At 39.0% G+C, this 70,497-nt stretch overlaps 7 protein-coding genes and 1 long non-coding RNA gene across 17 annotated transcripts in view; 5 read left to right on the top strand and 3 right to left on the bottom strand.

Moving 5' to 3' along the window:
- Positions 1–587, bottom strand: part of LOC143852630 (serine/arginine-rich splicing factor SR30-like) — a 15,022-nt gene extending 14,435 nt beyond the window's left edge. For all 6 annotated transcript variants that reach the window (XR_013236811.1, XR_013236813.1, XR_013236809.1 and 3 more), the window contains exons 1-2: positions 461–587; positions 1–39 (exon numbers count right to left, since the gene is read on the bottom strand). The exon at positions 1–39 is cut by the window's left edge and continues 53 nt beyond it. Coding sequence is in view for 1 of the 6 variants with exons in the window: in XM_077362111.1 (XP_077218226.1) it covers positions 1–34 (34 nt within the window). In the remaining 5 variants the exon portion in view is untranslated. The remainder of the gene's footprint in view (positions 40–460) is intronic.
- Positions 588–1,480: 893 nt separating this feature from the next.
- On the top strand, positions 1,481–10,837 carry LOC143852628 (DnaJ heat shock amino-terminal domain protein (DUF1977)). 4 transcript variants are annotated; one of them, XM_077362110.1, is made up of 3 exons: positions 1,481–1,598; positions 2,122–3,340; positions 8,932–10,837. In XM_077362110.1, exon 2 carries the CDS (start codon positions 2,249–2,251, stop codon positions 3,305–3,307), a length of 1,059 nt encoding a protein of 352 aa, XP_077218225.1. In that variant the 5' UTR covers positions 1,481–1,598; positions 2,122–2,248; the 3' UTR covers positions 3,308–3,340; positions 8,932–10,837. The 4 variants fall into 4 exon arrangements, with proteins under 4 accessions (XP_077218225.1, XP_077218224.1, XP_077218223.1 ...); XM_077362109.1 differs by having other exon boundaries at positions 8,940–10,836; XM_077362108.1 differs by lacking the exon at positions 8,932–10,837 and adding an exon at positions 3,523–6,767.
- Positions 10,838–14,353: 3,516 nt separating this feature from the next.
- On the top strand, positions 14,354–16,947 carry LOC143853397 (pectinesterase-like). The gene is made up of 2 exons (XM_077363152.1): positions 14,354–14,910; positions 16,078–16,947. Exons 1-2 carry the CDS (start codon positions 14,538–14,540, stop codon positions 16,773–16,775), a joined length of 1,071 nt encoding a protein of 356 aa, XP_077219267.1. The 5' UTR covers positions 14,354–14,537; the 3' UTR covers positions 16,776–16,947.
- Positions 16,948–21,929: 4,982 nt separating this feature from the next.
- LOC143852885 (uncharacterized) lies at positions 21,930–24,445 on the top strand. The gene is made up of 2 exons (XR_013236887.1): positions 21,930–22,259; positions 23,656–24,445. It is a non-coding gene; the product is annotated as an uncharacterized LOC143852885 (long non-coding RNA).
- A 948-nt stretch (positions 24,446–25,393) lies between these two features.
- Positions 25,394–26,054, bottom strand: LOC143852884 (uncharacterized). Its single transcript, XM_077362523.1, has one exon. It carries the CDS (start codon positions 25,891–25,893, stop codon positions 25,534–25,536), a length of 360 nt encoding a protein of 119 aa, XP_077218638.1. The 5' UTR covers positions 25,894–26,054; the 3' UTR covers positions 25,394–25,533.
- A 5,837-nt stretch (positions 26,055–31,891) lies between these two features.
- On the bottom strand, positions 31,892–38,984 carry LOC143852631 (NADH-ubiquinone oxidoreductase-like protein). Its single transcript, XM_077362113.1, has 2 exons — positions 38,786–38,984; positions 31,892–32,209 (listed from the first exon to the last, which is right to left on the bottom strand). Exons 1-2 carry the CDS (start codon positions 38,933–38,935, stop codon positions 32,105–32,107), a joined length of 255 nt encoding a protein of 84 aa, XP_077218228.1. The 5' UTR covers positions 38,936–38,984; the 3' UTR covers positions 31,892–32,104.
- A 2,533-nt stretch (positions 38,985–41,517) lies between these two features.
- LOC143852829 (uncharacterized) lies at positions 41,518–51,875 on the top strand. 2 transcript variants are annotated; one of them, XM_077362448.1, is made up of 2 exons: positions 41,518–42,472; positions 51,626–51,875. In XM_077362448.1, exons 1-2 carry the CDS (start codon positions 41,803–41,805, stop codon positions 51,724–51,726), a joined length of 771 nt encoding a protein of 256 aa, XP_077218563.1. In that variant the 5' UTR covers positions 41,518–41,802; the 3' UTR covers positions 51,727–51,875. The 2 variants fall into 2 exon arrangements, with proteins under 2 accessions (XP_077218563.1, XP_077218562.1); XM_077362447.1 differs by having other exon boundaries at positions 41,526–42,472; positions 51,620–51,875.
- An 11,171-nt stretch (positions 51,876–63,046) lies between these two features.
- LOC143852696 (UDP-glucuronic acid decarboxylase 2-like) lies at positions 63,047–66,823 on the top strand. Its single transcript, XM_077362244.1, has 7 exons — positions 63,047–63,947; positions 64,077–64,223; positions 64,792–64,871; positions 64,956–65,039; positions 65,135–65,209; positions 65,303–65,395; positions 66,371–66,823. The coding sequence occupies exons 1-7, from the start codon at positions 63,344–63,346 to the stop codon at positions 66,581–66,583; spliced, it is 1,296 nt and encodes a 431-aa protein (XP_077218359.1). The 5' UTR covers positions 63,047–63,343; the 3' UTR covers positions 66,584–66,823.
- Positions 66,824–70,497: the final 3,674 nt, after the last annotated feature.

Raw genomic sequence — 70,497 nt, 5'->3', positions numbered from 1 at the left:
CAACGTAGAGGGTTCTACTAGCGCGGCTACTCATAGTTCCTGAAAGACAAAAAAAAAAAAAAAAAAAAAAAGAATAAAAATTTTAAAATTACATAAAAAATTTAAGAAAAAAGTAATAAAAAAACCCTAATTTTATCATCCCTGCCCGCTGATAACATATAAATCTATATCAACATGAACAAGGAATCACATCAAAATTAAAACAGAAATAAACGAAAGGAACGAGCGTAGAATGAATTGGTACCGTGTGTAGAAAAATACAACAGCAGATCAAAAAAACACTAAGCAGATACAACAGCAAAGTCGAAAAAGAATCAAATCCCTTCTTCAAGAAGGGAAAAAAACGCTTCAACTAAAACCCTAGCCTAATGAAAATAAAAAGGGATAGAAGAAAAAAGAAAAGAAAATGAGAGATCAAGAGCAAGGGTTTTTCTAGGGTTTTGAGATCAGTTAAGCTTACCTTTCCCCAAAAGAGCTAGCTAACGAGGTAGAGTTATGTTGGGATCTTTGGCGGTGACAGGTGAGATATATAGGAGAAAAACTAGAACACGGAACACGGGGTTCGTGAGCGTCACCGTTCACCCTTTGTTGAAGGTGGGTCACTCCCTTTGAACGACTTGTTGGTAACCGGCTATTAGAGGTGACTGGGAACCGGATACCGTTTAAACGATAATGACTAAACCCACCCCTTTGGATGATCTGAACCATTCATTTGTGATCATCATCATAGATAGGTAGTGTCCAAGATTTTTGAAGCACGACGTATCTACTAGGGCTGCACACGGTTCCGTCCGGCCCGGTTTATGGAGATGTTTTGAACTGAACCGATCCCATCGGTTTGGAGAAAATTCAAACCGTAACCGAACCGGTTTTGACCGGTTCGGTTCACGGTTTATCCCTTTTGTTTTACCAAAGAACAAAATTTTCAAAGTGGGACCTAATCAGATGCTCGTGCCGCATGTGGACCAAAGATTGGCTATTAGGAAATTTTACAGCGATTCAATTCTAAATTTTAATCCACCATGTTACCTCACAACAAGAAGGTTAAGTTACAAAAGAGCAAAAAAAACCGCAGAATAACCCAAGTGGCAAAAATGTCCATCGGTTTGGTTCGGTTTTTTTCGGATTAAATGTCAAAAACCGTGAACCGAACCGATAGGATCAGTTCGGTAAAAGTTATAACCGTGACGGAACCAATGCCTAGAAAAATCAAACCGAACCAACCGAAAGGGCCGGTTCGGTTCGGTCTATCGGTTTGGCCGGTTTTTTGTGCAGCCTTACTATCTACGGTGGAGACCATGAAATGAACGGTTCAGATCACCCCACGAGGAACCGTCGCATTGCGTGTGTTTGTCCTTTTTGGGAACTTCAGGTTAACGCCATATTTTCGACTAACCCACGTGTACGGTACACATTGGGCCACGTATGAGCTTTCATCTTTTCTCATTTGTCTATTGGGGCCCACCGTCCATTTCTAACACCACGAAGAGCCTCTCTCTCTCTCTAAGTCGTAGTCTCGTGAGGCTTTTGGAAGCATTTTAATCTCGCTGCGTTGTTTTTCCCTGCTCTCAAATCTTTAGCCATTTTATGTAGACAAGGTTTGTGTTATTATGAAACCCTAATTGAAATTGGATTCACCAGTCTTTATTTTATTTTATTTTTTTGAGTTAGGGTTTCAGTTTTATTCTTGCTTAGATCGAAGGTTTGATAAATGAAATGCAAAGTTCATTTTCCTTTGGGAATTGGGTTTTTTTTTATATATTTATTGGAAACCACGTTATTTGGGTGATTGGATCATTGGATGGAGTATGAGCATTTAGATTGATGAAATCTTAGTTATTTTCCCCACAGGGGTTTGGATTCTTCAATTTTTTTTCATGGACAGATAGTTAATTTCGGAGTTTTATTTTAGGACGAAACCCTAATTTATTAATTAGAATTTCGGAGGTTTCCTGCTATTAGGGTTTTAAATTGCTTTTTTGGAAAGATATATGAAGGGTTTTCTGGGCTTTCATTTAAAATTTACTTGTTCTCAATTTTTATTGAATTTTGATAATGAACCCTAAATTTCTCCACTTAGCATATTAAGTTTGGTTTTGACATTTTTTGGGTTCCACGCAGATTGATGCCCTCATGATGGAATATGTAGGATTTGGGATTTGAGGTTTATGGTTTGCTGACCTAGGGTTTTGATCATTTCCATTGAGAATCTGTTAGTTCGAGTCAAATTTTAGGAAGTAGATTTATAATGGATGGTAATAAGGATGAAGCCCTAAGGTGCATCAGAATTGCAGAATCAGCTATTGAATCCGGCGATAAGCAACGTGCGTTGAAATTCATTAGAATTGCTCAACGTTTAGACCATAACCTATCTGTTGATGATCTTTTCGCCGCGTGCGAAATGTTAGATTCTACTGCCTCCACTTCTTCATCCAAGGAAAGAGTCATAGAGAAAGAACCAGTTCCTCGGAAAGAAGGCAACTTCTCAAATGGGGATCAAAATTATACCGACGAGAATGTTAAGATAATCAGAGAAATTAAGAGGCACAAGGATTACTATTCGATTCTCGGTGTCGAGAAGAGTTGTACAGTTGAAGAAATTAGAAGGGCGTATCGGAAATTGTCTCTAAAGGTCCACCCAGACAAGAACAAGGCGCCATTTTCAGAAGAGGCGTTCAAGATGGTTTCCAAGGCTTTCAAATGTTTGAGTGATGAACAAGCAAGGAGGCAATACGATCAAACGGGTTTGGTTGAAGAATTTGAATTCAATCAGCAGCATAATGTGAGGAGGAGGAGGAGGAGGAGGACTGAACACGATATGTTTGATGTTGATTTTGACCCTGATGAGATTTTTAGGTCGTTCTTCTTTGGTTCTCAGCCAGACGTGTTTCGAGCTGCACATGTGTACAGGGCTAGAGGAATGGCTACTGAACAAAGGGAGAATGCAAATGTCCATAGAGTTGGGTTCAATTTATTGGCTTTGCTTCATGTCTTACCGATCTTGGTTATCTTCTTAGTTGCATACCTACCATTTTTTGAGCCGGACTTTTCTTTGGAGAAGACGTATACCTATCAGATCCCCAAGGTCACTGAGAAACATGGAGTAGAGTTTTATGTTAAATCATCTGATTTTGATCAACAATTTCCACAGGGAAGCCCTTCTAGAGCAAACCTTGAGTTCAATGTAATGAAGGAATATAAAGGTGTACTTGGGCGCTACTGTCACATGGAACTGCAAAGGCGTCATTGGATGAGAAATTATCCAACGCCTCACTGTGATAAGCTACAAAATCTTGGAGCAGCCTGAAGGTTTAATGAGGTGCACTTCTTGGTTTATGAGGTGCACTTCTTCTTCTTCTTTTTGGAAATGATTCAGTTTTTTCCTATCAGTTATAGTTTTGTTATGAAAACGACTTGCAGAGCTTTTGATTATATAATTTATAGACTATTTACATTGTATCTTTTTATTCTTCTTCTTCTTCTTCTTTTTGTGTGTATGTGCGTGTTCGTACGTGCTTGTAGGTAAGCTGGGATTAAGCTTATGACCTCAAGGTTGGGGTACAGAGCCTTGACCAATTGAGCTACAGGCCGAACCCAAGCTGGGATTGTATCCTTTGTTTCTTAATTGTGAGCTTTTCTCGCTACAATTTTTTTTTCTGGTTTACATCACTTGTAAGTGGCAAGGATATTTATAACTGTGGAGTACTGAGTTGTGACATGGGTTTTAACCCAGATGAGTTGACTTGCAACTATAATTGGAGTTGGGGAGTTTATATTAGAAAGACTGAAAAGGGTGAAAAACTGGCCATGCTGTTTTTCAGGCCACTTTTATTAAAAGTTCCGTCAGGCGTCGTCTCAGATTGCTGGAATCATAGTTGTCGGAAACTCCTTGGGCGGGTGGGAAACCCGTTTCCCATAAAACGCGTTTCTCGCGGTTGGGAAACTCGTTTCCCCTAAAATGAGGGAAACACGTTTCAGAAACGTTTCCAAAATATGATACAAAATTGGAGACATGTTTCTGAAACACATGGGAAACATATGAAAAACTTATGTAAATAATGTGTAAACGCGTGATAAACGTATGCAACACTCATAGAAAGTGCATATGAAACGTGTAGGAAACATGTGTGGAACTTAAGAAAATCATTTTGGAAAAAACACATCATTTCCTAAGACGTTTCTCGTACGATTTTCTATTGTTTCTCGTTTCTCGTTCCCCTTGTATTTTTTTTTCATGCGTTTCCCTTTTCCGTTTCACTTTTCGTTTCCCGAATTCTTTTCCCACCTTGGTAACAATGGCTGGAATATCCAGTGAACTGCATCAGCCACCTTTCCCATCACTAAGAATTTTGAAAAAGGTGAAAAACTGAAAAAAAGTCCGGAATAAAAAAATTAGAAAGCACAAAATATTATGAAAATAGAGTATTTGTTGTATTGTTCATTTATAGTATAGTAATTCCATTTATATATATTTCTTTTTTTCTTGCCTAAAAATATGTCGATTTATTGTCTAATAGTTTAGATTGCAATCATTTATATAACAAATTAACTCAAATGTCTTTTAAAACATGAAATACCTTCTCCCAACTTAATCACTGATTAATACCCTCTAGTTTTTTATGTTGATCAGTGATGACCCTGATTCCTGTTAAGAACAGTTATGGATCCAATTGGTGCCATTTAGACAGTTGTTATTTGTCATAATTATGTGTACATTACATTGCTATTGCACCATGGAGGCATCTTACCACACATAGTCAGGCCCAATGATCTTCTGGGATTGTAGACTAGAAACTGCCTAGAATTGATCATGTTCATGTAGTGTGTGAAAACTAGCTTATTTGCTTACGTTCTGTAAATGAATTGAATGCCATACCTGATCATTACTGTGGATAAACTAGATGGTAACATTAGTTTATGGTATCAGTAGCAAGGTTGCCAAAGCGGGAATCCAAGGCTCCCGGAATGGTCGGAAGCGGGAATCGTGAATTCACCGGAGAGTCACGGGAGATTCGTCGGGGAGTCGCCGGGGAATCGTTGGGGAGTTGGGAATTGCCAAGGAATCTCCGGCGAATCACTGGAAAATTGCTTTTCACATAACATTAAATCGCGGTTCCCAAAAGTGGGAATCACTTTTCCAGATAATCATAAACCACGATTCCCAAAAGTGGGAATCGGGTATCCGACGAATCCGAACCGAAATTCCCAACTTTTGGGGATTCAAGAAGATTCCCGTTTCGGATTCACGAAATTTCAGGCCACTTTTATTAAAAGTTCCATCAGGCGTTGTCTCAGATTGCTGGAATCATAGTTGCCAGAAAGTCCTTGGGCGGGAAACTCGTTTCCCCTAAAATGAGGGAAACACGTTTCGGAAACGTTTCCAAAATATGATACAAAATTGGAGAAATGTTTCTGAAACGCATTGGAAACATATGGAAAACTTATGTAAATAATGTCTAAACGCGTGATAAACGTATGCAGCACTCGTAGAAAGTGCATATGAAACGTGTAGGAAACATGTGTGGAACTTAAGAAAATCATTTTTGAAAAAACACATCATTTCCTAACACGTTTCTCGTACGATTTTCTATTGTTTTTCGTTTCTTGTTTCCCTTGTATTTTTTTCATGCGTTTCCCGTTTCCGTTTCACGTTTCGTTTCCCTCCTTGGTAACTATGGCTGGAATGTCCAGTGAACTGCATCAGTCACCTTTCCCATCACTAAGAATTTTGAAAAAGGTGAAAAACGGAAAAAAGTCAGGAATAAAAAATTTTTAAAAGCACAAAATATTATGAAAATAGAGTATTTGTTGTATTATTCATTTATAGCTTAGTAATTCCATTTATATATATATTTTTTTCTTGCTTAAAAATATGTCGATTTATTGTCTAATAGGTTAGATTGCAATCATTTATATAACAAATTAACTCAAATGTCTTTTGAAACATGTAATACCTTCTCCCAACTTAATCACTGATTAAATACCCTCTAGTTTTTTATGTTGATGAGTGATGACCCTGAGTCCTGTTAAGAACAATTATGGATCCAACCATTCAAAAAAAAAAAAAAAAACAATTATGGATCCAATTGGTGCCATTAAGACAATTGTTATTTGTCATAATTATGTGTACATTACATTGCTATTGCACCATGGAGGCATCTTACCACACATAGTCAGGCCCAATGATCTTCTGGGATTGTAGACTAGAAACTGCCTAGAATTGATCATGTTCATGTAGTGTGTGAAAAGTAGCTTATTTGCTTACATTCTATAAATGAATTGAATACCATACCTGATCATTACTGTGGATAAACTAGATGGTAACATTAGTTTATGGTATCAGTAGCAAGGTTGCCAAAGCGAGAATCGAAGGCCCCCGGAATGGTCGGAAGCGGAAATCGTGAATTCACCGGAGAGTCACGGGAGATTCAACGGGGAATCGTCGGGAATCGTTGGGGAGTTGGGAATTGCCAAGGAATCTCCGGGGAATCGCTGGAAAATTGCGTTTTATATAACATTAAATCGCGGTTCCCAAAAGTGGGAATCACGTTTCCGGATAATCATAAGCCGGGATTCCCCAAAGTGGGAATCGGATTTCCGGCGAATCCGAACCGAGATTCCTAGTTTTTTGGGATTCAAGAAGATTCCCGTTTCGGATTCGCGAACCGGGGAATTGCGGTCCCCCACTCCCAGGGAAGAATCCTGTTTCCTTGATCAGTAGTACCCCTTTGTTTATTTCTCCAATCATAGAACACCCACCCCCCCCCCCCCCCCCAAAAAAAAAAAAAAAAAAAAAAAAAAACTCACCACCACTATCACACACACACACAGAGTCCTCGGTTGACGCGGTCATAACTCGAGAGAGTCAAAAGAAATTTTATTGACTTTGTAGGGCAAAACACAGAACACGGCGGCAAAACGCGGAACGTTGCCAAGGGAAAAGGGAGTCGACTTGGAGGAGTCCAAGATGACGCGAGGGAGGTTTAAAACTATGGCTTGAATGACTTGGATTTCGTGAGCATATGAGAAATGACAAGTGATGTCAGGCGTGTGCAGGGCCTTGCACTTGAGAAAGCTAGCCTTAGCATATGCGTATGTTGGGGCACCACACGGGTTTGTCAGCGTGAAAAAGTGAATTCAGAGCAGAAGGATCCTGTAGAGCTAAAGATGATTGCTTTGATAGGTGGTATCAGAGCAGGAGAATCCTAGAGCTAAGATGGTTGTCTCTGATTTCCATTAAGTATGGGTAGATTAGTCTTTTCTTGTATTTGGGCTATCTATTAAAGCCCCATTCCCCCTCTTTTTGTGGGAGCTTTGAATTTGAATTCAATTTGATTCTAGATCTTAGATCTAATTAGAGAAGTTTAAAGGGAAATTTCCTTACAAGAAGAAGCTCCTCTTGCTCGAATTTTTGTGTGGTAGAGTGAAGATTGTAAGCTGTTTGCTTCAGCTTTTCCTCTATCCTTGTTATATTTTCCTTGTTAATCAAGGATTTAATCAAGATCACTGAGTCGACGTCCCATTGCTGATGCATGTGACTCTTCTTGCAAGAAGAATCAAGGTAGACAGTCCTGAAGCTGTTTGTTACTGTCCATGTTTGAAGATTTAATCATGATAATGATCCTGTTGGAAATTTAGGCTGAAGAGTGTTGAATTTCAAATATTTTCTTACTAGATTTTTCAGTCATATCAAGAAGCTAGTAAGTGATTCATCTCTTCCAACTATTAAGTCCTGTATGTTTTTAGAATTTGGATGTAGTCGAGTAAAAAGAAATCAGAACTTTGTTCATTGCTAGTCTCGGTTTCAGTTCTAAGAGATATACTGTGGTTCAAACTCTTAATCTAGATCTTCTGTTGGAGAACTTTCTAGATCTGATTTGGAAATCGTGTTAACTATAAATCTGGACAAATTTTCTTCCGCTTAACCTCAACTTGACGGCAAGATCTGTGTTCTGGAAAAGAAGCTGAGAGATTTAACCAGGTTGCTGCAGAATCTATCATCACTCGTTCAAAGTCTCGGTTCAATTGCAACATCTGTTAGTGATGACAACACTTGGAGTTCAATTGCAAGAACAGATCAACAATTGTTAGTAGAGAATCTGTCCTTAACTTGTTCTGAATTTCAGTTCTTGAAAAGGATCCAGAATTCTGGAATGATATGTCACCATATCTGTAGGAACTAAAGCGTTTTTGTTTTTCACAACACCTACAGTACAGGCAAACGTCCTTCAAGTCTTGAAGAAGAAAACTACTTTTCTTGCCAATTCTTCACTCACGGTTCTGGTGGTAGACAGTTATATGCTGATGAAAGATTGTTTATTTGTTTTTTGTTTTTTGTTTTTTTCAAATGAAGCTTATGGCATTTGAGACAGTTCTGAATCATTTAAGGATTGAAAATTCAATTTGAAAGAAATTCCATGAATCTTTCTTGTAGAATTGAAATCTGGTTTCTCTTCTAACTTACTTTTGGGCTCTAAAACCTGAATTGTTAACCTCTTCCAGTGTTTTGTCTTAGTCTGATTGCGATTTTACTTTAATCCTGGAACCTATTAACTGTGACTCCACCCATATTCTAGAGATAATCAAGTCTTTCACAATACTAGCAAATTCCTTGCGTTTAATGATTTCAACCTTTGCTGGACGTGTCAAAATTGACATCAACCGAGAGGCCCGAATGCTAGTGATCATTAGTACACAATACATGTGCCTGATTCCACTCAGAAGCTATATACTTGCTTGACTGATTTTGAAGTTGAAGAATCTGTGAAGGCATTAGAAAATTAATCCTCTAGTATTTGTGTATGTGGAGGCTACCGGTTAGAACAGATTTTAGCTTGAAGCTCTGATTCTCTTGGATTCGCTGTGACTTTGGCTTCTGACTGGCCGAGAACATCAGCCATTCAAAGAACTGAACATCATACTTTTTTTTAGTAATGCAGGGAATCAAGACTGAAAGGGTTGTTCAATCCGACTGATGGAAGATTTAAGTGACTAGTAGTGTTAGTGCTGGCCAGCAAGTACTCAAGGAGACAATTACCAAGCGTTGGTGTATCTGAAGAAGTAGGTGGGCACATGGTGAAGTGTCGAAGTTGTGGATCCCTGAGCGATACTCGTTGTCTTGGAAGAGGCAGGACAATTGAGGTGTTTCCTTTGCCCTTGGCCAAGTGAGGCGGGTGCAGTGCCACCAGAGAATGTGGCAAGACTGCGTGGGTTGGAGATGAGAGGGAGCAAGAGTTATTTTGTAGCTTACAAAATCCAGGTGTTGAAGGAGATCAAGTTGGATCGCTCTACCCTCTATGAGTTTGGTGGAGTTCTCTAAACCATCATTAGTTTTTGGGATAACTCTAGAAGAATTGAGAAGGCAACTATTTGTAGAATTTGGGAGCAGTGTAATACGAAGGTGGTCAGGAAGGGCCAAGTTGTCGTAAGTGCCAGTGGGGTCTCTTCTCAAGGAAGCCAAGTTGTTTGCTAATGTGGAGCTGGGTGAAGAAGTTTGCTTAGCGTCAACGAGTGTGTCGACGTTATCAGGTGAGGATGTCACGGGACCCGGTTGATATTAAAAAATAAAGTGATCACATCTTGTTGCATCTTCGAAAGTATGCAACCTTAACGCCTTTGATGGGCACACTTGTTCAAGCTGGTGGGATCCCCCCCAGCCCCCCCCCCCCCCCCCTCTCTTAGGGGGTTTGCTTCTTGTGACATGCTACAACCCCATAAGATGTGGGCCGAAACCATGGTGGTGGATGAACAGTTGTGCAAGGACCTGCATCTGTGAGTGAGGAAAGAGGGGAAATCATCTTGCAGCTCGTAGGCGTGCCCTGAGGTTGCTTTGGGTTAGGAGTGTGAGTTGTCCATAGGGATGCTCCAGTTTCTTTGGTCTAGGACAGGGGCGAAAGACACTGTAAGTTGGGTTGGATTCTCATTTGCACTGCACGTACGGACTGGTGCCTGAGGTTAAACTATGTTGACGCCTCAGCACCGTGGTACTTCTTGTGGATACGCCAATCCATAGTCTTATCATGAGTTCATGCTAGGGTGGCCACCCTTGCGAGACACAAGTCTTGTGGAATGATCCATGGTGCATGCTTGCGCCTTGGATTACTGTACCCTTCGGGTTTGGCAAATTTGGATGTGGCCATTGTCAATGCCTCGTTCCATGATGAGAGCTTCAGCTATCCGAGCACTAGAGTGGACTTGTGCCACAACTTTACAAATTGTCCTAAGTGGGCTTGGCGGAGCGGTCGCCTCCAAATAGTTTTAGTTGTTGTGTAGGATTTCGGTCCTGCGGAATTTGGTTCCTAGCATAGGTCTCTATGCCACTAGTCATGTCGTGAGACTTGGCGGATTTGGTGTGACATGTACATGCCTCGAACTATATGGACCTGCACTTGGCTTGAGGGCTTGTGTTCGATGAACTCGTGTTGCAAGATGATCACATGAAGTGGGTTTAAAGTGGTGCGTGACAATAGCGAGCTGGGTAGCACAGAAGGGCTCGAATGGCTTGGAGTTTGTGAGCATTATGAGAAATGACAACGGATGTCAAGCGTGTAGGGCCTTCAAGGCCTTGCACTGGAGAAGGTTGGTGTTAGCATATGAGTATGTCGGGGCACCACACGGGTTTGTTAGCATGAAAAGTGAACACCAGTGAGGCCATTGGATGAGTAGATTTCCAACTTAATCTATTCAAACAGCGATTGCTGCCTTCCCATTTTCTGTGCAACTTGGAGGAATTTGGCTTTTAAATGGATATTGATAAGACCATAAAAAAAATATGATATTGATTATGACCTTATGCCTATGTAACAGTTTCAAATTCATATCCAAAGCAGAAAGTAGAAATCTTAGCTTAGATCTTCATCAACCCAGTACCATAGCTAGTTTACCTGGATAAATAAATGTAGAAATGCATAAATCCAATCTCAGAAACCTCAACAAATTATCCTTCAAATTCCGAAAGTTTCACTATAGAACAAATTCCAGAATAGTCAAATCCATCAGAGATGTCAATTACATAGTTTTGTTCTCATATCTTGATTAGATCAAAATTTAGAATTCTATGTAGATTAAAATTAAATCACCCATTCACATCTAGTCAATGATTCAACAAGGACAACGGCAAAAAGAATTTACATATACTTGTAGAGATCCACCAAGTAACTTGCATATTACTCGTCGAACGTGAAACCGCTCAAACTTTGTCAGCTCTCTAGCTCGCACTATATTGAACATCTATGTTATGTTACTCAAAATTCAACATCCAAGTTTTATGTTCTCTGCACTGGAATAGAAGATTTATATCCTGCTTTCAATGTAGCCATTAGAATCTGAGACTAGACACTATATGCAAGCTATACATCTGGGCAATGTTGTTCCTTCTAGCTCACTTTTATCAGAAAAGGTGAATTCTTCCATTTTTTTTGTGCAGATCCGTTCTCTTATCCAAACCCTCTTTTTCACTTTTCCCAGTAAAATTTATAACATAGGAAGTTTTTAGTAAAATTTTCATCCCATCCCATGTTTGGTTGCCTTTTAGCATTAGAATTTTTTTAATCTCACTCTTGTAATGATTGCTTATGAGCATGACATGGACTCCTTGTCCCCTCTTTTTCTTTCCTAGGGAATGATGTTCTCTCTCTCTCTTCCCTCTCTCTCCTTCATTCCCATATTTGGTAATGACACCCCTAAATTTTGGCTGGAATTTTAGGAATTGTAGGGGGGGGGGAAAACCTAGCAAATCCCATTGACTTCACTGTTGGGATTAAAAAGCTCCTAGGATAAAAAAATTATCCGGCAACCAAACTGTTTCTCACAATGTAGTTGAATTCATTCCCCTTCTTATAGGGGTAAAGGCATGTTCTATGTGCAAATGTTTTGGTTTCTAGTGTCTTTTTTTAGATTGGCCACTCCTCTTAACTGTTCTAAACATTTCAATTTTGGGGGTCTAAATAAGTCAGTTTAGAAACACCATACATCATCATCTATGAGGACCCCACATCAGGGCATTATCTCCTTGTTGTGAGATGAATTTTTTTAGAACTTTATTTAATGCCCATTAAGTTGTTTAATGTCAGTTAGAAGTTATACTCTGAAGTTTGGTGCTCCTCACTTGTGTCACCTCTTCTTCTTCTTCTTCTTTTGGGGGGTTTTTGCAAAAGAAGTCTTGTACTTTGCTTTATTTGCAAAAGGAGTCTTCTAGTTTGAAGATTTGCAAATAGAGCCATCATGTTTGAGTTAATTTTGCAAATCAGCGCATGCCATTAATTTGTGACGAAATACCCATGACAGTCAATGACAAGTTTTGAATCAAAGGTGTGGGAATATCATTTCTATATATACTAGCTTTCTTATGCATGGGTGTTAAAAAAATGGGCACGCCCGGTGCAAAATTATGGGCCCCACCATACACGTGGGCTCAGTTGGGGATTGTGGGACGTACCCCATCAAATCACGAGGCAAAATGGTGGGCCCCACCTATGCATCGTTTGAATTGAGCTGGTGGGACCCACCTTATGAAAACATATCATTGAGCATTACATGTAGGGCAATGATATTTTCACTCCCCCTAAAGTAAGCATTCGCTCCCGTTTTAATGTGATTTGACGTGAAAAAGCGTTAATGAGGGGAGCGAATGCGTACCGCAAAGGGAGTGAAAATATCATCGCCCTACATGTATTTTAGTCTTTTCCAAGGTAATTTTTATCTTTTCACATATAAGGACATTTTGGTCTTTTGCAAGTCAAAAAAAATCTGCAATGGGTAGTTTGGTCACTAATTGGTGGCATGACCTGATTTGCAAATTTCTTTGAAACGTGATGACCCTATTTGCAAATTGTCAAACAGGAAGACTTTTTTTGCAAATAGAGCAAAGTAGAGGACTTATTTTGCAAAACCCCACCCTTTTTCTTTTTTTTTCTTAAATCGTCATTTTCTAGGGATGCATAACATTTATTTGGGTTTTCCTTTTGAGATCAATATGATTTTAAAAGGGAGTATTTGTAGAAAGGTCTTTCCATTGAAAGATTGAACACTAGTGGGATGATGAAGTCTTTTAGAAAGCATTCTCAATGATGTTCCAATCGTCTTTAGAGTTTCTTAACTGAAGCATATCAAATTATTATCGATACAATTAGCAGATCACCCACTGTTGCTCTTGAAGATGCATCTTCTCTTTCTGAATTTGCTTGGATAACTTTCATTTTCATGGCTAAAGTAAACAATTGCAACTTTCAGAACGACAGAGATGTCTCTATTGGTTCAAGTATGCAAATATTTACACTTGAAATCATGTTAAATCATTCCTTCACATGATTTTGACCTAGAAGGAACCTTTGATTTATCTAATTATGGTTGGGCCTGCTTGGATTGCAAGGATTTTCTGGGAAAGTTTGGAATGGAAAAGCTTTTCCAAAATTTCATACTTTTCCATTATTTGATTACAAATGAAATTTTTTTTTTTAAACTTTAATCACTGCAGCTCAAGTTTTATTTTGAGGAACCTTCAATATATATGACATCTCTCTAAATAAGCCATAGCCATAGCATTCCCCTTTTAATTGTGGTCACACAAAAAATCCCAGGAAATTTTTTTCCATGATAAATAATTTTCCTGCAATGCAAACAGGGCCAAAAGTGTGTTTAGAAGTTGGGTTTTATTACATCACTGAATAAAATCACTTCATTTCAGGTGGGTCATGAGCATGACAAACTGAAATGATTGAATACTGCTTGAAGTCTTAACCAATCAGTGTTAAGTTATGGATAGGGGTGTCAATGGGCCTGGACGGTCCCTGAATCCTCATCTGATTCTATTAAAAAATGAATCTGAACACTACTTTACATGGTGGAGCCGATTAGTAATCAAATGGTTAGGATCATTCGATACATCCATGAAAGGGGATGCAAAAGGTATATCCTGAAAAAGGATTTTCTCTTTTAAATAGTGCATCCCAAGTAATGCAGCAATAATGCAGGATGATTTATTTTACCCTACTTATAGATGTTGTTGCAAGTCTACTTCTGATTTTGAAGTAATGAGAAGAAAGATGGTTCCTACTCCACCACTTTCTAATATTGCTTCTGCAGGCAATATTGCCTAGACTGAAAAAAATTGGAAGCAAAGCAACCGATAAAGTACATCTCTCAAACTCGGGGTCCACATAAGGTGGTGAGTCTCACTGGATCACCGTCCGTCAAACTTCAGACTGAAGAATCACAGTTTTTTCATAGCTACATTGATACAAATGGTTAAAGTAAAAAGGTCTCAGGACCTTGAAATGGGAACTCTAAGTATACGGTTTCAAGTGGAAGTTTTTGCATGTATGCATGATGAGATTAAATAGCCCTCTCTTTCTTTCACACACACACACACACACTCAACATTGCTTTTAAGAATCCTATTAAGGACCGTTTTAAGTGGAACATCTTTGCATGCATGCATGTATGTATGACGAGATTAAATAGCCCTCTCTTTCTCCCACACACACAACATTGCTTTTAAGAATCTTATACACAACATTGGTTTTAAGAATCCTATTAAGATGTCCTTTTCAAATAACTATACCTCCATGAGATCGTTTAACCTTTCTCTCATAGTCCTGGTAATCTCTGCTCTCTTTCTACTTCCCATAGCCAACAATGGCGCCTTCTCGACAATATTGGAACCTGATCTTATCGTAGCTAAAGATGGTTCGGGAAATTATACCATCATCTCTGATGCAGTGGCCGCCGCACCTTCATTAAGCAAATCATGGTTTGTTATATACATCAAGGCCGGTGTTTATGAAGAAAATCTGAAGGTACATCACACGAAGATCAACATTGTATTTTTTGGCGACGGTATAGGCATAACTATTGTAACTTCTAATCGCAGTGCTTCCGAAGGATTGAAAACTTTCGAGACGGCAACTGTGTGTAAGTTCGTAATCCCCATTTTCATATCTTAAAAGTGTTCTTAAAATTTTTAAAACTCGGTAGAGCTTCATGTAGCCATATGAGTTTTACTTATTTATCTGTATCATTACTTTGGCATTTGCTAGGCAATCTCGCTGAAAGCCATTTTACGCCTCACTGTTGCAGGAGAAAGAATCCACACAGGCTCACTTTTTAGTTGATTTTGTCTTATTCATTTAATTCATCTGAGGTGGCTGTTCTCTCCTGGAAAAGTGAGCCGCAAAATGGCTTTCCACAAAATTGCCTAGCAAATCCCTCTCTCGCTATGTATTAAATACTTTATATATAAATGTAAATTTTTCTATAGATATTAAATACCTTACTCAAAAAATAATAAAATTAAGGAAATCTAAAGATATAGTAATGGGAAAATTTGAGTGGCCCGTGAAAAATTATTTCTAGATTAAATACCTTATTATTTTCAGCTTCGGCTTTGTTTTTACTTAGTAAAACTTTATTCATATATGCACATAATAAAAGAGGAATAATATCATGTTCTGCCACTAATCACCCATCTTCGAATATGTTACAGTATGGATGCTAAGGGCAAGTGGATTCTCTTGAACAATAGTTTGAAAAGAGAAATTGAAAAATAAGCATGTTTAAGATATCGTTACGTGTGAATGTCCTAAACATCATGCACAAACAAAGTATGTTCTTGATCTTCATTAACTAAATCGAGTGCAAATACGTAATATCCTAATATCCTTACTGAAAATGATATCAGCACAATCATATTTTGATATTTTCAAAAACCATCTTGTCTTTTTAGTATTTAAAGAGCTGACAAAAGGTTCTTAGATTTCCCAGAAAGCTCTCACTAGCCAATTAAAGACGAAAAGACAACTGGGTTTGTGCAAATAACAAAAAAAAAGGTCGTGCTGATAACATTTCCTTGTCCTTAATCATGATTAAAATATGGTCATACGATATTTTTGGGACAATTGATATTATTTTCGGAAATATTATCGCAGTCACTTTTGTTAATGTGTATCATGTTTCAACACTTAGGCCTTAATACCCTCCTTAACAGAATTTTTTTTTAATGTTTTTAGCGTGCAAAGAAGAGTTCTTGACATATAATTACGCATATTTTCAGAATTTACTCTAATTTTTAAGTTTTCTCAGCGATATTAGGACATGGGTTCATGGCACAAAATATGACATTCCGAAACTCAGCTGGACCGAGTAAAGAACAAGCAGTAGCTCTGAGAAGTGAATCCGACCGATCAACGTTCTATAAATGCAGTTTTGAAGGATATCAAGACACCCTCTACGTGGCAAGAAATCGCCAATTTTATAGACAATGCGATATTTTTGGGACAGTTGATATTATTTTCGGAAATGCAACAGTCATATTTCAAAATTGTAATTTATATGCGCGGGAGCCTCTCCCGAACCAGAAAATCACATTTACTGCTCAATCAAGGAACAATTCGAACAAAGAATCGGGAATTTCAATCCATAATTGCACGATAAGAGCAACACAGGAGCTAGAGCTATCGAACATGTCATTTAAATCGTACCTCGGTCGGCCATGGAAGCCATATTCTAGGACAATTATCATGCAATCTAGAATAGATAATCTTATTGACCCCGCTGGATGGGTGGAGTGGAGTAACAGTACTTCGCCATTAAATGAATTATATTACGCAGAATATAAGAACTGGGGAGCTGGCGCTGGCACGAACGATCGAGTGAAATGGCCGGGATATAAAGTAATTAGAGACCCTAATGAGGCTGCTAAATTTACTGTAAATATTTTCATTCAAGGTGATGAGTGGCTACCTGCAACTGGGGTTCCCTTTATTCCGGGTCTAATCTAGATAATCTGTATCCTTCTTGTGTGTTTTATATACAATTATTAAGACAGTAATGATAACTTGTATCCTTCTTGTGTGTGTTTTATATTTGTATTATTAACACAGTAATGACAATTATCAATGTATCTTGTATAAGAACTAAATAACTTAGATGGGTGTCATGCTCTTTTGGGTGCGTTTGGATTGCCAGAATCAGGCTTTGAAATCGGGATCTGATTTTGATTCCACCCAACTCCAACCAAAAAAAAGAACAGAATCAAGGGGCAGAATTAGAGGGGAAAATGCCAGAATGTGTTTCCTGTCATAGGCTCCATGTGGTTATTTTCAGAAGCAAAGTGGAGAGGGTCCATGTGAAATGGTACTGGAACAGAGTGGAGTAGGAAAATGAGTGTTGGGTTACCTAAAAAATAAGAAATTAGACTAGAAATGGATATGGGTGTCATTATCAAAATTCAACTTTATGGTGACTGCACTTGGTTGCCCTTATTGAACAAGGAAAGTGGGTGTCATGATCAATAAGAGAGTCTTTTGGTCTATTTTAGTGGGAAATCAAAATTTGGGTGAGTGGGTGTATGGGCCATGGGGTCATGTGGGGGATTAAGACTACGTAGGCCACAAGGAGAATTATTACTTCATTTGTTAGAATGCAACCAAATGCCACTGAAAAACTGATGAAAGTTGTATTTTGCCTGAAAAGCAATCAATACTGTATGAGAAGGTGTTGATTGTTTTGCCATATAGAGTTTTTCGATTTTTTATTTTTTTTCCCTCCTTGAGGAGTCTTTATTTTGGTTTCTATGTGTTTTGTTCTGTAGTCCCCTTGACTACCTTGGTCATGGTTGCTTCATGCTATTAAACATGCTATTAAAGGTACACCATTTCATTTACAAAAAAAAAAACCTTTATGGGAAGGTGATAATTTCCCTTGCAACTATGTACAGCCTTGTGCCCCGCTGGGTATTTTTCCTATAAAGAAGTGTAGTTTTGGAGTTTTTATGTGGCTGGATCAAATATCAAGGATAGTAGGGGTGCAACTTGGGTCGGGCTCAACCCGAACCCGATGGGTTCAACCCGATTTTCGCTCAGGTTGGGTTCGCATTTTCTCGGGTTGGGTTGGGAAAAGCCAACCCGATTTAAATTCGGGTTGGGTTAGGGTTGAGACCTTGGCAACCCGACCCGACCCGAACCCGACCTCTATCTTCTAATTTTGTTATGATTTTCTTAGGATTATGCTTTTCTTTCTTGTATTTTTCGGTTTGGTCGTAAATGACCCGATCCCAACCCGACTCAACCCGACCCGATTTGGAGGAGGGTTGGGTTAGGGTTGACCATCCTCAACCCGAGGCTGGGGCTGGGTCGGGTTAGGGTCGAGGTAATGCTGTCTCAGGTTGGGTTAGGGTTGGCCTCATCCCGACCCGACTTGCACTCCTAAAGGATAGGCAATTTGTTAAAACCCCACTACACTATGTGCATGTACAGCTGTCTGCACGCATACTATGTAATTTCGTGGGAGCTGGAAATGGTAATGGTTTTTCTTTTTGTAGTCAAAAGTAATAGAAAGTGATATGTGAGGGCTGAATGGTTTTTTGAGAGAAATTTGAGACAAAATGTCCAACAATTATAAACTTCATCCCCCTAGGCATATGAGAAAAACCTCGACAATTATACCATCTGTGGGAGCCAAGAATTTTTTTTCATCTCTAATGCTCTGTATGGTTGCTAGGTTTTTTTTGGTCCCGGGAGTTATGTGGGAGAAAAAAATACCCTGGGAGATAGGTGGGAAAAAAAAGAGTCCTGGAAGTATCCTGGTAAAATATAAATCCCATGTTTGGTTATGTGGGAGAAAAAAATACCCTGGGAGATATGGTGGGAAAAAAAAAAAACCTTTGTTTGGTTGCTTGATAGGTTGTGTAGAAAAAAATTCTTCTCAAGCTTATTTTTGGTTCCTGAGTTTATTTTGGTTCCTGGGGTTATCTTGGGATGGGATGAAAATGCAATCATTACAAAAGTGGGATTAAAAAATTCACCCCACAAGTAATCATTACAAGAGTGGGATTAAAATAAACCTAGTGCTAAAAGGCAACCAAACATGGGATGGGACCAAAATTTAACTTACTCACCCACAAAACTCCCAGGAACGAAAAAAACCCGGCAACCAAACAGAGCATAAAGGATTCATTTAGCCGACCCCAACTAGTTTGGGACAGAGACTTTGTCGAGTTGAGTTGAGAAATGGGTGTCTCCAGGTAGTGAGAGAGACGTAGGGCATTGGGAGGAGGAGAGAGATTTGAGAGGGCATGATTTTAGTAGGGTTTTTTATTTCCTGATTTTTAGCCATTTCTCATCACTTAGACACAGTAGGTTCCAGTTTTCATTACCTCATTTTTAACCAATAACGAAATCAGTCAATAGCTCACACTATACGTGCAATAACTGACACTAGTGGTCACGATCGTCTCGTTGTAGTGGGGCCATGCAGATAGACGGTCTACATCATTTGACCGAAACAACATTTTTTCTGTGGGCTCGGAAACGACCTCTTACCTATACAAATATTCAAAAACATTTTTTGTCCGAGAACGAATAGGCAGAAATTCATTGCCAGGCTCAATGGTAAAAGATAATTGTTTAATCAGTCACGGAGAGTATAGATGTGAAATCAAGACCGTTGATCTTTCAAAACATCATGACCAGTTGCAGATGATTTGTGTCATTTTCCGAAAGGGATTATGAAATCAATGGTCTCGATTTCTTGGCAGAACTCTAAATGACGTTTTTGATTGATCTGGAGCCTCAGATAATCGAATCAACGACACCTTGATTATTGTAGCCGTTTGGATTAACGGATCCGAGCATGTACATGAGGAACAAGTGGGCCCAATAAACACCTTTTCGCAAGGAGCGTAACAGCTGCTTTCTTTTTTAGCATTTTCCTCTTTTTCTAAAAGTGCTGTAATATTTGTGGCCAGAAAAAAGAGCATATTTGTGTGACTAATAATGAATTCATGAAGGAGAAAACTAGAGGAAAAATAACGCCTGAAAAGGCCGAAAAAGTCACAAAATAACAAAGAGGAATGATAGAATGAAGCGCGTCCTTGCAAAAATCAGCTTCAGGGGCGCCCCTATTGGCCGATTTATGAAAAGTCAACACAGTTCCATCATAAATGCACTTTTCAGAAATCAACCAATAGGTGCGCCCTTGAAGCTGATTTTTGCAAGGGCGCTCTTCATTATATCATTCGTCAAATAACAATAACAATCAATAAATAAAAAATAAAAAAATCCACCGACGCACCGCCTCTTTAAAATTCAACTATAAAAAAAAGGGAAATGATTTCCGCGCAAACATGTTTTGATACAAGACGCTCATGTTTCTTGTCCTTTAGCATTTATTTTCAAGTAAGTACTTTTTGGGGACAGTAAAAACACTTTTACAGCTCTATAAATGTAAAAGGCATGAAACATGAGCGTCTTGTAAGAAAACATGTTTGTGTTGAAATCATTTCCCGTAAAAACTTCCAAGCGTAGGAAAAATTATAAATATACATATTTGAAATGACTATAACACTCTCGTTGTTTGGCATAATTCCTGCTGTTTCACCTAGACAGGTAAGGTCATTTTGGTATTTAAAAGTTTAAACACGAACAAAGCGCTGAATCCAATAAAACAAAACCACAGTACACCTCCAAATTTCAGTGCTGAAAAGGGTATTCTCGTCATTTAGACCAACACGGGTAAATCTATTCCACACCAAAAACTGAAACAAAAAACAAAGTGTTCATACTCTATACGTGTGGAAAAAACCACCGGAGAATTGCCCTACTCGCCGGAATCCTCTTCACCACCACCAAACAATGATAGATGATTGTACAAGAGAATGAGAATGGAAAGACGTAGGAGTGCGACTCCGACCGGTGAGCCCCCTAGTTAGTGAATGGAGTTTGGTTTCTCGGCGGATAATATTGGAGAGTGCGGTGCCCTTATCGGAGGAAAGAAAGTGTATAATGAGAATTAGGATGACCCGAACTAAGAGTAGACCTACTACAGGACTAAGAATTTCTGAGATCACCTCCGAAAAGGCTTCACCTGAGTTCCCAGTAAAAATAAAACCACGACAACCACGGCCACCACCACCACCACTAATAACAGGAGCCTTATTAGTGACGTGCACTTCGTCCTTCATTCATCATCTTTATCCATGTCTTCTTCTTTGGTTCTCTTTGGTTCTTTTCTTTGGGACCTCTCTTATTATTAGATATAGATGTTCCAAAAAGAGGAGCCTCACATTTTTTTTACAAGTGATGGTAGTTAAGTAATTTCAGTACGAAGTCACTTAGTTAAGACAGTACGAAGTCAACTAGTCATTCCCGGGGAAGTTGAGATTTGTTTCACATTGCCAAATTAAAATAGAAAAAAAAAAAGGAAACGATTTTAGCACAACCTTGTTTTTATAATTGCACTAACCCATCTTGTAGTTTATTATTTAAAGAGCTGTCTCGGATTATTAGGGGACATTTGGATCGGATTTTAGAATCTTGGATTTCCTCAAAATCGTACTTGGGAGACGAGAGAAGAAGGAGACCAGAGGTCGTTTTCTAATTTCCCACCATTCTTTCCATCAGCAAGAGAGTATGAGACGTTTTAGGAATCTCAGGATGGGGGAGAGATTTCTAAAACCTCCATTTCTTACTTAAAATCCAAGATTATAAAGAGAAGCAACATGGACGGTCTCCTTCTATTTTCTCCCACTCCAGCACTTTTTAATATTGCTTCCGCAGGCAATATTGCCTAAACTGAAAAAATTGAAAGCAAAGCAAACCATAAAGTACATCTCTCAAACTTGGGGTCCACATAAGGTGGTGAGTCTCACATTGGAGCACCGTCCCAAACTTAGGACTGACGAATCACACTTTTTTCATAGCTACATTGATACAAATGGCTAAAGCAAAGAGGTCTAAGGAGGACCTTGAAATGGGAAGTCTCTACGTATACGGTTTCAAGTGGAAGTTTTGAGTGGAAAGAGACATCTTTGCATGCATGGATGCATGATGAGATTAAATAGCACTCTCTTAGCTCTCTCTCAACATTGCTTTCAAGAATCCTATTAAGATGTCCTTTTCAAATAACTATACCTCCATGAGATTGTTTAAGCTTTCTCTCACAGTCCTGGTAATCTTAATTTGCTCTCTTTCTACTTCCCGAAGCCAACAATGGCGCCTTCTCGACAATATTGGAACCTGATCTTATTGTAGCTAAAGATGGTTCGGGAAATTATACCGTCATCTCTGATGCGGTGGCCGCCGCACCTTCATTAAGCAAATCAAGGTTTGTTATATACATCAAGGCCGGTGTTTATGAAGAAAATCTGAAGGTACATCACAAGAAGACCAACATTGTATTTTTTGGCGACGGGATTCGCATAACTATTGTAACTTCTAACCGCAGTGCGGCCGGCGGATGGAGAACTTTGAAGACCGCAATTGTGTGTAAGTTCTTAATCCCCATTTTCATATCTTAAAAGTGTTCTTAAAATTCTTAAAACTTGGTAGAGCTTCATGAATGAAATATTCTGTAGTCATGTGAGTTTTACTTATTTATCTATATCAATAGTATGGGATTTGCTAGGCAATCTCGCGAAAAGCAATTTGTGGCTTATTGTTGCAGGAGAAAGCAGCCACACAGGCTCACTTTTTAGCGGATTTTGTCTTAATCATTTAATTCATCTGAGGTGGCTGTTCTCTCCTGCAAAAGTGAGCCGTTCTCTCCTCCAAAAGTGAGCCGCAAAATAACTTTCCAGGAAACTGCCTAGCCCTTTCTCGCTTTGTATTAAATACTTTATATAGAACAAGTGGTCATTTAATTAAAATCTTATAAATGTAAATTTTTCTATAGATATTAAATACCTTACACAAAAAATAATAAAATTAAGGAAATCTATAGATACTCTATATATAATGGGGGAATTTGAGTGGCCTGTGAAAAATTATTTATAGATTAAATACCTTATTATTTTAAGCTTCAGCTTTGTTTTTACTTAGTAAAACTTTATTCATATATGCACATAATTAAGGAGGAATAATATCATGTTCTGCCACTAATCACCCATCTTCAAATAAGTTACAGTATGGATACTAAGGGCACATGGATTCTCTTGAACAATAGTTGGAAAAGAGAAATAAAAAAATAAGCATGTTTTGATACATGTGCTCATGTATCTTGTCTTTTAGCATTTAATTGTCACGTAAGCGCTTTTGGGGGGCAGTAAAAACCCTTTTACAGCTCTTTAAATATAAAGACAATAAAAACGAGCGTGTTGTATCAAAACTTAGTTGTGCAGAAATCATTTCCCTTAAGATATTCTTACGTGTGAATGTCCTAAACAAGTAAACATGCACAAACAAAGCATGTTCTTAATTAACTAAATCGAATGCAATTACGTAATATCCTAATATCCTTCGGGAAATGATATCCGCATAACCATATTTTGATATTTTCAAAAACCAAATTTGTCTTTTAGTATCTAAAGGGCTGTCAAAAGGTTATTACATTTCCCAAAAAGCTCTCACTAGCCGATTAAAGAAGAAAAGACAGCTGGGTTTGTGCAAATAACAAAATATGGTCGTGCTGATAACATTTCCTTGTTATCTGGATTAAAATATGGTCATGCGATATTTTTGGGACAATTGATATTATTTTCGGAAATATGATCGTAGTCACTTTTGTTAATGTGTAATTGTGTATCATGTTTCAACAATTAGGCCTTAATACCCTCCTTAGCAGAATTTCTTTTATGTTTTTAGCGTGTAAAGAAGAGTTATTGACATATAATTATGCATGTTTTCAGAATTTACTCTAATTTTTAAGTTTTCTCAACGATATTAGGACATGGGTTCATGGCACAAAATATGACATTCCGAAACTCAGCTGGACCGAGTAAAGAACAAGCAGCAGCTCTGAGTAGTGAATCCGACCGATCAACGTTCTATAAATGCAGTTTTGAAGGATATCAAGACACCCTCTACGTGGCAAGAAATCGACAATTTTATAGAGAATGCGGTATTTTTGGGACAGTTGATTTTATTTTCGGAAATGCGACAGTCATATTTCAAAATTGTAATTTATATCGCGGGAGCCTCTCCCGAAGCAGAAAATCACCTTTATTGCTCAATCAAGGAACAATTCGAACGAAGAATCGGAAATTTCAATCCATAATTGCACGATAAGAGCAACACCGGAGCTAGAGCTATCGAACATGTCATTTAAATCGTACCTCGGTCGGCCATGGATGCCATATTCTAGGACAATTATCATGCAATCTAGAATCGATAATCTTATTGATCCCACTGGATGGTTGGAGCGGAATAGCACTTTGCCATTAAATGAATTATATTACGCGGAAAATGAGAACTGGGGACCCGGCGCTGGCACGAAAGATCGAGTAAAATGGCCGGGATATAAAGTAATTAGAAACGCTAATGAGGCTGCTAATTTTACTGTAAATATTTTCATTCAAGGTGATGAGTGGCTACCTGCAACTGGGGTTCCCTTTATTCCTAGTCTAATTTAGATTGTGTGTATCATTCTTGTGTGTTTTATCTAGTATTATTAACACAATAATGACAATTAGGCAGTGTGATGGTCCATCAGATCAATGGCCTCACGCTGTTCACTAGATCTTGGTCATTTTCATTTGTCCAGACAAGATAATCTTAGTATCTTACTAGTCCCTCTCTTTTAAGATCATTCATGAAGGGCCCCACCATCCACGTTACTGAAGCCCTGCTGATTGGACCATTGTAACCCATTCAAAGAGTGGCTGACAAATGTGCGGTGAAAAACTAAATCAGTCAATAGCAGCCACCAGTGGTCATAATCGTCTCGTTGTTGTGGGGCCATGCAGATAGACGGTCTATATCATTTGATTCATGGATGTGAAATCAAGACCGTTGATCTTGCAGAACATCATGAGCAGAGACGCAGATGATTTCTGTCATATTCCGAAAGGGATTGTGAAATCAATGGTCTAGATTTCTTGGCGGAACCCTAATAAATGACACTTTTGATTGATCTGGGCCTTACATAATCGAATCAAGGACACCTTGATTATTGTAGCCGTTTGGATTAACGGATCCTACCATGTACATGAAGGAACAGGTGGGCCCAATAAACACCTTTTCGCAAGGAGCGTAACAGCTGCTTTCTTTTTTAGTATTTTCCTCTTTCTCTAAAAGTGCTGTAATATTTGTGGCCAGAAAAAAGATCATACGTGTGAATAGGCCCTCAAGAGACAAGAAGTCACAGAGTAACCATACTTTTCAGAAATCAGCCAATAGGGGGGCCCTTGAAGCTGATTTTTGCAAGGCCGCCCTTCATTCTATCATTCCTCAAATAACAATAACAATCAATGAAAAAATTTTAAAAAAAATCCACCGACGCACCGCCCTCATTTAAAATTCAACTATAAAAAAATTTCCACGCGTAAGAAAAATTATAAATATATATTTGAAATGACTATAACACCCACGTTGCTTGACACAATTCCTGCTATTTCACCTAGACAGGCGAGGTCATTTTGGTAATCTAAAAAGTTTAAACACGAACATAGCTCCAAATTTCACAGTGCTGAAAAGGGTATTCTGGTAATTTAATATCTACCCGGGGGTAAATCTGTACCACACCGAAAACTGAAACAAAAAACAAAGTGTACATACTCTATACGAGTGGAAATTAAGCACCGGAGAGATGTACAGGAGAATTGCCCTACTCGCCGGAATCCTCTTCACCACCACCAAACAACGATATGCGATTGTACAAGAGAATGAGAATCAGGAGAAGTAGGAGTGCGACTCCGACCGGTGAGCCGCCGAGGCGGTGAATGGAGTTTGGTTCTCCGGCGGAGAAGATCTTGGAGAGTGCGGTGCCCCTATCGGAGGAGAGAAAGTGTATAATGAGAATTAGGATGACCGGAACTAAGAGTAATCCTACAGGGCTAAGAATTTCCGAGATGGCCTCGGACAGGGCTTCACCCTGAGTTCCGAGTAAAAATGGAACCACGACGACCACGGCCACCACCACCACTAATAGCACACCATGAGGCGCTCCTCTCCCTTCATTCCTCATCTTTATTTCTTTGTTCTTCTTCTTTGGTTCTCTTCTCAGGGACCTCTCTTAGTATTAGATAGAGATGTTCTAGAAAGAGGAGCCTCACAATTGTTTACGAGTGAGGGTAGTTTAGTATTAGTACGAAGTCAAGTAGTCAAGATCTACTTTTGCTTCTCATTCCCAGGAAAGTTGCGTTTTTTTTCACATGGCCAAAGTAAAATAGAAATAAAAAGGAAACGATATCAGCACAACCTTGTTTTTATAATTGCACTAGCCCATCTGTAGTTTATTTAAAGAGCTGTTAAGGATTACCAGGGGCCGTTTGGATACTCGGATTTTAGAATCTTGGATTTCCTCAAAATTGTAGATGGGAGACTAGAGAAGGAGAACAACGGTCATTTTCTAATTTCTCACCGTTCTTTCCATCGGTCAGAGAGTATCAGATCATCCCATGTTTCTAGGTTTTAGGAATATCAGGATGGGGGAGAGATTTCTAAAACGTGAATTTTTTACTTAAAATACAAGATTCTAAAGAGAAGCGGATTTTGAGGAAATCCAAGATTTGAAACCCGCAAATCCAAACAGCCCCAATAGTTCTCAAAATGCTCTTACAAATGGATTAAAAATGAAAAGACAGGCTACATTTGTGCAATTATTAAAGAATGAGAGCAGTAAAATTAGAATCCTACTAGTGACACTGGCGGCCCTTTCACAGTTTTATGCTCATGGTTTCACCATGGAGATGACATGTGTGACCTTTGATCTTGTGGGCCACTGTGAGATCAGATTTCATGCCGAACTGATAATCTAAGCCCTTGATCAAAACAGGCTTTCGTTGCGGAGCCCACAATCACAAAAAGGGTTTGTGGGTGCGACTGGCCTTGGCAAAGCTTATAAAGTATTTAACATGTAAAATCATGGCTGGCATGACTACATGAGCAACCCAATTGACACCCTGTGACATTCTGCACCTAAAATTATGGCCGTTAGTGTATACAATATGATTAGATCTATGTAAACAGGTGAGGAGATGTAGTCTATTAATGTAATTCCACTTATAATATAATATATAGAGGAGTGTCATTATCAAAACAAAACTCTTCTCAGTTGTCCTCGGCGATTACAAGAAAGGGTAATTCTGACTTTGGCGTCCAAAGCACGCAAAGGCCAAGGCCTAAGGCGGTAAGGCCTAGGCTCCTCAAGATTGGAGCTTTTAATGCAAAATGACTTCAAGGACTCCTCGTTTTCCTGAATTTTGTGAAAAAAGACCGATATATCCCCTACATTAGAAAAGCCGGTTGTCAACCGACTTCGATTCGGATTGTCACGATCCATTAGATCGATTTTCGGATCTACTTTTTGAGCAGGGACATGATCCAGCTCAAGTCTTCGCGAATGATGACAAAATCTGCTGAAAAGTGAGCTTCTATGGCTGGTGTGACATGCGACAGACCATCTACGAAATTCCTTCTATGGTGGATGCTAGAAAATCCCATAAAATGTTGGTTGTTTTTTAATAGAGTCTTTCTAAGGGAAGTGATATATCCACCACTTGTGATTACTTGGGACACCCAGCAACAGTGTATCAATGACTACAGAAGGGCTGTACTTCCCATCAGAAGGATTCAATGGGGCTGATTGCCACCTGCACTCGCCTGGGTGTCCCAAGTAATCGAAAGGGCTGATATATCACTTCCCTTTTTTAATTGGGAAGTGATATATCTGTCCTTTTTTTAAACTTGGAACAGAGCCACCTTTGGTGTATCTACGACTGCAGAGGATCTGATTTACTCCACATGAGAAGGATTCAAGAGGGCTGTCCCGTGTAAAGAAAAGGGGCAGATTTATCATTTCCCTTCTAATATTGCGAAATTAGCTCTTATAGTAAAAAAATGAATAATAATATAAAGGGTATTTTCATACATTGGTACCTGCCATTGGGATCTAGGACACTACTTCGGATTTTGTGGCTATGCCTGGGTCACGATTCAAAATAATTTTGAACCTTAGGATATGGATTCAATGGACATAATAGGATCCATCTCTTGTGCTTAAATCCTATCCATTAGCATTTGGATCCGAACATTGGACCGTCTGTATCCACCGACACCCGTCCTCTCGCTATTTGTTTTTAGGGGTGTCATTGGATTCACTTAGGATCGGATCTATGATGTTGGTCACGATCCATTCCGAGTCTGGGTGATTATCCATTCTTAATCTGAGTGTCCATTGAAGTGTCCTAAGTCATACTTACTTTCTACGCAATTAGGGCTTAGGATCATGGGAGAAAAGAGGAAAGAAACTCGAAAGAGAGTCATCGTCCAAAAGAAAAGTGGGAAAATGAAAGTCATTTTTTACAGGAGTGATTCGTGAGCATGTCATCAACTTCACCAACCCTTTTGAGCATGTTATATATGATTTTTAAAAAAGTAATGATCTTTGTTTATACTAAAACAATACACTGAATTTTAGTGTAATGCAATGCCACGATATTCTCAACTGTCTAGGTCGTCATTTAATAGTCACCTCTAGGATGCGTCATGGACTAATGGCTTAGAAATCACACTACCTTGATGTCACTAGCCGTTTGATTAGTCGCTTGCTCGTAGACAGCTGACAAAATATTGCGTAACCCACAAAAAAGACACCAATTAGATGGTCAGTATCATTCCACAAGTGTGATCTTTTTGTTATGGCTCTGTTCACTTCTTTTCCCCCAAAAGGAAAGGAAAGGATCTTCCGGGTGACATGGCAGAAGGAAAAGTAATCCAGGGAAACTGTCAGGCTCTGTTCACTTCTTGTCCCCGGAAAGGAAAGGATCTTCCAGGTGACATGGCAAAAGGAAAAGGAATCCAGGGAAACTGTCAAGGAAAAGGTTTCATTTTCCTTCGAAAGCCTCTTTCTGATATATTTAATCGGAAACCAAATCTCAAGTAACAGGGAAAAAGTCAATTTCCACGTCATTTTCAACTTTTAAATAAGAAATTCCACATCTGATAATATTTTTCCTTGGAAAAAAAGTGAACACAGAAATTCTGTCTTGTCAGGGGAAAAAAAGATTGTTTTCCAGAAAAAACAGCACCAGGGAAAAGAAGTGAACAGAGCCTCAAGGAAAAGGTTTCGTTTTCATTGGAAAGCCTATATTTAATTGGAAACCAAATCTCGAGTAACAGGAAAAAAAGTCAATTTCCATGTATTTTCAGCTTTTAAATAAGAAATTCCACATCTGATAATATGTTTCCCTGGAAAAGAAGTGAACACAGAAATTCTGTCTTGTCAGGGAAAAAAAATGCTGGCACCAGGGAAAAGAAGTGAACAGAGCCTATAAGACCAGATCAGTGGGTATATACACGGAAAAGGCTCACCTGTTATATCCAATCCAAACCGTCAATTTGTTAGCCCTTGTTATGGATGGGTCGTGCATCAAAATATATTCTTTCTTGGACCAAATTTGATCAGTTGGTGTTCCAAAAAGAATCACAACATATATTGCTCCAGCATTGAAACAAAATGTCGAAACCTTTCTTATTTTGCAATTGACATTTCCTGGGTAAAATCACTTCTTCAGGATGTTATTGTTTTCCTCATGCCATCCCCTCACTCTGTGATGATCTTTCAGTCGCCTATAGCAGCCAATCTTGTGTTCCGTACTCAAACTCATCACATTGAAATTGACTACCACTTCATTTGTGGCGATCTACGGGTGGTTTTGAACCCAGTGTTGATGCCTAAATACGACAAACAGACACGGGTGTCATGCCTAATTAAAAGGGTGTCTATGTCAGCACCTAATAATATGTAATTATATAGATTTCCCATGTTGGTTGTTGTTAGGTTAGCAATCAATTTTTTGGTGTGTTCCTGTCCAATATATAAAATCAAATGAAGAAGACTTATGAACAGAAAATCAATTTCATTTTTGACTTCACCATGCAAAGACAAAAGCCTTGAAAGGCTTGAACTCATATGGAAACTGCTACTCCCCATTTCAATAAAGAAAAACATAGTCCCGACTTCTGCCTGCCTTAGCTGATCCTCAAAACAGATTTCTAGATGCCAAAACTTCTATAAAGAGAGGCAAGGACATAGCACAGTAACTCCAAGCCAATGAGACTAAAGAGCATGATTTAACTCATCTTTTCTTGATAGTATTCAAATTGCCCGAGTCATGTATGAAGGTGATCAGGCAGTGTAAGTCATTCTGTTAGATGGAATGATCAGTTGTAAATCAACTCAAAAGGGAGAGTTATTTAGTAGTGAATTCAGTGAATGAAAATCAGTATAGAGAAGAATGACCACTACTAGATCCTAACTTGAAGGTGATCAGACAGTGGGGCCAACTCTAAACAAGGGTATAAGCTATGTACATTGGATCAATCCTTCCAAAATCGAGGTCTTGGAATGCAATTTATTGGTGGAAAACACCACTAAATCGCAACCCACTAGTTATTGCCCCATGTCTCTCTGGGGTCGCGCTACTGAAAGATCCTTCCTAAGGAGCGCCGAATTGACGTTCTGAGGTGGAAGCGGCACCCCGAGAGGAGGTTCCTGCTGCTAAGGTCCGCATTCACCGCAGTGATTCGGATCATTCACTGTGTCCTTGCAAAATTGTTGCCAGCAACATGTGGTACCTCCCCAAGGGTTCTTCTCATGGTCCAAGCACATGCTTGGATCACTACCACACTGCAAGTGCTGGTGTCGCCCTCGCAAAGCTGCACGAAGGAAGTTGGAGTAGGTCCGAACGTTGAGATCCATCAAACCTGTATGATGGATTGAGGCTGCGCAATGGACGGCCAGGATCATCACGTAGAAGAGCAAGTGCCAACATTGGCTCGCACCAAGGGTCATGGGAACATCTTCCCTGATATGGATGATTTATGTTGGTGATAATGAACTAAAATGGAAGTTTTGAACTTGATGTGGCAACTGATACATTTTTCAACTGTAATAGTTACCTAATTGGGTTTCGTACGAACAGATCGATGATCAGATCAAACCTTTGAATCATTGAAATAGTGGTTGAACATGGTGGCCCAGCAAGCCTTCAGGACATCAATAAGAAATGCACGTTTGACCAAGAGAAATGACTAAATTAAGCATTGATTCTTGATTCTTACTTACCAGGTACTTAAAAACATGATACAGCACACCTACATTAGATTTAGCTGGGGCCCGCTTTTGATGAATCACGCCCATATACTTGGTGGGCCCCGCCTTTATGAATCATGACCATCAACTAGGTGGGCTCCACCTTAGATTACACATGGGGCAATAACTACAGTTAGATGATCCTAACAATCTGATCCGTTTAATCAGGCTGCAGCCCATATTTTTATTTTGAATATGGATGGTCAAAATCATCCGATGGGAGATTTATTGACCCATTGGATAATCCAAATGGGACCGACCAAGTGGATAGTTCAGACTTGCTACAGGGCAGGGACCTGCTATACAAAAATGCAGATACCCCACACCATTTCTCTTTTGCATTTGAGTGCTGACAATGTTGCTGCAGCTTGATTCTTCTCAGATTTTTGTCGAGAGAAAGTATTAGTTCATGAGCCCTCTGGAGCTCATGGTTTTCTACAAGTATCTCCATTAGATGGGTAAACTCCCGGCAAATGTTAGTGTATAAAGTACAGACTTTTTCTTCCTAATCAAACCACTTTATATGAGTCCGATTAACGGAGCCAACTGAGGAGAATGACTAATTCTCTAACAGGAGCAACGACTCCATGGCATCCATCCCTCAATGTTCTTTCCAAAAGAACCTCTCCTCTTCGACGAGATGGCACCGAATTCAGAGAGACAAATCTAAGACCCCGTTGCATCCCGACAGTGCCATTGTCACTACAGTTGATAAACCCCACTTTTCTGTAGTCAATGTTCAAGTTTGCGCATATTATCTTCAGATGTGCTACCGTGTGAAGATCAATTTGCATAGTATTTACTATTTAGGGTATCTCTAAGCTAATCCATGCAAGAGATGAAGTCAATATAAGAGAGCATGACAAAGTTTGTACTTAAATCAATCTATCAAAAAGGATAAAAGGCATCTCATCAATATTACAAATCAACAGAGTTCACACATGAGCATAGTCTATTGTTACCTTGGCATTAGCACAATCCAGCAAGCTAACAAGGACACCAAAACGGACAAATGTCGAACAGGAAATGATCCATTCATTTTTTATTCTTTCAGTTTAAAAGACCACCTGATGGGATGCTACTAATGATGGCTTTCAACGCCCCCTCCACCTTCCTCTTTGCCCTTCCGCGCAGCTGCTCTTAATTGACGCTGCTCCTCTTTATAAATTCTGTTCCTTCGTTGGAACTGCAAAAACATTCAAATCCAGCTTAGTCATTGTTGGAGGAATCAAAACAAGGTATAAATTTTTCCACCACTAGTTGAGGACATGTAACTTTATTTTCACGGAACTTTTCAGCGTTATTGAAATGTTATTCATGTAAGATATATGTTTGCCACTGCAAATTAACAAGTTCATGCATATAGTCACATTTTATGTAAGCCACCAGAAACACGGGGAGCACAATGCACTCCTACTACAAAACTAAAAAGGTGCAGAGCCTGCCAGAAGAAGAAAAAAGGTCATGTTTAACTAGTATTATTTCTTCCACTATGGATACAATTTATCCCAAACCATACAAAAGTTCAAAATGTCATGTCTAACGCTCAGCGGTAGGATGGTTCATAAGAAACACTGGGATCCATAATAAAAAAATGACAACCGGGATAAATCATATAATATGAACAGATAACTGTTTCAGAATCTAATCACTTGGGCTTAATACCCATGTGTAGCAGATGCATTTTGGATAAACCTATTGAAGGTTTCAATTGCATCTCAACAGCCAAGAAAACTTTCTTGAAGCTGTTTTATGAAGTAATCAGATAAGCCAAGTGGTACACAATGGAATATTACAAGCTTCAAACTCCTCACTTTGTATTGCAACACATATTGATGCTACCTGGTCTAGGAACCTAAATATGAAAAATCTCTAGAGTATCTTCTTGAAGAAATTTGATGTGCTGGAAAAGGGGGAAAAAAAAGGAAAACTAGTGATGAAGCCGATTAATCTATGACATGTGCAGGCAAGGTTTTAACTTCCGGTTTCAATACCGGTTTCGGACCCACCAAAAACGAAATTTCGAAATTTTGGCCGAAATCCGGCGAAACAAGAAAAAGAGTATTTTATTCGGCCGAAATTTTAAAATAATTAAAAAAAAACAGGTTTTTTGGGTGAAATTTCAGGGAAAAAGGAAATTCCGAAATTTCGGCCTAAATAAAATACCATTTCGGGTAATAGCGATTTCAGTGTCGGTGGATTTCGGTCGAAATTTAAAAACATGTGTACAAGTAGAAGTGAACTCACACAGATTATTATGTCTAATAAAGAACTGGTGTAAACATATTTCTCCTATGAATATGGCCATATGGGTGAGTAGGTCTACTAATAAAGAACCTTGGTAAACATATTGCTCCTGTAAATATGTAGGCAATTCGAACTTGAGTTCCCTATCAAAGGAAACCACCATCTCTAGGGTTCTGCAAGGGTTCTAAATTCAATAATGTAGACATTCACATTAGATATTCCAAAGAAGAGAATCCAATTATGCAATGCCCATAGACATGGCATAAAAATATGCTTCGATGTTTTAGTTGGACTGTAGGAACCCACAAGAGGCCATTGGTGCAATGTCCTTTTTCTTTTTTTTTTGAATGGCCGGTACAATATCCCTTTGTCATTAAGGCACCAATCCACATTTTTATCTTGATGTGCTTGGTACTGTCAACGAATTTCTATCAGAGGCAAGACAAGTTTCCGAATAGACGAGAAACAGTTAGAAACTAATCTAAGTAAATGCATACAATAATATGGGCATTTACCTGCTTGAAAGACCGAATCACTTCATCACAGTGTTTAAAAACTCCTTGACTCGACAAGGAACACCCCCGAGTCGACTCCTTTTGTTGCCTTGGCAGCGTTCCGCATTGCACCACATCCGCATTCCGCGTTTTGTCCTATAGAGTCAATAAACTCTTTTGACTCTCCCGAGTTATGACTGCGTCAACCTCGTCAACCGCGTTCTTGGCCGCGTCTGCGCCGAGTCGACAAGGATTTTATTTGGCCGCGTTCCGCATCACATCCGCGTTTTTAAACATTGCTTCATCATATGTTCAGGGTGGAGAAACGAAAGCCTCCTCCAGAACATTGAGTAGTTTTAAGGGTTCATCATCACTCTCTTAGAGAAACACTCCCTAATGACAAGACTCCTCACTGGCTTTGAACCAGACGTGTGAGCATATTCATGAACCAATGCTTTTGGGTTAGCAAGCCTTTTGAATATATTTGGGAACCTAACATCAAAAGTACCACCTAACACCTCTCTAGCAAAACTTGCTTTTACCATCACCTATTCCAACCTTACCCTTTTCCTAAATGAGGAAACCCCTCCTTCAACTTGTTCCACATGGACCAACCAATCAAATTCCATCCACCTAAATGAACGATGCAATCTTTCTATTCATATTTCATGTTTTATGTGTCCTCCACAATCGTCATTATTCATAGAAACTTCAACCACCATTTATTGCCATTGTATGAGCTATCATATACCAAGGCCACCATTAACCCATCGAACAAAGTAAATACGACCAATACAAGCAGAGGCAATAGCATAGTATTGTTCGATTCGCAGGGAATATTGACAAAATGTGCAAGCCAATTCAATCGCAAGCAAGCTAGCCGATATTGATAATCGATACAGGCACCAAAATAATATAAATGATTATCCTATACCAAGGACAGTATCTCTTTTAGATTTAAAAATCATTGACCGATTAACCAAGTCATTTTACTTCTATTGGGACAACCATCCCACAGTTTTTTCTTTTTTTTTCTTCTTACATTTTCTACTTATCCGCTACTGCTACCGAATTCTAAACAAATAACAGCAACATACATCAATAGGTTGGCCACAATGAACTTTTGGAAATTTTTAATCAATATAATCTAGTTATAGAACGAAAAAACCTGCACAACGGATATTGTCAAAAATAGCAACAGTGACTCGGCCATCGTCTGCTTTTTGTGCACATGCTAAAGTTCTAATAAATATGCCCAAGCCACAAGACAAAAGGCCATTCATTTCATGTCACATTGTCATGGAAATGTATTTACCCATCTTATAAAAAAGAGAACATACAATAGGTCTTTTGTCCTTGAGCTCCAATTGCACCGATTACATTTCTATTAGGAAATGACATCTTTTCCATTTAAGAATGTGAGTGCCTCTGCTCTATTAATTATACAACAGATACCAAATTCCTTCCTATTCCTAGCAATTGGAATGCATTCTTTTATATTGTTTTTTTAAAGGTTATATATATATTTTTTAACAACAATTGCAATGCATTACTTAGTCCAATAATCATATACTTCTCATCTAACTCATACATCTACTTCAATTTCGAATTATCAAAATGAACAAGCCAAAAATACCAAAGGTCCTTCATATCATACTTCTTAGTCTTATCAACATACTAAACCCCATTGGTATGCAACCATTGACATCCAATCACACCACCCACATTTCCAATGTGAATATATCATTTCCAAAGACAAAGAAAATCGTGTCGTTTTGCTCTGCAACTCCCCTAATTGATATCAATTTCCTCTTTAATCCTGGTAGCGGAATACATTTTTTATTCCAAATAATCTTGGACGTTCCGTAAATGACAGTTTTTATCATCAAGAACACAGCATTCAATATTTGAAATATTTTGTGCATCAATGGTGAGATTACCAATAAAATTCTGGTGAAGTATAAAGAATTAAACAGAATTAGACATCAGCATCAAGTATCCAGTCTTAAGTAACTTTTAGGGGTCAAAAAGTTAAGAGAGAAAGGAACACTAGGAAAACGGGAAACAATGCATGGAAACAACAACACGTAACCAATAAAAGAAAACTAGCCCAAGATAGCAAAAAAGAGAAAATAAAATACACATACACACACATTCATATAATGGAAACTCTGTTAATCTAGAATAGTTCATCAGATTTTGACAAATTGCACTTTGCAACGCATAGGCATGGAGTAATCAAGCAAAGAAGTTGCATTTGATAACCATCAAATCTAAAACAACAGGCTTTCATCTGAGATTCTTCCATTGATGATAAACAAAAGAGAAGAAGGGGTAGGGTTTCAAAATGATTGAAGTGGCTTACATACATATTTGAAGAGTAAGCGACGGACCTCTTTTGAGTGGTGAAGGCATTCGAGGTAGTCCTCTCTTAGAAGGGACCGATCATTTGGCTCCCTGCAATGTGACATGCACTCGCTGAAATCTGTCCAGAAATCGTAGCACCAACCTCTGTTCCCCGTTATTCCCCGACCGAACGTCATCTCTCTCTCTCTCTAGTTTTTTACTGTTTTACCCTTGTTTTTAGTTGTTTTGACTGTTTTACATTTGAAAGGTATTTTCAGTTGCTTTCCTCGGGCCGGAAACCCCGAGAAACTGACACGGCAAAAAAGAAACTCAAAGAACAGCATAAACGAATACAATAATAGAAAAAATTAAAAATTAAAAAGAAATTTTTAAAGACATTCGTATCTTTATAAATTTTTAAAGACATTCGTATCCCTTCCCCCTTAAAACAAATTGTAAAATGCCGCTTACATCCTTTTTCTTCCTTCGAAGTCGATTCTTCTGCAGTCCTTCACGATTCTTCCTTCCACCCGTGGGAGAGGGAGCGGTGCTGCAAGCCTGGATGTTTTCATACCAATGGGAGAGGGGGCAGTGCTACAAGCATGGATGCTTTGAACGGTCGTGAGAGAGGATCCTGGTTTGGTGTTGCGGCAAGCTTTCGGTGGTTGTGAGAGAGAGGCAAGGCGTCGGTGCTTTGATTGGCAGTGCGGCAAGCGACGATGCTCGTGGGAGAGGGGCCCAGTTAGGTGCTGCTCGACTAGGGTGGAGGACTGGTCTCAAGTTCCGTCAGAAAAAAATGGCTAGGCGGTCGCTTTGATCTTGGTCAGTGCTTTGATCTGTGTGAGAGAGGGAGAGAGACGAGTTCTCGGGTTTCTATCGAAGGAAAGGTCGACGAGTCAGTTGCTTAGCAACGGAAAAGATTCGGTGGGATATCGGGGAAAGCTCAGGAAACTTTTCACATGATGGAAATTATACTTTTATGCTCCAGATAAACAAAAAAAAGTTTCATGGAAACCAACTAAACATACTTCTTTCACCTTTCAACGGGAAATTAGGATACTTTTCTTTTCCTTTCCACGATCTGGAAAGCAAGTGAACATAACCTATATATACCCATCTAAAACCTATTAATTTTCTTTCTTTTATTAATATATTGTAATAAATTTAATATTTTCTCCTAAAAGATGTTTTTTTTTTTATTAAATTTGATCCATATGATGGTTTCTTATATATATTTAGCAATTTTTTTAATCAATTATTAAACATATTTTCTCAGGCAATAGTGTCTTATCTGAAACGAAACGCCGAAACAACCAAAATGTCGAAACGTTCCATTCCACTGACCAAAACGAAATGAAAGATACAACTCAAAATTTTGACAAATCAAAAGGAGGCCAATCCCCACATAACAGCATGAGGTACCACTAAAGAAAGCATCGCGCAGGTAGAGATCGGAGCCCACGAGAGCAGGTCTGAATAGGGACAACCATCCAAGAAAGTTTTCTTTCTTTCGTTTTTTTTTTTTTTTTTTGACATTTTTCCATTTATCGACCACGGCTACTGAAATTCTAAACAATTACCAGTAATAGATCAAAAGGCAAGCCAAATTGAACTTTTGAAAATGTTTAATCAATGTGACCTAGTTGTACAATGAAAAAACCTATAAAAACAACATTGTCACAAAAAACGCTATCACCAACATAATATGCCCGAGCCACAAGGCCAAAGGCCCTTCATTTCATGCCACATTTCCATGGAAATGTACTTAGCACAGTATAAAAAAGAGAGCATGCATTTGGTCTTTTGCAATTAAGCTCTGATTGCACAAATTTTATTTCCATTAGGAAAAGACATCTTTTCCATCAAAGAATGACGAGGGATTCTAAATTCCTTCATATTCCTAGAGATTGAATGCTTTCTTTTTCTTTTTTTTAAAAAAATTCTGAACAACAATTGTAATTCATTATTTAACGCCAATAATCATGGACGTCCAATCTATTGTAAGCGTCTACTCCAACTCCTATGATGAAAATGACAAAGCAAAAAAGCGAAAGGCCCTTCATTTCATACCACTTGAGTCTTATCAACATATTAAACTCCATTGTTATGCAATATTTGACATGCAGCCACACAACCCACATTTCCAATAAGTGAATAAATCATTGCCAAAGACAAAGAAAATCGTGTGTAAGTACTCTACAACATCCCGAATCAACAGTTTTTATCATCAAGATTCAAGAACACCAGCACCCAACAATTGAAATCATTTACATATCAACAGTGAGATCATCAATACAAATACAATCGACTGAAAAGTATAAAGAATTAAACAAAATTAGATTATGTAACTTTTTGGGGTCGAAAAATTCAAAGAGAGAAAAAAAAACACTAGGAAAAGAAGAGAGAATACATGGAAACAACAGCAAGTAAGAAATAAGTAAAAATTAGCCCTAAATAGCCAAAATAGAGAAAATAAAAACACATCCATATAATGGGATCCATCCCATCTCGAATAGTTCATCCGATTTCGAAAAATCGCACTTTCCAAAACCTAGGTCTGGAGTAATCAAGCAAAGAATTTGCACTTGATAACCATAAAATCCAAAACAACAAGATTTCATCAGAGAAAAAAAAAAGGAGCTAGGGTTTGGAAATGATTGAAATTACAGAAATACCTCTTTAGAGTGGTGAAGGCATTCAAGGTAGTCCTCTCTTAGAAGGGAACAGTCCTTGGGCTCTCTGCAACGTGACATACACTCACTGAAATCTATCCAGAAATCGTAACAACGACCTTTGTTCCCCGTTATTCCCCAACCAGAGGCCATCTCTCTCTCTCTCTCTCGCTCGCTCGGAAAGTGGGTGCGGCGTGTAATACGAAGTGGGGAGCGTGGGTACAGGGACTACGATTTTAGATAGTATCATCCAATCGAGGAGAAATTAGTCAGTGGCCCACCACTCATTTTTAACCTCCACAAATGTAAAGGTTAGGATGGTCTTATGGAGCTGATATTTTTTATCACTACCCTATCTATGTCATATGTCAGGGCCTATCAAATGAATGCTTTGGATCATCCTAACAATGTGGTCCATTGTATTTTGGGCAGATGGAGTAGATAAGTTATTTACTTAATCGATCATGTAGGTACACTTTTCTCATAAAATAATATGATCAAGCCAAGGGTTCGATCGACTAAGAGAACGAGATGAATGCCAAGGTCTAGAGACTCGATCTTGATGTAGAGCACTCCTCATAAAGAAAGAAGATCTGGATTCCGGATATATCTGTTCTTTTCCACGGCCGGGTCGTTTTCCACATAAGATTGAGTCTAGGGAATGCTCTATCCTATCTCACTCTTTCTTGAATCGGTCGAGTGCGATCTAGATCGAGATTCTCTTTTTCATCCCTATCCCTATGACTAATTCCTTTACTAGTCGAGAATGCCTTTCTTATCGGCAAATGGCTTATCGTCGTACCCCTCCCTGCGTGATTATCCTGTGGATGGATAAGGATCCATTCGAGTCCTCCCTATGCTCGACAAGTAGTGGCGGATGGCCGTCGTTCCAGTAGCAGCGTTGTCTCACTCTCCGGTGGCATCAGTAACAAAACAAGCATCCCCACCACAAAGACAAGAGGTCCTTTATTTCATGTCACATTGCCGTGGAAATGTACTAGGCCATCTTATAAAAAAGTGTTGGTCCTTGAGCTCCAACATTTCTATTAGGAAATGCCATCGATTCCATCAAATAATGTGAGTGCTTCTATTCTATTAAGTGTACAACAAATACCAAATTCCTTCTTATTCCTAGCAATTGGAATGCATTCTTTTGTTTTTTTCGAACAACAATTGCAATGCATTATTTAACCCCACTAATCCTGGACTTCTCATCTATGCCATACATCTACTCCAACTTCCAATCATCGTTTTCAAATTTCGGTGTGGACCGTTTCGGAAATTTTTGGCATTTCATCGAAATTCGTAATAGAATAGTATTTTTTTATTCCATTAAAGTATTTCAAACGGAATTACCGAAATTTCACTCCCAAAAAAAAAAAAACGGCATTTTGTTAGCCGTATGGAATTTCACCCAAAATTTTGGGATTTCGGTTTCGGATAAGTCCAAAATTCTAGCCGAAACCAAAATTTAGAACCATGCTTCCAATGAGCAAAATGAACACTCCAAAAAAGCCAAAGGTCTTTTATATCATACTTCTTAGTGTTATCAAGACACTCAACCCCATTGGTGTGCAATGAATGACCTCCAATCACACCACCCATGTTCCCAATAAGTGAACATTGAAACGACAGAGAAAATCATCTCTTTGTATTCTACAACTCCACTAATTGATATCAATTTCCTCTTTATCCTGGCAGTGGAATACATGGAAACAACAACTAGTAACCAATAAAAGAAAATTAGCATAGCCAAAAAGAGAAAATAAAAACGCATATACACACATTCATATAAATGGGACCACTGCCAATCTAGATTAGTTCATCCGGTTTCGAAAAATCAACACTTTGCAACGCCTAGGTCTGGAGTAATCAAGCAAATAATTTGAACTTGATAAACATCAAATTCAAAATAAGAAGCTTTCATCTGAGATTCTTGGCATTGGTGATAAAAGGGAGAGAATAAGAAGAGATTGGGGTTTTTAAATGATTGGAATGGCAGATATGCGTACTTGGAGAGTAAGAGACGAACCTCTTTTGAATGGTGAAGGCATTCGAAGTAGTCCTCTCTTAGAAGGGAGCAGTCCTTTGGCTCCCTGCAACGTGACATGCACTCGCTAAATTCGTTCCAGAAATCGTAGCACCGACCTTCGTTCCCGATATTCCCCAGCCAGACGCCATCTTGTGATGTATAATGGAAAGGGAGGAAGGTGGGTGATGATAAAGTCCAGAGGTTTTCTATTGATATTGGCTCATATTCAGAGAATGAATTCGTGCTGAGCACTTAGGTGATAAAACATAGGATCAAATCAAATCTGAATAATTATGGAAAGATATCATACTATTTAGTTGCACAATCTATCTAGGTTACCTCATCTATGCCCAATCTACCTCCAAGATAATCCAACTGAACCCAGTATACGGTGAGATCTCACATATTCTAACAGGCGAGGGACTACAATGTTTGACAGCATCATCCAAATGACGAGATATTTAGTCAGCGGCCCACCAGCAGTGGGGCCTACTCATCTACAGTAATGCTAGGTGGTGTATATCAATCACCTTTGAGTGAACTAATGTATGAAAGGAGTAGGTATTGATAGGGTTGCCACTTTGAGGTGGTATCACTATCTATCACCTTTGAGTCATTACCTTTTTCATAAGATACTGCATATTATTGTTTGAAAAGCTGAATTTCCTACATTTTTGCTCATCTCTTTCACCATCTTTGTAATCCTTCTAACATGAGTGTGGTATAAATGTTATAAGTTAGGTGAAGCTGATTAAACTTCACTAGTGAATCCCCTCATATCATTAGGGAGATGATTTTTTCACCCCTGTAGTAGGATTATGTGCCCATCTTGGGATTTGCTAGCGTCTATCGCAGAAGGCATTTCGCGGATGGGCTGTTGCAAATTGTCAGAAAGAAGACTGGGGTTGCAAATAAAGCAAAGTAAAGGATTTCTTTTGCAAAAACCCCTATTCAATCTGAGAAGAAAGATGGTGAAATCCCAGGAATCATGACACACAAAACCCTAAATTCCCGACACGCCCTAAAATCCTGCACCTTACAGCTCCACAGCTGGAATCCATTCAATCTCCACCAAACCCTAAAAAAAACCCTAGAATCATCCGATGTTCACCCTCCAAAACCCTACTCCCTCTCCAAGAAACCCTGCCTCTCCAACCGTACCACCGCCCCTCCGATCACCGTCGATAATCTTGACATCACCAAGATGACTCTCTTCGAAGACCAAAACCCACCTCAGGGTGGGACCCTCCGGTGGATCGCACGGAAACGGAGGCGGCGTGGGTCCCGGTCAGTTTCCGGTAGGAGCAGCGACAATAGCGGCACTCGCCGGTGCTGCTCATTGGCCGGAGCTCCGGCCTCATATGCTACTGATTTCCCAATTTTGGGGACTGATTCGAGCGGGGAGTTGTTTGTGAATGGGGATGCGAATTGGGCGTTGGATGTTGGTGAGGAGAAGAATGTTAGGAGGGATTTGAAGGATGTTGGTGGAGTCGAGAGGGAGAATTTGGGCAATGGTGGGTTTTTTGATGTGATGGGGAATGAGTCGGGATATGGGAGTGAGGCGGGGTATCGAGGAGATGTGGAATTTGGGTATGGGGATGAGTTTGATGAGGAGGGAGATGATGAGAGGGTGTTGTTTTGGGGCGATATGTTTGGAGGTTTGTTCTTTGGCTTCTCTTCTTGATTAATTGGTTCAATTTAATGGATATCTTATGGGTTTTCTATGTAATTATTTGGATTGGTACATTGGGTTCTATTTTGGTTTCTTTACTCGGATTGTTCACCGTCTTGTTTGAATTGTTTTTGTTTTTGTTTTTTTGATGATATAGGGTATCCCCACGCCATTTAGGGCAGGACTAATCCCTATGGATGCACCCCTGTATCGGTTAAGCCCGGGGGATTCGAACTCGTGTCTATGGGGAGCAAACCCCCGATGCCAGCCGACATGCCAACCCCGTACGGGTTAATTGAGTGTATTTTTATGAATAGTTGATTGATATTTTGCTATTATCCTGTTGGAGCTGAGGTCTGTTAGTTTTTCTTCACTAGTGGCAATGGAAAGTGCGGATGGAATTGGGCTTTTCTCTTTTCTGTTATAAGGTTGGGACTAAGCTGTAGCAATCACGGCGTGTTTCAAAATCATAGTCGAAGTAGATAATACGGCGCTTGGAAGAGAAACTTAATTAATCTCACGTCCGGGGAGATATCCTCAAGAACAAGAAAAGAATAGGGGAAGAAGAAGACACTTTTTCATTGATTGCCCAAATTGAAGATTACAGCTTGTTTTTTATCATAAAGACTTTCCTACATAATATAGATCTCCTACTGAAAATAGAATACGACAACTACTATAAAATATACTGAATATAGAAGAAGGAAACTAAAAACATTCTTGCTGTAAATATAATAAGAAAACTACTAAAAATACTAAGATGAAAATAGAAGGCTAAATATATGTTCGTATCAATTTCCCTTCTCCTTCAAAATGACCTTGTCCTCAAGGTCTAAAATTTTGCAATTTTTGCTGAAAGCCACGCTAGTGTCATCATGTGGCATCATCTGGATAAGATTCGTAGTGATATTTGCTGCATGTAGGGAGCATGATTGTGCTAGCATTCTTTGGCTCATCTGTTGAGAGTCTATTGTTTGAACATCACCCGAGTGGAACCCTGTAAAAGAAATTTCTTGCCATCACGAGAAAACTCCATACGTAAATTTGCAAAATCCCACGTTATTGGGCCTAACGTTGTCAACCATTGTACCCCTAGAACCATGTCGTAGCCGCCTAATGGCAATAAACACGCCTCAACACAAAAATTATTTCCATGCTTCGTCCACTGAAATTCATGACAAATCCTTGTACTTAAAAGTCGAGTTCCATCCACAACAGTCACCGGCAAGGGATTTGTTTTCTGCGTGACACAACCGGATCGTTTCGCCATTCGTGGTCCAGGAAGTTATGTGTGCTCCCGGAATCCACAAGGATCATAATCGGCATTTTTTTACAAACCCCGTAATATGCATAGTTGGGAATGACGACGAGCCTATGAGTGCGAAGACAAATATCTGTAAATCCGCAGGTGGAACTTCTTCAGGAGAAAGATCAGTATCTTCCATTTCTGCCTCAACCTCTTCGTTATCAAAACCTTCTAATAGAAACAGTTGGGGTCGCTTACAACGGTGTCCCGGTACAAACTTCTCATCACAGTTGTAGCAGAGGCCTTTTTTTCGGCGTTCCATCATTTGTTTTTCGGTGAGGTGTTTGATGGGAGGAAGGCCATTGTTACCATCAAATTGAGGTTTCGAACATGGCGGTGAAGGCAATACAACAGGTTTAGGAGGGGGTCGCAGACGACGGTTAATAGCATCAATCGATTCCTCCTCTAGCCCGGCCAACTCAATAGCTTGATCAAGATTAGTAGGCTTGAGCTTTTGTACACCTGGTCGAATCTCATCTTTAAGTCCCGCAAATAACGCACTTATAAAAAATTGATCAGGAATATCTTCAGTTTTACTGGAAATTTTTTCAAAACGCTCTCGATATGCTGCAACAGTCCCAGACTGTCGAAGCCTTATAATATCCGCAATGGGATCTTCGCTCACTCTTGGCCCAAAACGCTGACAAATAGCCTTTTTGAAGACCGGCCAAGAAACAAGTCCATGAGTGTGCTCAAACCATTGAAGCCATTGAACAACTTTTCCTTCTAAATGAATCGAGGTTAGAGCCACCCTTTGCTTCGTATCAATTCCATTAACCCCAAAAAATTTGTCACAACGATAAACCCAACCCTTTGGATCATCGCCTGCTAATTCAGGAAAATCGATCTTTGCATGACGGGGTTGGAATGTACCCGAAGGAGGGGCTGGGGCTGAGATTCGTGGAACAATGATCTCACTCCAATCGACAGTATTACCTTCAGTTTTCGAATAAGCGGGCACATTACCAATGGTTGTCACTCCCAAGCGCCGTAAAATTTCTGTAAACTGACTTGTAGTCGAAGCCTCTATTCGAGCAACAACATCCTGCAACTTCGCAAGCTCTTCCGAATGATGAGAGGCCGATTCTTGCAATTTAGAAATTGCAGTAGAATGGAGTTTCAATTCCGCCTCAATTTGTTTAAGTCTGGTTCCATCTGCCATGATTATCGATATGCAAGCCGAAGATCGTCAGCTTTGATACCACTTAATACGGCGCTTGGAAGAGACTTAATTAATCTCACGTCCGGGGAGATATCCTTAAGAACAAGAAAAGAATAGGGGAAGAAGAAGACACTTTTTCATTGATTGCCCAAATTGAAGATTACAACTTGTTTTTATCATAAAGAGTTTCCTACATAATATAGATCTCCTACTGAAAATAGAATAAGACAACTACTATAAAATCTACTGAATATAGAAGAAGGAAACTAGAAACATTCTTGCTGTAAATATAATAAGAAAACTACTAAAAATACTAACATGAAAATAGAAGGCTAAAGATATGTTCGTATCAGTAGATGCTTATATATACTGGTCCTCTAATCATTAATTTTGACGGCGGCCGCATTTTATATAAGGTGTTATAGTGTATTAATTTTATGATAAATGTTGCTCCTCACCCCGCCCCTTACCCCAACGACATGGCACTTCCTTCGTCGAACTCTTTATAATGAACCATATTTTATACCTGTATGTCGGGTAAGAAGAGTACTCGGGGATCTACTGCTGCTGCTGCCAAGTGGGAGTTTCCCCGCTTGCATCTGCCATTGATGACACAACCACTATGTTTGAAGGGTATTTTGGTCTTTGCATGTAACCCTAGTAGACACACACACACACACACACATATATATATATATATATATATATATATATATATATATATATAGAGAGAGAGAGAGAGAGAGAGAGAGAGTTAAATGAAGCTACACATACGTGTAGCTAACTTAGCTACACCAACGGCTTAAAATACAGTGGGCCCACATTGTTTGGGTGATCCAAACCATTCATTTGATAGACCCTCACATTGATAGGGTGTGCCCACAAAATCAGCTCCATAGGATCATCCCCACCCTTCAAACTGTGGAGGCAAAAATGGACAGATTTGTGAAGGTTTTTACACGTCCATTTTTGCCTCCACAAATCGTAGGGTTGGGATGATCCTATAGAGCTGATTTTTTGGGCACACCCTATCTATATGAAGGCCCATCAAATGAATGGTTTGCATCACCCAAACAATGTGGGGCCCACTGTATTTTAAGCCGTTGGTGTAGCTAAGTTAGCTGCACGTATGTGTAGCTACACTTTTCTCATATATATATATATATATATATATATAAGACTCTCACCTCTCTCTCTCTCTCTCTCCTTCTTGTCTCTTTGCTCTTTATTCTCCTTTCATGGAGGTTTGGTTGCATCGAACATGGTATCGAAGCATTAGGTTTTGATTCCTAGGAGTAGTGAAGCAACCTAAAAATAAAAAAACACAAAAAACCCTAGTGGCCACCCCAATCAAAACCCAAAACCCTAGCTGCCCACCCATTTTTTGTGCCTTCTTCCCTGGCGCCCCCACCCAAAACCCTAGCCACGCCACGCCACCCCTCTAGGGGTGTAAATGGATATTCAGAAATTCGATTACTGTCCGCATCCGAATCCGTTTAAAGTGAATATTATCCGAATCCGTTTCAAGCGGATATTATCCGAATCCGTTTATGAGATATCCGGCTCTTAGCGGATGCGAATCTGGTAAATGGTATATCCGATCCGTTTAACATCCGAATCCGAGAAGTAAATCCTTTTTATTTATTATTAATAATATTAATAATATTTATTTTTAGTAATGACACACTATCTTTTGTTTCTATGAGAAAAGTGAATATTCTTTTTAGAAAAAAAATATAAAAACAAAAATAGCCCAAACCCATTTCATCAAAATAGCCCAAACTCATTTCATCATGTACAAAAAAAAAAGAAGGAAAAACCCAAAGGCCACTACCAACACTATCATCCATCCCCATCGCCTCCCTCTCTCTCTCTCTCTCTCTGCCTTTGTTTTAAAAGGAAGAAGAGGATCTTATATATTTTAGGGTTTGAGAGTTAATTTTATGAAGAGAATGTAGAGGTCTAGTTTTAAAGTTTGGAAAATTCATTCGAGTAAGTAGGAGAAAAAAGATAAAGTGCTGCAATAAAATGTTCGAATTTACCGGATAAACGGATACGGATAATATCCGAATTCGAACAATATCCGATGGATACGAATTCGGTAATAGATATTAAATATCTGTCGAATCCGAATCCGACTCCGAATTCGGATAGTGTATACTGTAATCGAATTCGGATATAGCCATATCCGCTCCTAATTCGATCCGTTTACACCCCTACACCCCTCCCCTTCCATGGAAAAGGAAACCGGCATCAAGAGCAAAGTAAAAATACAACATGTCCTCAAAGAAAGTAACATAAGCGGAAACAAAGAACCATCGCAATGTAGGTCTGTAACACTTATACCCTTTCTGTTTACAGGAATAACTAAGAAAGACACATTTCTCAGAACAAGCATCTAACTTATCCAACTTAGGAGTCAACTTATGGACAAAAACAAACGCAGCCAAATACGCGTGGAAGGCTGGAAGCAATGGAAAGGGATTACCTGATGGGTTAAGAACCAAAAATGGGTATTGTCCATCCAACACAGAAGACGGTAGACAATTACTACAAAGGTAGGTTGTAAGCACTTCAATAGAGCTTAGAAACCTTTATCTGAAATAGACTTCTAGGTCTGCACGCTAAGGTTAAGGCGCTCAAGTCAGATGGAAGAAATAAACCTACTCACTTGGAAGGCAATGATACCAAGTGCCACACAAGTAAGTGTGAAGAGAAGAAAGATATGTCCAAGATGTTGTGTTATAATTGCAAGCAACCGGGACACTTTGCTCGTGATTGCACCGAGTTGAAGAATGTACGAATTGAGTTATCTGAGCGCACCGAGGTGCTTATTCCTCATTCTGATCTTATGTAGGTTATTGATTCATGAGCATCCACACTCCGATATCGCGAGGTGTGCACGATGGATGCCTTGAGATCAAGCGATCGTTGAAAACATAGGGGGATGGAGAGAGATGTGTGTCATGTTATTTTTTATTCCCACCATGCTTGCTTTGGGGCGCTTGGTACCATTGTCTTCCCTCTGAGTAGGCTTACTTGCCCCATTTGACTTGAAGAAAGACATGGGCATACTATACATGGGCCCCACATTTAATACGTCAACATAAATCATTGGCGAGTTCGGGTTGTGTCGAACTACAAAAAAGATGTTTGTTAAAGCTCAAACGTCTTTGCTAGTACCTCAACCACAAGACATGGTACCATTGTCTTCCCTCACACTTCATTTTAATGTATATGTAATGTTAATGTGTATATGTAGTTATATTCAATTTTGGAATTTTGCAAGAAAATTGATGTTAGTTTCTTCATTTAAGCAATTAATTATAGTGATTAATTATTTAATTGTCCTTTTTAGACTTGGAAAATTTTGCATTAACTTTGATATTTGATTAATGGTTGGGAGTTGGATTTGCATGTAAATTTGTTTTATTGGTTGTAATTTTATTTTTTTCCGGTAATTAGATTTGTTTTGCTCATGGTACTTGGAAACTAGAATTCACATGCGTTCAAATTTTACAAACATTAAAACAAAAAATTATTAAAATTTATTTTTAATTGTCACTATTTTCTAATTATTTTATTTTTAAATTTTTTTACTTTTTTGCCTTCTTGTTCGCTTCCTTGGCGCTTCCATGTTGCTTCCCTAACCCTTTCTTTTTCCTCCCTTTTGAAGAGCCCTCGCTTTCCGCTTCTTCTTCTGCATTAGCAGCTATGGAAATAAACTTCTATTATATATAACTCTATTACAGCCAAACTAGGACTCTTCAAACCCACTAAGACTTCTAACTCATCACGGAAACTTACTCACTTCTAAGTCTCACAAATTCAAGGACTCCCTCATGTTGCAATGCGGGCCCTTATGCTCACTTCACAATCTAAGTGATTATTTGCAAATGACTTAACTGCCCATATCCCGTAAGATTTTTGTAATAAACATGTGGACCCCATTTTAAACACCCCTCAATTTAAAGAAACTAAGTGATATTGGTAGGCTATAGGCTGGTGTCTACTCCCCTTCACTTTCTCTTTTCATGGGCTCCCCTAGGTATACGTCCCTTTAATTTCATAAGAAACTCCTCTCTCTCTCTCTCTCTCATGAGTAGCAGCTCCATTTTTTATTATTTTTTTTCTAAAAAGGAATATTTAATAAAAAATTCCTAACATATTAACTCCATTACCTATGAGGTGAAGAACGGAGGTTAGGAAGATGTTTCTTTTTATGTCTGAATGAAGAAAGGAGGTTAGGAAGATGTTTCTTTTTATGTCTGAAAGTGACCAATTCACCCCCCCTCTTGGGTTGTCACACTTGTATTTCAGATACCAAATAACGCAGGGGCCGGTAGCGGAAGCTTAGGTTTAAAGGCTAACATGGGAACCTTTGGGTTTGGGAAGAAGAATATGGTGGTGGTTTGATGTTGGAAGGTTTAAAGAAGATCAAGATTACTTCAATAAGGCAAGGGATCGGATAGTTTTTATATGGCTGAGTAATATAGATTTTAGGTGATGGTTTGGTGAGGTTGGTGGTGCTGATAATAGGACTTTAATGGGCTCTGTTTAGAAAGAATGACTGGGTTTGAAAGAAAAAAAAAAGGTTGTGAAGGGACTAAATCAGCTGACATATAAGTGGAGGTTTGGGTGTAATAGTAGATGGGTATAAAGTGGGTTTTAAGGGCTGTTTCTGGGAGGCCTAAAAGAGAAGGTTGCAGGTGGATTTCGGAGGGGTTTAAAGAGCATGGATATTTGGCAAGGTTATACGGCTATTTTATAGGAGAGAGTGGTGCTCGGGAACAAAACAGTGAAGGAAATTCATGGGGTTCTCGGGTCTCTATGGGCTGAAATAAAGATGGATATGGGCTGAAACTTATGGTGCAAGGGACTGATTTTAAGGGCTAAGAACGGCAAAATCACCGGTAATGGTGATCGTACCTTGAAGAAAAATGTTTGAACAATCTTAAACGGGACGGGCAATAGCACAAGCAGCGGGTGGCTTGCGGAAAGGGGCAACGACACAAGCAGCGGTGGCCTGTTTTCCGGCGACGATTCCGGCGACGGGACAAATCCGAGGCAACCAAAATAAAATTTTATTCATAAAAGCTGGTGAATAGTTTACATAGATCATGTATTTATTGACTTATGCATACGCTTCCTAATATAACTCAAACAATGAGAAAACGTCTACAACTATTAAAACTCCTAAATATTCTCTAAAACAAATCCTAAATTTGAATAAAAACTCCTAATTTTTCTCTACTTTATGTACTACTAAACTAGGACTTTGATTGGCCCAAAATAACTAATACTCCTAAAATCTTTCATACTCCTAAAATCTCTAAATTCCTAAATACTATTCTTGGAAGTCCAAAATAAAGAAAATTACTAATTAAAGCAAACTAAAAAGAAAAAAAAGACTGTTTTAGAATTTGTGATCCATGAGGACCGTTGATCTTCAAGATATGGTGAGTTGCACCTGCATCAGACCCCCCCTTCTTGAGTAGATTCGGGAACCAGGACTTTATATTCATGGAATAGCAAGACACAGTAGAAAGTTAGAGAACTCAATGAGAACCTTTGTGTACAGGAGAGAATGTTGTACAAGATTTGATATTACCTAATTAGAATGATAAGTATTTATTTAGCCATACTTAGAAAGATAAGTATTTTTCTTTTGAATGGTCTGAAATAGTTTTTTTTCTTTCTTTTTTTTGAGCCTCCAATCTACAGTTTGAAGAACAAAGTCTTTGACCATTGCGCTAGAGGCTCAATCTTCTTCTAACTGAAATAGGTTGGCAGTTGGTACTGTCTTTATCCGTGCATGCCTTGTATCCAGGTTTTTACTAGCTTCCCCGACAAAATTGAATAAGTTTCTTCTTCTGTGGCACATTCAGAGACATGGTTAAGCCTTCATGATATTTGGCGGTGTTTACAAGTCCATAGTTGCTCATTCTGAACCTTAAACAAATTTGTGCCCATTTTGAACCCAGGCGTTTAGGGATGGTGGTTCAGTACTTCTTTCCCAAAAATCACTTGTCATCGCATCCCCTGGTTTCAGCTTCCTCCCTTGGGTGGTCCCTTCAGTCAATCATGAGTATTTTTATACTAATCTGTGGAGATGTTTGTATTTGGGGGGTTGCTGATTCTGAACTTAGCAATTTGTGCAAAGTTTTTCTGGTGGTGGAGCTTGAGCACCACACTTATCGGCGATGCCATAGAACACACTTATCGGTGATGCCATAGAACGTGATTTACATCAGTATGCGTGAAATATAGCTAAGATAAACATGAGCACCACACTTATGGGTATCAGAAATGCCGATGTCTCATAACCTTATTTGCATCAATATGCTTGCAATGTAGACAATATTAAGCATAATATAAGCATAATATAAGAATTGATAAATTTCGTATTTTCTTGATTTTCATGTTTTAGTTATATGATTATACTTGACGCATAACTTATAGTTATAGGAATTAAAGTTGCATGATTCATTGATGTTCTGTATCTGATGCATAACTTGCCATTAAAAAAAAAAAAAAAAACTTATGTTTTATAAATGCTCAAAAAGTTCCATTTAAAATAAAAAAAATGCTCAAAATGTCTTTCCACTATTTTTTTCTTCTGTGGTTTGATTCAGAAAATTTTCTTATGGTGTTTTCTCCTTCAGATACAGATCGCATGGAGATCATTGGTGAGAGTACCTTTTCAGATAAAAAAACTCAACACAGATGCAGACGCAAGAAGCACGACTGGCAAACGGTTTACCCCCCTTAGGTGACATTTTATACTGAAGCAGTGTCCTGTATTATTATGCAATATTCACTGAATTCTTTCCAAACATTGATTCTGAGATTTGTTACCAATATCAGTCATTTGATAAAGTTCTGTAAATTATCTTCCATATTAATGATGCAATTTTGTCATTCACTCTCTTTTATTTGCTTGGGTTCAATACTGTTTTATGTTTACTTTTGTCTATTCACTGTAGGATATTTTATATTCTTTTTTGTGTTGGTGTCTACCCTTTTTCTACTCTGTTTTCCTAAAATCTAAAAATTACCTGTTTTCTAGGAAAACTGCAACTAGGGGTGTAAACGAGCCGAGCCGAGCTTGGCCAGGCTCGGCTCGTTAAGCTCAAAGGCTAGGCTCGGGCTCGGTCAGGCTCGGCCAGGCTCGCAAGCTTTATCGAGCTTGGTTTTATCGAGTTTCCCACATGGCACAGGTTGGTAGAAAAGCAAAGTAGAGAAAAAAAAAAAAAAGTAATCATGAAAAAGTAAAATAGCTGATTTATAAAGTTTAAAATGAAAAATTACTAAGAAAAGGTAGTATGTTATGACAATTAAGAAAAAAAATACCAAAAAATGTTAAAGGTTATGACAATTACGGGACAAAATTAATTTCTAACCGTTTGATTTGCGGATGATGTTGACATGACATACCTACCCTCATGACATACCTACCCTCAGTACGTTGTTTTTATTTTTGCAGATAATGTTTACTTGACGAGCTTTAAGGAGCCGAGCCTGGTATAACTCGGGCTCGGCTCGCCGGCTTGGCTCGGCTCGTTAAGGATTCGAGCTGAGCTCGACCCGAGCTTTTTTCGAGCCGAGCTCGAGCGAGCCTCCGAGCCCGAGCTAAAATTGACACCCTTAACTGCAACCCTACTAGATTCTGGAATCCCATTTTCCATGGAATTTTTCTTTTTTGCATACATTTTTTTAGCGTAGATCCAAACAGCAAGGCTATCAAATAAACAGGGTTGGCCCCAAGCACAAGAAGAATGCGCAATGTAATTTTTAGGGGCTGATATTTACACCCCATTGTTTGATATTGTTACTATTGTAAAGCCTTCTTTACAATCAATTTTCAGACTTCACACTGGCTTGCCCTCTTATTGTGAAATTGTAAATCTGTAGCCCCTAATGAGAATTTCTGAAACAAAGATGGGGTGTATGGTATCAAAGCAAGGGGGTCTGCAACTAAGTGGAATTAGGAATTATAAGTGTCTAAACAATCAAGATAAATGCAAAAATGTACAAGATGATTACGGGGCTTTTGTGATCGAAACCATTCATCTGCTTAATGCATACTTCATATATAAAATAAAAAAATCTCTTGCATCGGACAATCTTAATCCTCGAATTTGCATTTTTATATTGTTTTCCCCAATTTTCTGAGCCGTCCTTTGTAAACTTTACATTATGAGTGGTTAGGATCATCCAACGGAAAATATTTCTGGGGCAAAAAAAATGAATGGTTTCGATAATTGAAATATTGTTCATGGGATTTGCTAGGGACCATCGCAGAAGTCATTTCACAGATGGGCTGTTGCATTCGAAAGCAGCCACCTCGGATGAATTAAATGAATAAGACAAAATCCGCTGAACAGAGAGGCTGTGTGGCTTCTCACAGAAAATTGTGAAAAAAAAAAAAAAAAAAAAAAACAGCTCTACTTGTTTGGTTGTTTGTAGTGTATTTCGAAGGTGACGGTGGAGATTTTGAAAGGTTTGAGCCATCGGAAAATAATAGATTTCAGTGCTTTTTGATTTTCTTCACTGGTTGTCTGTTAAAATTTGAGGCTCTTACCATGAATGATTGAAATTCCTATTTGGTGTTTTGACAGAGGTACCACGTAGTCTACTTAGTAGCGCTTGGTTGTATGTTACCCTTTCTCTTGTTTGCCCATGTGCCATACTAGGAGACTTCCTTTTTTAAAAGGCAAAGGCTCGGAGAGTTTTGGGGGATTTAGCATCTCTCTCTCTCTCTCAATTTGAAAGTGATTACAATATTTGAGTTTGAAAGTAAGTCAACATTGACATAATGAAAGTATAATAATTAAAAATTATGTACCTATGTACAGTATGTACTTATTTACAATATGTTCTTTTAATAACATTAATATTCACCCGTTTATATTTTGAATAATATTTTTAAAAAAATGTACTCTTATGTCTTATAAAATTAGATTTTTGTATTAATTATTAGAAATAAGAGTGAATTCTCAACATAGGTTCAAATTTTGTCTCATTATCAAAACATGGTGTGTAAATATCACTAGCCTAAATGGGATTTACTAGCGAAGGCATTTCACAGATGGGTTGTTGCATGTGAAAGCAGCCACCTCGTGAATGAAGACAAAATCTGCTGAAAAGTGAGCAACCTCGTGAATGATGACAAAATCTGATGAAAAGTGAGCTTATGTGACAAAATCTGAGACGGACACTAGGAAATCCCAAAGATAAAAATAGGTGCTGAGAGCTTATGGGGAATTGCAAGCTTTTAACTGGTGTTTAAATGATAAAAGACAACGTGAGTTTGTGTTGTTATTTAAACATGGTATTGCAAATATGGAAAGAACCTAAATTTATATAGCAATAATTATTAGAGCCCCAAATTGTATATCAGCTATAAGAGACTTGCTAGCTCGCAGTAGACATTTCACGGATGGGCTGTTGCATGTGAGAGCAGCCACACCCGGCTCACTTTTCAGCAGATTTTGTCTTCATTCACGGTGTGGCTGCTCTCACATGCAAACAGTCCATCCGTGAAATGCCTTCTGCCATAGACGCTACAGCAAATGCCCACCTATAATATCTATTTTAAGGTAAAGAGTAGAGATAAAAATCATGGGTGTTGGGAGGTTTAAGGGAATTGTAATAGCTTTTGATACTGTTTTAAATAATAAAAGACAAGGCGAGTTTGTTTTATCAAAATATGGTAGTGCAAATATCAAAAGCCTAAATTTATAGAGAATTAGTTGTTGGGAAATGATATCTGTACAACTATGTTTTAATAATTGCAGGAACTCAGCCTGACATTTCTTTTCTAATTGGCTAGCGAGAGCTTTTTGGGAAGTGTAATAATCGTTGACAGCTCTTTAAATAATAAAAGACAAGAATGATTAATGCAGTTATCAAAACATGGTTGTGCCGATATCATTTCACTAATTATTAGATCCGTGAATTATATAATATATCTGGAATTTGCTAGCGTCCCTCACAAAAGGCATATCGCAGATGACCTGTCCCATGTTAGAGGCTCACTTTTCAGCAGATTTTGTCATTATTCATGAGGTGGTTGGTCTGACATGCGACATACCATCTATGAAAAGCCTTTTGCGAAAAATCCCTATCTATTTTAAGATATTAGCACGACCATGTTTTGATAATTGCAATAACTTATCTTGTTTTTTATTATTTAAAGAGCTGTCAATGGTTGCTAGGATTCCCCACAAGCTCTCCCAAAGCCCATTAGAATAAGAAAAGAAAAGACAAGCTGAGTTTGTGCAATTATTAAAACATGGTTTTCCTTCAAATTTTTTTATTAAAACATGTTTGTGCTGATATCATTTCCCTATAAATGGATGGGGTGTTGCCGTGTTGATGTATAATTGTGAGAAACTGCCCTGTATAAACAGTGAGAGGGTATCCGTGTGTCAATTGCCCTTTTCTTTTTTCACTTTCCGGAGATTTGAAAAGGGAGAGATGATTTTTTCGCTCCCCTTGTAGAATAACACACCTCCTGTAACATGATTTGACGTCAAAAAGAGTTAAAGTCTGGGGCGATGATTTTTTCGCCCCTCCTCTAAGATTATGCGCCCTACTTTTAATGTGATTTGTTGGGTTGGCAATTTCACCCAGAAAAGCAGGGATCCGCCCCGCCCCGCTTGGGGAGGGGATTCCCCGATTTGAGTGGGGAAGGGGAAGGGGATTTAAAATTCCCCGGTGCGGGGAAGGGGATGGAGTTGGCCCAGCCCCGCATTAATGCCATTTTTTTTTTTGTATTTTTTTAAGTGTTTTTTTTTTTTTTTTTTGGGAAAACTACTAGAAACCCCTTGGATCAAGATTCCCCCAAAATTTTCATAATTTCCATTATTACAGTTTTGTTCATGAAATAGCTTTTTATGTTTTTCTTTTACCCATAATCCATTGGGCATTGTCCCTCATTATATTAGTATATTACCCTTAGAAATCCCTAAAATCTCTCCATCGAACCATCACTGTAAGGTAACATTAAATTCTTTGAAAATCTCCCTCCCCCAAATAAAGGTAACATCTCTCTGATGAGTGATGAGATTTTATATGGTGTGCGCTCGTATAGTCCATTATTTTTCAAAAAGTAATGTATGGGCTACACCATAGGATGATCCAAACCGTCCATTTGATAGGCTACAATTTAAAAGTACTTTACAGGCCACACTATAGATCATCCAAACCGTCCATTTGATGAGCCACAACGTAAATAGATTGCGGCCCAAAAATCATTTCTATAGGATGATTGCAACCCTCCGATCTATAGAAGGTACCACAATATGCAATTCCTCTATAGATCAGAGGGTTGGGCTTATCCTATGGAAATGATTTTTGGGCCACAACCTATTTACGTTGTGGCCCATCAAATGGACAGTTTGGATTATCCTACAATGTGCTCATCAGGTGGAAGGTTTGGATCATCCTATGCCTATGGTAGTATGGTGTGCCCATCAAATGGACGGTTTGGATCTTCCTGGTGTGGCACGTACAGTACCTTTTGGCAAGTGGGATTGGGAATTAGAGATCTGCTAGGGACTATTGATCAATTAAATGAATCTGAGAGTAACCACCTTTGTCCCCATGTTAATAAAATGAATAAGACAAAATCTTAGCCTATGTGAGTTGTGTGGCTACTCTCACATGCAATAGCCAAGCCACAACATGCCTGAAGTTATTGTCCCTAGCAAATCTTTAGTTTTAAACCTAACATTTAGCAAAGTAAAGTGAGAAAGTAAAGTCATTGTCCCCGAAGGATGTGGGGCGGGGAACGAGAGGGGATGGGGATTAGATATTCCCCGTGGGGAGGGGAGGGGGATTCCCCACCATCCCTGCAGTGCGGAGGGGAAGGGGAGGGGGGGAATTCCCCGTAGAGGGGAAGGAGTAGGGGACCCCAACATCCGGCCCGACCCGCCCGTTGCCGGCCCTAGTGATTTGATGCCAAAAGGCATTAAAGTATGGGGAGAATGATTTTTCCACTCCCCTGTAGGATGGGTACACCCAACTTTTAACGTGATATTTGACGTCAAAAAAGCGTTAAAGTCTGCCCACAGTTCAGCGTAAAAGCAGGGTGTACCATCCTTGGGGGGGGGGGGGTGAAAAAATCGTCTCCCTTTGAAAAGTCGTGCCGCCTCGTTGGAAGATAGCGACGTGCAGAAACGTGACAAATCACTCAAGTGCCACGTGTACGGTGAAGTGTCAACGTCCCTTCCAACTCAGAGAACTTTCATTACGTGCGGACGGAATTTTGATTTTGGTGCCAAAAGTAGATCTCACTCGCATTACTTATTTACTTCCATTTCCTATGTAACGGAAAGTCTTACCCCGTACAGAACAGAGTTCTCGTTACAATGAGAACAATTGCCCCGGCTTTACCGCACTAATTACACAAACACCCCTCTTTTTTGACAGACTAGTTCATGTGGCCTGCCATTTTAGGACTTATCTGGTGCAGGAAAACCTACCCCATTTGAAAACCTCACTCATCTTAAATATGGATCTTTTTTAATCTAATGAATGTCAACCATGTGCTTTACCAGCTACTATCCATTTGTTTGGAAGAGTTTTTGGGTATGTTAGATGGGCCCGCTAAATGAATGGCCGAGATTGCTTATGATCTGCTTGTGAATCGGAATTTATGCTAATCATTGTGTTATGCAAAATTTTCAATTAGTGCTTGTGCCTGTATCTCAATTAGAAAGTGTATTACAGCTAAGTATGTTTGGTGAATTAGAAAACATATGTGGGATTGATATCTCGTTTGGTTGTTGGGTTTTTTTTTTCCTAGGATTTATGTGGGAAAATATTTAGTGGCCGCATCAGCTTTTTCTTGGTGACATCAGCAAAATCTTGTCTTGAAAATGGTGGTCTCTCTTTCTCTCTACTCTCTCTCCACTCATCATAATATCTTTCTCTAATTAATGCTTGTCCCCTCTTTTGTCTTCTACCTTTACCTACATAAATCCCAGGAAAAAAAAAAAAACCCGGCAACCAAACGAGAAAGTTGATGAAAAAGGGATGGGGAAATCTTGAACCCAATTCCTACTGTGATTTGGGTCATGGTGCATTTTTGCTTTTAATTAGAAAAATAGGCATGAAAATCGAGATTAAATTACAATCAAAGCAGCTTTCATGGTGAAACAATGATCATTAATCAAAATTTGATCAATGGTTGTGATCGCACAAACTAATGCATCTTTTCTCAATTGATAAAAAATAGACTGGGACGACGACACCACGAGTTTTAGCATCTACTACTATAAGTTACACCCATCATTTGCACGGTGTCAACGCCATATAATTTCGCGTGTTATGAGGGGAAACAAAAAGAAATTCCGGTGATTGATTGGAATCTTTGTTTGGAAGCGTTTCCCTTTCCCCCTCTTACGTAAAAATTCTTTGTGAGTGGTTAAGCGGACTTTGTTGTTCCCACGTTACACGTGAACGATAGGTTAACGACAGGTGCTGTGAAATCATTGTTATTAATTAATTAACACATCTCAGTCTATTCTTAGCGATCTCCACTGTACAAATGTGAGGTGTTTGGGACCCAAGTATGCCCGGACATCATATAAAAGCCCGCTCTTGTTGTATACACACACTTATAAGAAAACAATAAGCATGGAAGGATGGCCAAGGGCATGCATGTTGCTAGATTAGGATTTTAGTTTAGTTTTCACTTGTGAGATTTACGAATAATATATGAGAAATTGATGTCTTATTTTCCAGAATCTTGTTTAATCGGAAAATTCAGATTTAATTTGGATTAGTCACGATTAATTCAAAAATAATAGAAATTTTTAATAATTTCATATTTTAAGTTTAAAATACATAAATCATACAGAATAATGATATGTTAATTGAAATTATTCAAAATATTCTCAATATTTCGGTTCAAATAGAACCCGGCCCCAAGGGCCACTTAGGTCTAATTTTACCACAACCATGTACTAAATGCATGGAGCCTCAACAATATCACCCAAAATAGGATTTGCAATCTTCTAAGTTCTAAGAAAGCATTGTGTGCTCTCTGTTTGTTTTGGATTTTGAGAACCGATTGTGAGTTCAAAACTGATTATTTTAAAATCCAAAACAAAATGGAAAATTTGAAAATCGATTGCGAGTCCAAAACTGATTCAAGACCTAAACAAACACGGCCTAAGATTATATGGGTAACTCTACGTCTATAGATATTATGTATTTTATCCTGTTTAAAAACTTTTTACTTCATACCTAGGGATTTGCTAGGAAATTTGGCGGAAAGGCATTTCACCGCGCACTTTTGCATGAGAGAACAGTCACCTCAATGAATTAAATGAATAAAACAAAATCTGCTAGAAAGAGTGCCTGTGAGGCGTCTCTCGTGTGAAAGTGAACCGTGAAATGGCTTTCCATGAAATTGCTTAGCAAATCCCTCAAAACTTTGGATGAGTTTTTATATGGTGCGCTTGTGCAGCCCAAAAAGGGCAGTAGATCGACAATCTGAATTGTTCATTTGTTTTTTCGTGACATTTTTAGATTGCCGTGGCCCAAAATGTGAGGGTCCATTTGTGAGAATTGGAATAAGTGAATGACTGGATCAATTCTACCGTGCAATTTTTGGGTCCGGCACAGTGATATATATGTGCAATCAAGGCCGTTGATCTTGTAAAACATCATGAGATGGCCCACATGGTCTTTGTCACGTGTAGAAGAATCATCCCTTGTGTAAAACAAAGGACTACAATAACCGGTGGTTTGGCCTTTCTTGATGGAACCTTACATGAGACTTGATGGATCAATCACATAGGATTACCCCATCAAGGTGTTCTCTAAGGGTCTGTTCAGTGGAGCGAAGGAAATGGAAAGAAAAAAAAAATGACGTGGCAGAAGGAAATGGGAAGGAAAAGAAACTGCAAAGAAAGCAGTAGGAATGGGCATTCAGTTGCCAGGAAACGAAAAAAAAATAGCACAGAATATGTTCTTTACCACATACAAAGGAGAGCAAAAATAAAAGAAATCATGAAGAAGAACAAGTGAGACCAATAAGCCCCATATCATGAACACTAACCCTCAGTTCTGAAGAAGAACATGAAAATATCCCTAACCCTCATATCGGATTTTCAGCAAAAACCCAAAACAAGAACCTAAAAACATGAATAACCCAAAAGAAGAACTCCAATGCAATACTCCTAACCCTCGAATTTTCAGCAAAAATAAAAAACAAGAACACAAAAATCCGAAAACATGAAAAATAAAAACCCTAATAACCAAATCAAGTATGTTTGATTTTTTGGGTATTGTTTGTCGTTTTTTTTCCAGGGAATTGCTAAAAAAACCACACACTATTAATATAGCAGATTTTGCTAAAAAACCTCGCACTACAAACCCTAAAATTCAGACGTTAAAATTTTTATATAAAGTAAAAAGAACCATAAAATTTTGCTAAAAATCAAACGTTAAAATTTTGCTTCAGAAGATTTTGCTTCAGAGAAAATCTGGATCTTTGTCAAAGCACACATCCTCTACAATAGAAACCTGAAAAAAAAAAAAAACAAAAAAAAGAAAGAGGGGAAGAGTACAAAGGGAAGAGGAGACATACCTGTAGGGGAAGGAGGTTGAGCGGCAGGAGCGGAGTCGTCGAGAATGGCAGCCATGAGAGAGCGAGAGGAGTGCAGATGCTTGGGGCGAAGAATATTGGGCTAGGGCTTCCGTTTTGTTGAAGACAAAAAAAAAAAAAGACGTGAATCCTTTCCACGCGCTTTCCCTATCCCGAATCCGAGTCCAACGGACGGATTTTGAGTCGGAGAAAGTGGGTTGCCACGGCGGATAAGTGGGATTCCACGTAAGTCTCGTGCTTTCTGCTCGCTTTCCCTATCCCGCCAACAAAACGTCCATTTTAGTGCTTTCCACAGAAAAGCCCATTTTCTTTTCCGTTTCCGTTACCTTTTGCGCAACTGAACAGACCCAAAAGTATTTGGCCAGACTTTATAGTTTCCGTTTTAATCAAAGGTTTTGATCAGGTACACAAGGCCCAAGTGGGGCCCAATAAGTAACTTTTAGGATGGAATCACGATCGAGATCTTGAAATGAACTTTTTTCTAATCAAGAGTGGAGTTAGATCCATCTTATTAAGGGTGGGACCGCCTAGTCCCAGCTAGTCTTCTGCTAGGCAATTTCGGGGAAAGCCATTTTGCGGGTGACTTTTGCAAGAGAGAACAGCCACCTCAGATGAATAATTGAACAAGACAAAATCTGATAAAGAGTGAGCCTATGTGGCTGTCCTCTTATGCAAAAGTTAGCCGCGAAATGGCTTTGGTCGAAATTACCTAGCAAATCCCTTGTAACACATTTCAAAAAATTCTCAAACCCAAAAATGGAGGATAGAATTCAACTAACGTGCACCTGGGGCACCCCCGATCGCTCCTTCTCGGGCCACACGACGAGTGGCGCGTCACTTTCCATCCGAAAAGTCATGGGACGATGGGTAACATGCGGATCGGTTTTGTCTCCTTCGGGGGGCATGCCTTGGAGTCACTACCGGCGCACGTTAGTTCATCTCACTTTACTCCTTTTATGTTACTAAAATTATGACAATATTTCAGGCGTGCAAACCACTCCAATTTTCCACCAAACGCCTTCTGCAAGAGCGGAATCATCATTAATGCTCTGTTTGGTTGCTTGTTAATTTATAGTTAATTTTCCCAAAATAACCCTGAGTTAGGTGTCCAAACAGGGTTGCCTCTTGCCAAGCCCAAAAGAAAATTTGGATTTTAATCATAAAAACCCCGACTATATAAAAAAGCGTGAATGGAGGAAGCCCCATCCAACGGTCACGATTGTGTAACATGGTCAATTTCCATGAGATGCTGGACTTGGTCCCACTCAGTGTGATCCAAACCCTAAGTTTTGTAGACCATATTTCATAGGCCATATTACGGATATGACATGACCAAATAATCTAACTAATTGGATGATCCCAACCATTCAAATCAGTGACTTGTAGATGAGAAATGTATGTACGAATTTCAGACCATCCATTCGATCTGCCATGCCACAGTTAAGGTGGGCCTCATCCTATTACCATAAGGTTAATTAAGTCATTCAATAAGACAATGATTAGTTTGCATTATTCAGACCTCAGATAGAACCTGGTCGGCCCAAGGATTTGATAAAGTGATCAGGGTTTTTTCTAAAAACAAAACCTAGAAAACTTCATCCTTTTTTAATTTAATTTTCAAAATACAGCATCTTAGGTAATATTGTAGTAACGTAACGAAAAAAAGGGGTATTTTCGGGTATTCGGATACGTTTCAAACGGTGGACGGGGGTGGTTAGAAACTTATAACAAGACTTCTTCTTCTTAACACACAAACAGACGCTTGTTATTAAGATCTTATTAACTAAGATTTAAGCCTTCTGTTGATTAAATACTCTAAAATGAAGAAAGTCCAAAAAGGTCGACTCAGACAATACTCTTAAATTTCATCTAGGGGTGTAAACGAGCCGAGCCGAGCTTGGCCAGGCTCGGCTCGTTAAGCTCAAAAGCTCCGCTCGGGCTCGGCTCGGCTCGGTCAGGCTCAGCCAGGCTCGCGAGCCTTATTGAGCTCGGATTATATTAATTTCACACCCCTCATCTTCCCTGGACAGCCTATCTAGTGTTTTTTTACTACTCTTTTTACACTACGGGGTAGTCCAAGTAACAAATGGGGTTCCTAAAAAGAAGTGACATATTTTGCCTTCCCTTTTACTCCCTGGACAACTCTTTTAGTGTATATGTTAATATATAATATATATATTTAAATATATTAAATTCTTTACGAGCATTAACGAGCCTGGCCAGCTGGCTCGGCTCGGCTCGTTAAGGATTGGAGCCGAGCTCGAGCGAGCTTCCGAGCACTGGCCAAAATTGACACCCTTAATTTCATCAAAACGAAAGAATAGTTTCGTCATTTTCTGGAAAAGAAGGAGATCATGGGACAGATCACAGACATGTTTTAATCCTTAAAAAGGGTATTTTGGAAAAACTTGTCAAAATCGAGGGTTTGTTTGAGCATAGGGAAAGAGCTTATATAAATACAAAATCAGAGAGGGCATTTTCCACGCGCCAGTGGGAGATTTTCCTGCGAGAATCCCTGAAAAGAAACTGCTGTATAGCTTTCTCATTCTACTCATCTGGCTCTTGTACAAAAAAGTTTTTCTTCTCCCATTTCCCCCAAATCCGATCTGCAAATCTTTAGTTTTTTTTCCCTTTCAAAACCCCTAAAGAAAACCCAGAAATCTCCTCATCTGGGTCTGGAAAAAATTTCCCCCTTTCCAAAAAAAACCTAGAAATCTGTTCAAGAAATCCGACTAAAATAGGGTTCCTCTTCTAAAGAAAAAAAATGGGTTCGGAGCTGATTTACAGAGGCCACGAATCCCAACCCTTATCAGACGTCTATTCCCCAAAATCCCCCAAAAAATGGCTATCAGTTTCAAGCCCAATCCATTACATCCTCAAAGAACAAAGACTCCTCTTCGTTCTTGTGGGTTTCGCAATCGCAACCATAATCTTCACCTTCCTTCCATCCTCCCCTGCGCACGTTAGCCGTCACCCGATCATCATTCCAAATCAAGCCACCCATCGAATCACATACGAGGGTTTGGTATCCGGATCAAGTTCGGGCCTGGGCCTAACAATTAATTCGGGTGGGAAGGTCCCATTAGGTCTGAAAAGAAAGGGGCTTCGGATCGTTGTAACGGGCGGAGCTGGGTTTGTTGGGTCCCATTTGGTGGATAGATTGATTGGGCGTGGGGATAGTGTTATCGTGGTGGATAATTTTTTCACGGGTCGGAAAGAGAACGTGATGCACCATTTTGGAAACCCTAGGTTCGAGCTTATTCGGCATGATGTGGTCGAGCCTTTGCTTCTTGAGGTGGACCAGATCTATCATTTGGCTTGCCCGGCCTCACCCGTGCATTACAAATTCAATCCTGTCAAGACTATTATATCCTTTTGGGAGAAATTTATATTGGCTGTTTTTTTTTTTTTTTTTTTTTGGGGGGGTTTTCTTGTTCTTGGTTTTTGTTTTATTATTAGGGTTTTGATTGTCCTTGATTTGGGAATTAGCTAGCACAAGACGAATGTGGTGGGGACTTTGAATATGCTGGGTTTGGCTAAGAGGGTTGGTGCGCGGTTTTTGCTAACGAGCACCAGCGAGGTGTACGGTGATCCTCTTCAGCATCCACAGGTTGAGACTTACTGGGGAAACGTGAATCCCATCGGTAAATTTCTCTCTCTCTTCTCTATCTCTCTCGTTAACTCAGCTGCGCATTTTAGTGACGCATTTAGAAAGCCACTAACATGCGCATAGAGATGGGGTTTTCAATTTTGAAAATTTTCTGGTTCAATTCCGTCTCGGTAGGGTAATTTGATCTGAATAATGGGTGAAACCAACAATTTGTTTCTTGTTCTGCGTGAGAAAAGATCTAATCCTGCCATGAACGGGAAGTAGATCTATCAATCAGGCGCATGTTAGTGAAACAACGGCAGTTCTGGCTAACTTGTGCCGGAGAATTCGTATTTCACGGGTGAAAGGCGGGTTCTTGATTCAGTTCCGTGGGTCCGGGGCGCACTTTAGCAAATACCCATTTGTCGTAAGAAAAAATATCATTCGGAGGGGCAGTTTCGTTAATATGATGAAATTCCCGTCCAAAGTTGAAACATAGTTCGTTTATACGAAGTAGTGGATCTGACACCATGTGTAAGGTTCATCTAGACCGGTATCCGACACAACTTTTGGCCGGAATCTGATACAACTATGCCGGAATCTGACACTTCCTTTGGTTGTAGGTGTTCGGAGCTGTTACGACGAGGGAAAGCGTACGGCTGAAACCCTGACCATGGATTACCACCGTGGGGCCGGAGTCGAGGTAAATTTTATATAACACGGTTACAGTGCCCCTCTTTTGATAGGGACACCACCCCTTCTTACTATTTCTTTACGATTCTTTCAGGTGAGAATTGCTCGTATCTTTAACACGTACGGCCCTCGCATGTGCATTGATGACGGCCGGGTCGTTAGTAATTTCGTTGCCCAGGTGGGGTTTTTTTCCCATTCTTGCTTTAATTTTAAATTTTTTATTTTAATTTGACTCAAATGTTTTTAACAAATTTTGTCAACCGTTGGATTCAGGCATTGAGAAAGGAGCCGATGACGGTTTACGGTGACGGGAAGCAGACGAGGAGTTTTCAGTACGTCTCCGATTTGGTGAGTGTGTAGGGTGTTCTCGTCATTTCCTAAAAGGTTAGTGGGGATCTTTTGGTAATTTTCTGTTTTTTTCTCTCTTTCTCTCTGCTGCAGGTTGAGGGTCTTATGCGACTAATGGAAGGCGAACACGTGGGGCCCTTCAATCTCGGAAACCCTGGAGAGTTTACCATGCTGGAACTCGCCCAGGTAAAGCCTTTCCTTCTGTGAAATGACAGTCATGTCCCTCTACCTATAGGGACTCTTTTATTGCATTTTAGTGACTTTCCCAAAATACCCCTTCCTTTAGTAGGCCATAATCAATGTCTGGGCCCTTCACCCATAGTCGGAAGGATATGGTGTAATGGCTGGTATTGGTCTGGTCATTAATGGAGAATATTGTTTGGGAGTAGTTTGAAAATGATTGCGTCTTCGTTTTGTTTAGCCTTTGCAAATTGCCCAAAATGCCCTAGTCCTAGAGATCCTACCTATTAAGGGTATTTTAGTCATAGCGCAGCTTACTTGATTGCCGCCTCCTACTTTTCAACTCCTCAGACCTTTCTCGTTCAAAGGACGTTTGACGGAAATAGCCTTCATTTTGGGTCGTCCATTGGGCCCTTGGCTTAAAAAAGAACACGTTAGTGGGACAATCCTAACCATTTGAACTTCCCCTACTATCAAATTATAGATTAGGGTTCTTCCAATCCACATGATATCTTTTGAAATTGGAGATCCAGTGGGCCCCTATAAGATGGACGACCCTGATCAACCAAAGGAGCACCTAATGTACCTCATTGTATTACATAACCTCTAGGGGCTGTTTGGATACGCGGATTTTAGAATCTTGGATTTCCTCAAAATTTTAGATGGGAGCCGAGAGAAGAAAGAGACCAGACGTCCTTTTCACTCTTCTTTCGGACATCAAGAGAGCAAGAAATCGTCCCATGTTTTAGAAATCTTGGGATGGGGGAGAGATTTCTAGATTTCTTACTTAAAATCCAAGAACCGCTACCAGGACAGCATACATCAGCTTGATCATGGACTCTCTTTTACACCGTTTTCAAACTGAAACCTGGATTCTAAAATCTGCTTATCCAAATGGCCGCCTGGTCTTCAACAATTTTTAATGACAAAAAATAATCTACCAAGTAATTGAATTTGGCCTCTTTTGCAATGAGTTCACAGGTGGTGCAGGAGACGATCGATCCTAATGCCCGGATCGAGTTCCGACCAAATACGGAGGACGACCCTCACAAGCGGAAACCAGACATTACAAAGGCGAAAGAGCAACTTGGTTGGGAGCCGAAAGTGGCCCTGCGCCAGGGTCTCCCACTCATGGTCTCCGACTTCCGAACCCGAATCTTCGGCGATCACAAGGATGGTTCCACTTCATCTTAGAGGAGGCTGAATTTTGCATTCTCAGAGTCCCTATTGCTTTACAATTTTCAACCATAGTCAATAGTCTTCCTTTGGGCTTTATTTGTTCCTATCCTCTTTTTCTTCCTCTGCCATTTGTTTGTTTCTTCTCCTGCCTCCTCTTTGTTTTCGTAATTTTTTTTCTCATGTCCATTTTAAGCTTTATATGATCATGAACAGCAAATTTGAGAAGTAAATGGAGTGCATATCTCTTTTCCTGCAGTGAATTCCCATTCAGTATGCTTACCTATAAGTAAATGCATTTTCCAAGCATATTATGCGGAGGAAGACGTGGGAAAGAGGATGTTTTGTAAGAAATGTCATATCATGTTTGGCCCTCTGCATTAAATGATGGGGACTTATAACCTAACATCATCTCCATGAGCTGTTTCTCCCACACTCCCTTTTGGGTTTAAATGCATTTAGTTTTATTGCGTAAGAGGAACGAAATTGTGTGCTTGTGCATCGCGTGTGTTCTTTTCTTGCCAATGAGAAATGAGAAGTTGCATGAGATAAAAAGCTATAGAGAAGCCACTTACTAACCTTTGGATACCTACCAAACGCAAGAAAAAAGATGGGTCTCTACTTGTCAAACCGAGCTCCACCGGGAGCAAATTGTGCAGATGCAAATGATCCAAAGTAGGGAACACACAAATAGAGATGGGATAAAAACGAAAGGAAATCAAGATAAAATGCAAGAATATTGACTATATGAAAATAAAGTAGAATGCCCACAACCATCTCTCTAGGGCTGCACGCCAAGTTCAAATAGTGAACTACTTAAGCCTACACTTAGATGGAACAAAAATGGCCAAGAACACAAATTTTTAGAGACATGAATCTTTAGATCAAACACTAAGGCATCTTTACAGATGAAAAGACACTTTCACAAAATCGTGTCTTTTTTTTAACAACCCAAAGAATCCCTTTCAGAAACTCTGGTCTTTTGAACTCAAATTCCCCCTTTCCACAAAATCTTGTCTCTTTGAACAACCCAAATACATCCAATCACAAAATCTTTTGAACAATCTAAAGACACCCTTTGATGTAGATTGTTCAAGATTGGTAGTGTCTTTTAAAATATTTTTTTATACTTGTAAAATAAGAATATTTTTTCCTGTGCTATGAGGTGTAGGGTTCAAGATTGGTAGAGGGGGGCAAGGAAAGTGAGAAAATAAGAATATTTTGAAAATATCCAACAATTCCCACCTTCTAGTTGACAGAGATATCAAGATCAAGCTTTTATGATCCGTTTCTATCCTTCCTTGCTACGGGTAACTTTGGATTCAACAAAAGTTAGGCCACAAAAGGTGACCTTTTTTCTCAAATGAATTTATTCTTCGTTGTTGATTTTCAGAGGAAGAAAAGATAGAGAGACATATTCCACCTGGTACCCAACTGTAAAAGAGAATAGAATCAGTAAGAGCCCGTTTGGGTACCTCCCATTTTGTATTTGGGAGAGAGAGAGGGGGAAGGGGGTACTTCCTAGTGGAGGGGAGAGATTGAGGAGCAAAGAGGGTGAAGGAAACTCCCAAATCTGTGGATTTCCAATTTCTTATTTACACAGAAAACTTAGAAATCTGATTTTTTTCACTATCAGCTGCTGAATTAGAAATCCAAGAATTTGAACCGATCCAAATTACAATGCAAAAAGGGCTGCAAATGTGAGAAATCCAAATCAAAATCTTCTCCGCATCCAAACGGGCCCTAAAAGTCCTTGAATTCCAACTGTTTGAATTTCGAACTCTATATGGCAATGACCTTTCATTTTTGTCTAAGTTTTCCCGTGTTTTTGTCCTAGTCAAGCCAATAATGCTCTCTTCATCATTTTTGTCTTATTTCTCTTCTACTGTTTCTGTTTGAGAGTAGTGTGTTTTTGTCCAAGAGAGAGGTGGTCAGATCTAAAGGGAAATATGAGCAATAAAAACATCTGCAGATAACATTATAAACAGAGAGTTTATAGTGGCATCCAAAGAGGCCCAAAGAATTTTAAAACTGCCTTTCAAAATTTGGACTCACCAACAAAATAGAAACTCGGTTGCCCATCACCAATGGAGATGACAGCGTCGTTAAGAGTGAAATACAGAACACTCACTTCATCATTTCCACAAAAACACACAACATGTCTGTCATTATTTGGAATCAAACCCCATTTCAAATTGTTACGGTCCTAAGTAGAAGCCTACATAGGTATGGGACTAGGTAGGACCCCGCCTGATATGGGCTAGGCTCAAAGGGCATAGCCTAAAACGTTCCCTCAACTCTGGAGTTTTTGGCATATTGGTTAGGTACCTAAAACAAATATCAATGGCAATGACTGCGTCATTAAGCATCTCAAATAAACAACCGGTCACTCTAATGCTACAAATATCGAGTTTAGGTTTGGAAAAAATTCCACAAAACATCCCAAAAGAAAAATGTAAACCAAAAGAATAGGTTTTTAAATAGAAAATTTGAATTAGAAAAGTGATAAATTAAGATGAAAAACTTAAAAATACACAAAGGGAACAAATGCAAATTCTAAAGTATTTTTACAAGAATTTTTCAAAATAAAAATGATAGAATGTATAAACAACTGAATAAAAAATAAATAACATGAAAATAAAATCCCTAGTAATTTGGGGAAAAAAAAAAGATAGAAATTTTAGAAGAATAAAAACAGTGATAAATCGACCCCCACATATCTTAAATCAACCCCCATATAGGGGAGTGCTTAGAGAGAGATAGAGAGTAGAGATATGAGGGTCGATTTAAGATATTATGGGGTCGATTTATCACTGCCCAAACAATAAACATGGAAGAAGATATGGCAAATAATTACACGTGTAAGGTATAAGTAGTAAAATAGAATTAAAGAACTAGCACTGAATAAATTTATTTGATAGGCCCTCATTTAGAGCTCATATATGAGCTAGAGCTAAAAAAAATAGGGGGGCCCACATTTTTTGGATAATCCAAGGCATTCATTTGATAGGCCCTCATATAGATAGGGCGTGCCCAAAAAATCAGGTTCATAGGATAATCCTAGCACTCCCATTTGTGTAGGTTAAAATGGATAGGTATAAACCTCCATAAATCTGCCCATTTTAAACCTCCACAAATGGAAGGGTTAGGATGATCTTATGAAGCTGATTTTTTAGGCACACCCTATCTATATGAGGGCCTATCAAATGAATGCTTTGGATCATCCAAACAATGTGGGTCCCCTATATTTGTGAGCTCTAGCTCATATAAGCTTATATGAGCTCTAGCTCACAAACACTTTTCCCATATATAAAACCCTAATGCTCTGTTTGGTTGCCGGGTTTTTTTTGTTCTTGGGAGTTATGTGGGAGAAAAAAATACCCTGAGAGATAAGGTGGGAAAAAAAAAGTCCTAGAAGTATCCTGGTAAAATAAAAATCCCATGTTTGGTTGACCGGATTATGGTGGGAAAAAAAAAACCTTTGTTTGGTTGCTTGAACTGTTGGGTAGAAAAAAAATTCTTCTCAAGCTTATTTTTGGTTCCTGAGTTTATTTTTGTTCCTGGGGTTATCTTGGGATGGGATGAAAAGGCAATCATTACAAAAGTGGGATTAAAATAAACCTAGTGCTAAAAGGCAACCAAACATGGGATGGGACCAAAATTTAACTAACTCTCCCATGTTTGGTTGACCGGATTATGGTGGGAAAACCCTTTGTTTGGTTGCTTGAACTGTTGGGTAGAAAAAAATTCTTCTCAAGCTTATTTTTGGTTCCTGAGTTTATTTTTGTTCCTGGGGTTATCTTGGGATGGGATGAAAGGCAATCATTACAAAAGTGGGATTAAAAAATTCACCCCCACAAGTAATCATTACAAGAGTGGGATTAAAATAAACCTAGTGCTAAAAGGCAACCAAACATGGGATGGGACCAAAA

This window comes from Tasmannia lanceolata, unplaced genomic scaffold (assembly GCF_043159265.1).
Source record: "Tasmannia lanceolata isolate RefF3 unplaced genomic scaffold, GAP_Taslan_0.1 ptg000019l, whole genome shotgun sequence".
NCBI classification, from domain to species: domain Eukaryota; kingdom Viridiplantae; phylum Streptophyta; class Magnoliopsida; order Canellales; family Winteraceae; genus Tasmannia; species Tasmannia lanceolata.
This window is presented reverse-complemented; position numbering and strand designations above follow the sequence as displayed.

Coding starts and splice junctions, on each gene's coding strand:
- LOC143852628 (XM_077362110.1), top strand. CDS start 2,249: ATGGATGGTAATAAGGATGAAGCCCTAAGGTGCATCAGAATTGCAGAA.
- LOC143853397 (XM_077363152.1), top strand. CDS start 14,538: ATGTCCTTTTCAAATAACTATACCTCCATGAGATCGTTTAACCTTTCT. Junction 14,911..16,077: donor TTTCGAGACGGCAACTGTGT/GTAAGTTCGTAA, acceptor AAGTTTTCTCAG/CGATATTAGGACATGGGTTC.
- LOC143852884 (XM_077362523.1), bottom strand. CDS start 25,893: ATGAGGAATGAAGGGAGAGGAGCGCCTCATGGTGTGCTATTAGTGGTG.
- LOC143852631 (XM_077362113.1), bottom strand. CDS start 38,935: ATGGCCTCTGGTTGGGGAATAACGGGGAACAAAGGTCGTTGTTACGAT. Junction 32,210..38,785: donor GCCTTCACCACTCTAAAGAG/GTATTTCTGTAA, acceptor ATGTTTTTGCAG/TTCCAACGAAGGAACAGAAT.
- LOC143852829 (XM_077362447.1), top strand. CDS start 41,803: ATGACACACAAAACCCTAAATTCCCGACACGCCCTAAAATCCTGCACC. Junction 42,473..51,619: donor TTGGGGCGATATGTTTGGAG/GTTTGTTCTTTG, acceptor TTTCTCCTTCAG/ATACAGATCGCATGGAGATC.
- LOC143852696 (XM_077362244.1), top strand. CDS start 63,344: ATGGGTTCGGAGCTGATTTACAGAGGCCACGAATCCCAACCCTTATCA. Junction 63,948..64,076: donor CAATCCTGTCAAGACTATTA/TATCCTTTTGGG, acceptor TTAGCTAGCACA/AGACGAATGTGGTGGGGACT. Junction 65,040..65,134: donor TTAGTAATTTCGTTGCCCAG/GTGGGGTTTTTT, acceptor CGTTGGATTCAG/GCATTGAGAAAGGAGCCGAT.